At 47.9% G+C, this 60948-nt stretch overlaps 2 protein-coding genes and 1 pseudogene across 2 annotated transcripts; 2 read left to right on the top strand and 1 right to left on the bottom strand.

The window, feature by feature from the left end:
* Nucleotides 1-319: 319 nt before the first annotated feature.
* Nucleotides 320-27996, top strand: MXD1 (MAX dimerization protein 1). The gene is made up of 6 exons (XM_060169340.1): nt 320-590; nt 1336-1435; nt 6283-6312; nt 20572-20686; nt 22648-22807; nt 23046-27996. Exons 1-6 carry the CDS (start codon nt 518-520, stop codon nt 23231-23233), a joined length of 666 nt encoding a protein of 221 aa, XP_060025323.1. The 5' UTR covers nt 320-517; the 3' UTR covers nt 23234-27996.
* Nucleotides 27997-33994: 5998 nt separating this feature from the next.
* LOC132531702 (STARD3 N-terminal-like protein) lies at nt 33995-34922 on the top strand (annotated as a pseudogene).
* Nucleotides 34923-43795: 8873 nt separating this feature from the next.
* ASPRV1 (aspartic peptidase retroviral like 1) lies at nt 43796-45230 on the bottom strand. The gene has a single exon (XM_060169432.1). The coding sequence runs from the start codon at nt 45123-45125 to the stop codon at nt 44346-44348; it is 780 nt and encodes a 259-aa protein (XP_060025415.1). The 5' UTR covers nt 45126-45230; the 3' UTR covers nt 43796-44345.
* Nucleotides 45231-60948: the final 15718 nt, after the last annotated feature.

The raw sequence follows: 60948 nt of genomic DNA, 5'->3' as shown, positions 1-60948 counted from the left end.
AAAGCAAAAGGGGGCCCGGTTGTCGGTATAGAACCAATGGAAAACAGGGAAGGAGCACGAGGCGGAGTTGCGAATCCTATCACCAATTGGAAAGAGAGGGTGGAGCCCGGGCCTTATCAAGCGTGACCAACCAGCGAGAGGAGCGGACACTGAGGGGCGGGGCTGTAATGCCTTCCCCCAATCGGACAGCGCCAGAGGCGGGGCATTCTTTGGGGTGCCCAATGAGGAACGCAGCCGAAGCGGGCCTGTCAAGAGAAGGGGCTGGGGGCGGGGGGACGGTGAGTCGGGGATAAACACTCCGCGGCGGTGGCGGCTGCTGCTCTTCTTTGGGTTCTGTCACGGTGTCGGTGGTGCTCGGCTCACCGGTCCCCTCCCCCTTCCGGCGAGCTTGGTCGCCAGAGAGCTTCTCTCAGCCCTGCTCTGCGGGGTCCACAGCGGGGCGTGGGTGTCCGGCGGCAGCGGCGGCGAGTCCGTGGGCAGTGGGGGTTGGTCCAGTGGCTCCGGACCCCGGTGCAGAATGGCGGCGGCGGTTCGGATGAACATCCAGATGCTGCTGGAGGCGGCCGACTACCTGGAGCGGCGAGAGAGAGGTGCACGGGGACGGGAGGAGTCCGGCCCGAGCGGGGACTGGGGGCTCTGAGGAGCCCCGCCGCAGGCCCGGGTGCCCAGCTGCTCCGGGGGTAGTTGGAGGAGCTGAGAGCGCGACCTCGAGCGCTCCCAACCCCTCCAGCTCTCCCCACGCGCGGTCCGAAGGGAGGCCGTCGCTGCCCCAAAGGCAATGAATGGGGGTGGAAAAGGGACCGCTGCCCCGGGGTCCGGAGCGCCTCCCGCTCCGCACCCCGTCGCGAGTGGGGGGCCCGGGGCCCCCTCAGCCAGGCCCTTGGTTTACCTCACTGGGGCTCGTCCCGGCCGGCCCCCAAGTGGGCCTGGCGCCGGGTCTCGCAGACGGGAGCAGCGCCTCCCCTGCCCCACACCGTCCCTCCCGGGCTCTGGCTCCCGGTGTTTGCCCCGCACCTTCGCCTGAGGCTGGTCCCACTTAATACACACCAACCTGCTGGACGTTGCCAGTGGGAAACCCAGGCTCCAGGAGACTTGCTGTCTTTCTCAACAATGAGCAGCTGGAATGCTCCTTACACCTGCTCCTCACTGAGGATATTCATTCAATTAAAAAAAACACCAATCATTGTTCTAAGAATTCCACCTTGCTCCGTTTAATTATTTCCACAATCTTCTTTTAATGAAAAATAAATCAATCTTAAAAGGGAAATACTGTGGAGGGGAGAGAGTGTTGAATGTTCGGGGCTCATTCATTAACTGGATCCTCCGGTTTTCTAGAAGCTGAACATGGTTATGCCTCCATGTTACCATACAATAACAAGGACAGAGATGCCTTAAAACGGAGGAGCAAATCCAAGAAGAATAACAGCAGTAGCAGGTAATTTGGTAAATATTTCCCTTTCTCTTTTAGGTTATACTGTAGATGATACAAACTGCAGAATGGACGTTGCCTGTTGTGATTATAACAGGGTTATAATCATGTAAATGAAGTGGCGATCATGATTCAGTAATGTACACATGGTCTTAAGGCGTTGGAGGAAGCCCTTCTATTTGGGTTGAGGAGACTGAAGAGAGAAATGGAAATGTTTTCTATTTCTTTATGAACTTTTTTTAAAACTTAATTTTGCTTTTCTTCCCTTTTGGAGCAAAAATCTCTGGAAACTTCAAGTGAGATTAGCAACAGTGACAATATTTTGCCTTCAGAAGTTGCAGATTCAGGGCAAGTTTTCTATAATTGAAAATACTGGACATTATCCACTTTTTACTTTTCATAGTAAAGATTTTATAGACGTGTTAAAGTATTTGACTTGGCATAGGTGATAGGATTTCATATTTGACATGTAAATTAAATACAGTTATGTGTCTGATAATCTAATTTGACACTCTATTTATAACGGCAAAGAGGAACGACTGAGGCTAAAACCTGCCTTTTTGGTGATGCAGGAACATATAATATTAAAATATTAATATGCCACAACCCTTTTATGTTAGCCTTGTAGTTCTTGAAATTTGTAAATTTCACTGGGAAGTAAATACTGGTTAATGGTCAATGAAATCACATACTAAAACCCTGAATGTACTTCTTGGTACATGTTGAGTACTCCACTAATGCTATTGCACCCTTTTTTCCCCCTCTTTGCCCTTAATATATGTTAGCTAGGAAATCTGCTTTTATTAGACTCATTCAATTATACCTTTTATTCCAGTAAATTAAAAACATTGACATTTTCAACACTGATTTAGAATCCTTATCTGTCTCCCATTCTCATGAAAATTCCCTGCGAGTAACTGTATTTGGTTAACCTCTGTGGCATAATACAGACAACTAAAAGCCAGAGGTTTCGCACTTAAACCTTAAACTCCCTTGTCCTTGCTGCCTCTCTGTCCTTGATTCACCCCATTGTCCTTAGCACTGGAAGAACCACAGGATATGAGTGAACAGCACATATGTGCCGAGCTCTTGAATAGGAAGGCACATGAAGGATGGATCTGTTAATTAGTTACCTGGTAGTTCTTGAAATTTGTAAATTTCCCTCCCACCTTTAACATTATCTGAAGGTGGTAACAAGTAAAACTGTGCATGAGTACTGACAGCCTTTAAGAAGAAGGTTAATGCTGACTTGTATTATGCAATGGTATACAACAATTTATGTGTTGCTTTTTGTTACAGTATTTTTAAAAACTTTTTTGGAAGAACGTTGAAGCCTTTGGGTTTATTTTTCTGAATAAGTGTAGCTCATTTGTTACTTTTATCCTTGTCCACTCATGATTTGAGAGGAATTGCTCACATTAATAGTCAAGGCTTAATCCTTAGCATTCTATTTTTTTCTAAGTTTCACTCTATTTTTTTCAAAGTTTTCACTCTGTTTTTTTCTAAGCTTAATCCTTAGCATTCTGTTTTTTTCTGAGTTTCGTTTTTTTCTAAGTTTCACGGGAAAGTTGTTGAGGGGATGTTCAGTGGTGAGGAAAAGAAGGGGATGTTGTTGAAGAGAAGTAGCTTGGCCCCAAAGTTGATTAGGAAAGAAAAATAATGATAGTTGAGAATTTCAATTCAGGAAATAGCTTCTTTCTCTTCTCTTTAATATCCAGCTTTATTTCTGGGGAAATGGCTGCAACTCTGGATTTGGGGAAAAACTCTGTTATTTCTGTCAATGGGTTTGGTTTGCTTTCCATGGTTAGAGACCGGAGGCTATCACCATTGTCCATACTCTTGACTAGTAATGAATTTGTGCAATAACTTAAGTGGTGCAAGGATTTCTGAGAGACCATGATTAAACCTGAAGATGGCACCAAGCAAACATATGAAGCAAGAGCAGGTTGTTTTGTTTAAATGTACTCACTTCCTTTATGACCTGTTCAGAATGACCCTTACCTGAGCAGTGAGACATCTCCCCAGAGAATGCAGTTTGACCCCTTGATTTGAATTAGACTTATATCCAAGGCCATATATGGTCAGGATTTTGAACTGAGGTAAGGGCTATAGAAAGATTACTGCTGGTTTACATAACCATTGGTAACAGTTTATTCTTGTTAATTCAGGTTGAAATGCTGGGCTCTTTGCTTGTAGTGTTTGGGGGGTGTACTTTTCCTTGGACAATAAAAAATAAGATTTAGCTACATATCAAACTTCTTGGGAAATGAAAATGCAGATCTTAAGTTTCTCTAGTTGCTTGTTTAAAGAACAAAAACAAATGAAATTGTGAATATTGATTGTCTTGGAATCATCCAGAGAACTGCAGGGAGATGGAATCTTTTTTTTTTTTCTTTCCTACTGATTTTTGAAATCAGTTACTAAATATTTAGAATTGAAATCCAGAGGTTTTAAAAGTATGTTTTGTTAAATTGGTAAAGCAGGCATTGGCAGTAATGTGAAAGAGGAAGTTCAGCACTTGCCTCCCAGTTCTTTTATGAGACAGTGGCCGTATAGCTGACTTGACAGGGTGAGTCTTTTTTAAACCAAGGACTGGTTTGGCTTAGTTATCTTTTTGTTAGAATATATTTTTAAATGGTGACATTTGACCTTTATCAGTGATTTCAGAGTTATCAAATCTTTTCAGTAATTACATGGAAAATGATTTTGACACAAGGAAGATGATTTTGACACAAAGTATCTGTATATTCTTATAATGCTTTAATTTAAAATATAAATGTTTTCCCATCAACAGAGTTGGCGGGCAGTCTCTTAACTGGTCATTTTTTGAACGGCCTGCTTTTTATTAAAGAAAAATTCAGTTTCACTAAACCAAATGTACTTCAGTAATGCCCTAGCCATTAGGTATAAGTCCGCTTGTAGAAATCGCCATATGTTCAGCACTCTTAAGTAATCAGATAAGATCTATAGTTTCCAAAGCTCTGTTCAAAGTTCGGAAGGAGTTATGCTGCTTATGGAATTTGTTTAAAAGATTATCTTGGGAATTCTGAATTTTTTTATATGTATCTTCAAAGAATCCAGAAATTTTGGGTAAGGGTGCCCTGTGTGCTACGATTTTTCTATAATCAGAGACCATGCTCTTTTCAAATATCCACCCTTCTCTCCTCCACCACCTTCCCAGAATGGTCCTTGTCTACAGTTAAACAGGGAAATCTTGACCAGCTTTCATCATACACTTTCATCCATTTAAAAACTCTGTCAGGCTTTGAACTTGTTATTCCCTGTTAAAACCAGAATGCCACGTGCTTTAAAGCCAAACGTTTGCAGTTGCAGGCCAGACTCTTGTTAACTGTGATATCCTGATGGCCATTGCAGGAAGTATACCATCAGAAAAATATAACTGAAGAACACTGAAGGATAACCAAGTGAATCAATTTAAAGCTTTTAAGTCAACCAGTTTTAAGGTTCCCATGTCCTTTATCTAGAAAACAAATATTCTAAAATTGAAACTACTGTCATTATCTTATTATTTGTTTTTCCTCATGAATAAAAATTGGCACCCCAGAAGCCTTGTGGAAGAGAAGTTTCGTGCTGGGTTGGAAATTTCCCATTCAAGACTACCCCGCACACACCCCACCCCCAGTCTCTGGTGTGAATGAACTTGGTGGTGGTGCCTCTTGATGTAAATGAGTGGCTGAGCGTTCACAGAGGTAGTGTTCCTCCATGATTACTGTGAGAATTTATCTCCTAGGCCCAGTAAGGTTCCAGTTATATAATCCCCACAGAATTCTCGACCTGAGCCAGGGTGTCATCTCTCCTGAACTGATTAGGGTCCAGAGAATTTCCATAAGTAAAGTCAAGATTCAGCTCCTTTATAATGCTGGGACGTTCCTCAAGTTTATTTATAACTAGTTAGGCATGAGTTGTATGAGAAGGACAATAGCCACATTGACTGATTTCTTATGACTTCTGTGGAAACCTGTCCATAAATCCTTAGACCAGGGTCAGCTATAAACACACTAAGAGTATGATTTCACATACACCTCCACTTTCATCCAAGACTCTCTAATCACTTTTACAGTTGCTACCTCATTGATCCACGCTTGTTCAGTAGACAACTGGCAGTCCTTTTTATTTCCATTTTACAGAGGGGTTAACCGAGGACAGGATGGTAAGGAATTTTATTTCTTTCACAGTACCAGTCGGTGGCAAAGCTGGACTTGAGATTCCACCCGAAGTGCTGCCTTAACTAGCCTATCGTCTTTCTGTTGAGCTGAGTCTTGGAAGCCTCTTCCTGAAATAATTTGGTAGCTCTTCAACAGTAACATCTTTCAGGAGGTTGTACATGATAAAATAACTTCAGGAAATAGAAAGATTGAGCGAAGAAGGGTTATTTTTATCCATTTTAAACTGTATCCTATAGTCAAACAACTTAGCATACAATTTTGGTGTACAGCACACCTTGAGGCTGCAGGGCAGGGGTGGGGTGCCCCATCTCCACTGCTGCACGCTCGGCCTGAAGAGAGCTTTGCGGTATTATATGGCCCAAATTCACATAGCAGTGTGCGGCTGTTCTCCTCTTTGTGTAAATAGAACCCTCTTATTTCCTTTCTTAAAATGGACTACTTTTCCACTAGGGAATGCATGCCTCTTAGTTTGTCACTTCTCCTTGAACTCTGTTTTAGATCTTTACATTTATCTAATTCCCCAAAGGGACTAATTTCTTTAGTAGAGCCCTTTCTCTGTCTTCTCTCCTACCAACTTGGGAGAGAAAGCAGTTAAAATAATTGTGTTGGTGTTGGAGTAGTCCTTTAAGACAAGAATAATCTTACTTTTATTGTTCCCTCTTTCAGATCGACTCACAATGAAATGGAGAAGAATAGGTGAGTTGCAGGTTCTGGGGGTGGGATGGGGGGAGTTTTGATGTATTCTTTTTTCATTAAGTTGAGACTTAGTTGTGGCTCTTAACTTCCCACACTTAGCACCTGATACAAGAGTTTACTCAGGGTCCTCTAATCAGCACTGCCCGTACATCACTTAGATAGACCCAAAGACAACACCCCCAGTCCTCAGCCCCCGCAGCCTGCTCTTCCCGAGCAATGTGTTTCTGTGTGACTGTTCTAAGGCCAAAGCATTTTAGGTCAGAGGCAGTGTTTCTACAAATAGTGTTTTTTAAAAATTACATGCTACTGAATATAATTGGTAGTGCTGTCTTAAATCATGCACACACAGATATATAGATATAGATATAGATCTATATAGATATAGATACACATACACATACATATGTGTATATGTGTATTTACAGTTCAGTTGTGAATAAAGATTCTCAAAAGTCAGGCAAACGTATGCATAGCAGAAATTGGAGATGGTGAGGCACTCAGACGAGGCCGGCCACCCGCACCGGGCTCCATCTTGCCACAAGCTGGAGTTTGTCTCTCACCTAGATCCCCTCTTGCTGCTTATTTAAATCTTTATTTTTCAAATGACATAGCCTAGTCACTCTCAACTCTGGTTGCACATTAGAATCACTTGCAAAGCTTTTATTTTAATGTTTTTAAATATTTTTATATGAAATACATTATACACATACACTCATATACTTGGGGGTAAGAGAACAAATTTTTATTTCTACTGATTTATTTTACGTATTTATTTTTTGTTTCTTACGGATGCCTTTTTTTTTTTTTTGGCTGCGTTGGGTCTTCACTGCTGCGCTCAGGCTTTCTCTAGTACAGCGAGCGGGGGTTACTCTTCGTTGTGGTGCACGGGCTTCTCATTGTGGTGGCTTCTCTTATTGCAGAGCACGAGCTCTAGGTGTGCGGGCTTCAGTAGTTGTGGCATGTGGGCTCAGTAGTTGTGGCTTGCAGGCTCTAGAGCACAGGCTCAGTAGTTGTGGCACATGGGCTTAGTTGCTCCGCGGCATGTGGAATCTTCCCAGACCAGGGATCGAACCCGCGTACCCTGAATTGGCAGGCGGATTCTTAACTACTGCGCCACCAGGGAAGTCCCTCTGCTGATTTTATAAAATAACTTTTTGTTATAGAACTTTTCAAATATACAAAAGTAAAGTGAATAATGTAATCAATTCCTATGTATCCATCACCCAGCTTCCACAATTATCAATATTTTTCCAATCTTGTATAGTCAAAACCACCCCTTTCTGTGGAGTGTTTTAAAGCACACTTTCTTCTATCTCTAGTAAAGATTAAAAAAAAAAAAAAGACATAACCACTTGCTTTTACCATGCTGAAAAAAAATTAATAATTCTTTGTGAAGCTTTAGGGCAAAAAAACCCCCAAAAACACCAATGCTCAGACCTCATCCCTAGCAATTCTGATTTAATTGGCTTGGGTTGAGAGTCTGCACTAGTATTTTTTTATAAAAACTCCCCAGGTGATTCTCATATGCAGCCAGGGTTCCAAACCATTTAACAAGCCTCATTCTGGTCTCTGAGCTCCCATCAGTTTGAAGTACAGGCTACCCATCCAGATTGAGTGACTTTCTTGGTGGCCTGCATGAAGAAGATGATATGTAATGATGGTTCTGTAAATATATGTGGTTATTTCATGCAAACCCTCTTTGAAGAGGGAGCCTGACTCTGATAGTCAGGATGTGAATGACATGTTTCGTCAGTGAAAGGGCAGACCAGGCCCTGACTAGGAAGGAAAATCTTGGAACAGGGCAAAGATCTAGCATTACTCCACTGTGTATGTGTGTGTGCGTGCGTGCACGCAAGCATGTGTGAGAGAGATGGATGCAAGGTGAGTGTGCCTCGCACATGTGCTTCTCCCCATCCTTCTTCTCCCCTTTCAGTTTCTTTGTGATCGTGACTGACCATGTTTGAAATCAGAGCGTCTTTATGCATTAGGGATTTATGTATCATGAGCTGGAAACTCCAAAGTATCTCTTCTGAAGACAGAAAGGTAGTCTTTCTGTCTTCAGATGTGGCTTCTCTTTCTCATCTTTAGATTCTCTCCCATCTTCCTGCCTCTGGGGTGAACTGGGTAAACTGGGACTATTTCTGCTGAAAAGTCTTCTAGTTCTCCTCCCCCTAGGCATTTTTTTTTTAGGCATTTATTTTTATTATTAAAATTTCATCCCTTCAGGTAAGGGCTCTTAGGCTTACTTACTACAGCTTTGTGCCTTTTACCTCTGCAGGAATACCACAGGATGTCGATTTTATCATTTTTTTAAAATATTTATGTATGTATGTATGTATGTATGTATGTATTTTGGCTGCGCCGGGTCTTAGTTGCAGCATGCGGACCCTTAGTCCCTATCATTTATTTTAGCAGTTGAAGAATGTTTATTTTCTGCCTACAGTGTCTTAAGAGCTTGTGCTCAGTACTGGGTACTAAGTAAGTTCATACTGGGGTATTAAATCAGCATGGTCTCTATCCTAGAGAAATGTAGTTTGTCTAACGAGAAAGACACAGAAACAGTCTGCACAGGAGGCTGTGGAGGCAAAGTTTCTAGAAAATTGGATTTGAAGTCATCACTGAGCAAGCTGCTTATAATTCAGATTGCTTGCATGTGACCAGTCTACTTTTGCTTATTGAAAGGTTAGTTATCTAGTTTCCTTATTGTCCTTTTTTTTTTGGAATTTGGTCTTCTAAGGTCTTGAGCATTTTTTCTCTAGTCTAGAGCATGTGAGCAGAAGAGAAGGAAGTCAGGACTCAAATTTACTTAATTTAACCAAGCACTGGTTGCTGCAATCCGGGGTGGGGGGAGGGAGGGTTAAAATTGTTGGGCTCTTCTCCCGTATAGTGTAGCTGCTTAGGATTTTAGGGTTTGGTGGTCCGCTGAACAGCTGCATTTGTAGTCCCCTTGGTTTCAGTAGCTGAATCCTATAAAACAGTACCACTTTGCTAAAGGGTAATACACCCTTGCCATTTTTTACCTTAACATCACATTTTTTAAAAAGATTGGCATGGCTCTCAAAAAAACAAAAAAGCAAGTGAGGAAAAGAACTTTCAGTAATTGGATTTTTTTTCTCTTTAATATTGCGAAGTTAATTATACCTGTGTTAGTTTTTTCATGCAGAAACCTTTTCTGAGCACGTTAGAGATTCTGGAGAGTTGGTGTGCATCAGGACTCCACTATGAGAATACTGTATTCAACACCACCCATTTAATAATCTTGGCATTGGTGGGAAGATAGAAGAAAAGACTTCTAGAAAGGTGGAGGTGGGAGGTGGTATTGGTGGCAGCAACAGTATTTTTCATTCAATAGACTAGGCATTCGTGGAGCACCAAAGATGCTGGGTGCTAGGTGCTGGGGATCCTGAGCCCACAGAGGCCAAGCCCCCAGGGCGGAGGGCTCCATTTAGTCTCACTGTAGATATGTCTGTCACTTGGCCTGTGCTTCTCTGCATTGTAAGTAATTTTGTGGGTCTATCCTCCTAAGGAAACACCCTTGGTGAGTGTGTGGTCATTCTTTCTTTTTTTTTTAAAACTAATCTTGTAGAAAATTTTGAGAAATATAGAAAATCATACTAAAAATTAAATCATCCCTAATTCTAGCAGCCCAAGGAAACCGATGGAATTTTGAAATGTATCTTTCCAATTGTTTTTTGGAAAGTAACTTTAAAAATAGTTTAGTGCAGAAAATTGGAAAGTTCAGAAAAGCACAAAGAAAATAAACGTTACATGTAATAGACCTTGCAGCAGTAGCAACCGCTGAGTTCTATATCCACCTAGACTTTTGTGCATACTTTTTAAAAATCAATATGGGATTATATAGTAAATAATTTGCTTCTTTTCAAGCTATGTTATGAACATTTTGCAATACCGTTAAATCTCCTTTTCTTACATTACTTTTAGTGAATGCCCAGTATTACATCATATGGATGTGCCATAACTCATATAACCAATCTCCTATTTTAGGTTCTTCCCAGTATTTTTTTAAAATTTATTTATTTTATTTATTTTTATTTTTGGCTGTGTTGGGTCTGTTGCTGCGCGCGGGCTTTTCTGTAGTTGTGGCGAGCGGTGGCTACCCTTCCTTGCGGTGCGCGGGCTTATCACTGCGGTGGCCTCTCTTGTTGCGGAGCACCAGCTCTAGGCGCGTGGGTTTCAGAAGTTGCAGCACGTGGGCTCAGCAGTTGTGACCTGCAGCTCTAGAGCTCAGGCTCAGTAGTTGTGGTGCACGGGCTTAGTTGCTCCGCGGCATGTGGGATCTTCCCGGACTAGGGCTCAAACCTGTGTCCCCTGCATTGGCAGGCGGACTGTCAACGACTGCACCACCAGGGAAGCCCTTTCCCAGTATTTTCCTAATATAAGTGATGCTTGCTTAAACTACCTTATGGGTAATTCTCTGTCCAACACCATAATTCTTTCCTTAGGGTAAATGTATAGTTGTGGAATTCATGGTATCCACATTGTTAAGGTTTTTTTTTTTTTTTAACATCTTTATTGGGGTATAATTGCTTTACAATGGTGTGTTAGTTTCTGCTTTATAACAAAGTGAATCAGTCATACATAAACATATGTTCCCATATGTCTTCCCTGTTGCGTCTCCCTCCCCATCCCACCCCTCCAGGCTGTCACAAAGCACCGAGCCAATATCCCTGTGCCATGCGGCTGCTTCCCACTAGCTATCTACCTTACTACGTTTGTTAGTGTGTATATGCCCATGACTCTCTCGCGCCCTGTCACAGCTCACCCTTCCCCCTCCCCATAACCTCAAGTCCGTTCTCTAAGAGGTCTGCGTCTTTATTCCTGCTTTACCCCTAGGTTCTTCATGACATTTTTTTCTTAAATTCCATATATATGTGTTAGCATACGGTATTTGTCTTTTTCTTTCTGACTTACTTCACTCTGTATGACAGACTCTAGGTCTATCCACCTCATTACAAATAGCTCAATTTCTCAAATAGCTCAATTTCTGTTACGGTTTTTGATGTTGACTGCTGGATTGCCCACCAGGCGGGTTATAGGTCATATTTTCCTTGTACCTTTACAAGTTTATATTTTACCTTAAGACTTTTATGAATTTAATAAGTAAAAAGCAAACAGAAACACACAAGCTTGTTTAATTTGCATTTCTTGTATTACTAGCACAGTTTAATAATTTTCATATCTTTGACAGTTTGTGTATGTGTGAATTGCCTGTTAAATAACCTTTGCCCAATTTTCTACTGAGGAGTTTATATTTTTCTTTATTTTTAAAAGATTCTACTATATGAAGGATATATATGAGAGAGATTGCCTCTTCATGTATCATATAATTGTCCAGTTTGTCATTTACCTTTACGGAATCAGTCTTCTCTCACTATCTGAAATTGCCGCCTCTGTTGTATACTGAGTTCTTGCTTATGGCTAAGTCTGGTTCTAGACTTGTTCTTCTGTTCCACTGACCCACCTGCTCTTCCTGTGGCAGTGTACACTGTTTTCATCATTGTGGTTTTATGCACTTCAGGATCTGGTAAAGCAAATCTCTATTCTTCCCTCCTCCTCCTTTTTTTTGTTTTTTGCGGTACGCGGGCCTCTCACCGATGTGGCCTGTCCCCCTGCGGAGCACAGGCTCCGGACGCGCAGGCTCAGCGGCCATGGCTCACGGGCCCAGCCACTCCGCGGCATGTGGGATCTTCCTGGACCGGGGCATGAACCCATGTCCCCTGCATCAGCAGGCGGACTCTCAACCACTGCGTCACCAGGGAAGCCCCCTCCTCCTTTTTTTATTTTACTATGTTCTTAGCTCTTTTCACCAGTTTATTTTTCCTAATGAATTTTGTAGTCAGTCCTTCAATTCTCCGTACCCCAAATTCTTTTGGGGATTTTCAAAATCCAAATTAAATAATTCCAGTATAAATTAACCTTTAAAAGTTCATGTTGACATCTTAGAGCTCTCCATCCAGGATTTGATGTGTGTGTTCATTTATTCAGATCTCTTTTCTGTCTCTAAGTAAAGTTTTTTGATGTTCCCATATAGATCTTGCACATTTCTTGTAAAAGGTATTCCTGGGTTTATTTGTGTATATTTTTAAATTGCTATTGGTTTCCCATTGTAATTACTGATTAATTATTGTTGGGATGTGGGAAACCTTTTAGTCTTTGGTTGTTGTTATATGCCCTTTATTGATGATAATTCTGCTCTTTCCTTTCCTTAGCTGGGAACTCCTCTTGTTTGAATGCCTTTCAATAAGCCACTCAGCAAATGGAGGCTGAGTGAACACATATACGCTGCAGCCAGTGGGTCAGGAGTCAGGTGCTTGAATGGGCTCCTTTTCAAAAGAAGGTTCTAGTATCTCCTTTAATTATAGACACTCGTTTTTCTGGAATGGTACATATGCAGGCCTTTCTGGAATTAGGCAGCTGGTCTAGAGAGATTACCTCTGCCAGAGTCTTATGACTCTATGACAAAAGATTTTTTTGTGTGCTCTGTGAGGAGGATTCAGCAGCCTGATCTAAGCTGTTGTTTTCATCTGGTCAAACAGTATTTCAGTGGCATCTGGTCTGTCATGAGAAACCATTCCAGTCAGGTCTCTTCTGGCAAGATATTCTAATTGATTGCAGTTCCCTAGAGTGGTTTCTCTTGGGTCTTGTTTTTCAAATGGCCAAACTCCTTATATCGGAAGGGGTAGGGTCCTGAGTTGTGGTGTGCATTGCACCATTCTTACCGCTTCTGAACGCCCTTGACCACATTCAGATTTCACACTAGGATGTTGTAATAAATCCACATTGCTTTGTTGCCACATGGGGCTAAGGGCATGGCCTGGTTATTACGAAGGAAGAATATAGGTATTAGTGTGGTCTATGGTGGCGGTGTGGAGGCGCACACTGATTTTTACTACTAGAATCCATCTTTCCTGGACGGTACCTCTTGGAAGAACATGAAGAAGAGACATGCTGGTTATTCAACCAATTTCCAGTCCCCTACAGGGAACATTGGAGGCACTCCCTGACTTTTTGTCATAGACAGTAATAGTCAAAGGGTGAGAAAGAGCTAGCAAGTACTAATTATAATCTATATTTTGTATCTTTTTAATTGGGCTCTAGAAAGGAAATATTAAATATATACTTATGTATTTAATACTTTAACAGAGAAGTGACTTTATTACTTTAAAATGTAGCCACCATGAATTGCTGTTTCCACATTGCTTACTGAGTGCCGTGTTCCCATACAGTAAGCATATGACTATCTCTGTATATTTTACAAAGATTACGATCACAGTTACGAGAAATCTTCAGACCTTCCAAGGTTCCACCTAAGTCGGTAATAATGATGCATTTGGCAATTATTTCTAAAGGGTCCATTTTAGAAAAAGGAGAGTACTTTTCTTCCTCAGAGAGTGACTTGTAGTCTTCCCCTGGATTTTTTGTTTAACCCAGTAAGGCTTTGTTCTCAACCCCAAATCTGGAGAAGGTTATGATCTCTGTGACCTATAATCACTTTCAGGGAGTAATTTTTTGACCCATTAAGATTTGTTTCTTCTTAGTCTATACTAAATATCCTTTTTTTTTAAATCACTACACAGCTCATACATACCCATATCTGAAGTTATTTTTATTCAACTTCCAGTTATCTTATAGGATTTACAAAGCTATTTAATGGGCTAAATCTGTGTCCACACAAAGGTAGGAGAGGAAATAGGTATTGTTTATGCAACTCTTTTTTTCTTCTTTGGAAATAATCTTGGGCCCAATTTTAATGAAAACTAGTACTCAGTTAGGTCCAGTGTATCATGTTCATTAAGTAGGGTTTTCCTCAAAGAGAAGGGACATGAATTACCAAAGAGATCAGATTCTACTCTTAGGTCAGCATCTGCAGGTGCGTTATTATTTCTAGGCTCCAGTGGGTTAACACGAAATAGAAGACTTGGTCATTTCCATTATTTGGTAATGAAAGAAGCAGAACATTTAAATACATAGCAGGTCTGCAGCACGCAAATAAACGAATGAATGAATGTGATCTATTTGGAAAGGAAAAAAAGCTTCTGATAGGCTATGAAAGCTTGAAAACCTTTATGGAGAAGTTAAGTCAAACAAGATGTGGATGAGGGAAAAGAAAGAATATGTTTGGTAGAGGGCAAAGGGGAGCCCATTCTAGAACTTTCAGTAGGAACGGATATTTGTCATGGTCTGAAGGTAGCTCATATAAATAATTCTGCAATAATTTGTTTCCGTGTTTAATCACTCCAGCTAAACTTTAACCTTTAAACTTTTACCTTGAAGGCAGGGACTTGGTCTTACTCAACATCGTATCCCCAGCACCTAGGAAAGTGGCAGTATGTAGTAATCCTTTGAGAAGTGCTAGAGGAATAAATGAATGAAAGAGCCAAGCATATATTTCAAGATTTCCACCTGCGAACCTAATTACTTATCTACCCTCTTAACTGGCTGCCATACTGTTTACTGTGCCCCAACCTGATTCTTTTTTGTCATACACTTCACTGTGAAAGTCTGACGGAGAGAGTTCAGTTACATCTTCAATAAAGAAGAGTAATATCTGATAACAGTGTCTCCCTCACAATACAGACAAAGACAGACAGACACACACCTGATTTCATACGATTCCTGGTCTTGACTGCATCCAAGTCAGGAAGAACTTTAGGGACGACAGAGTAAATTCAGGAGCACTGTCTGCAGGTAGCATAATCTCTACCTGTAATCTTACTTTTTTTGTTGCATCTTTCTCCCAATTTACAAATCTGCTGGCCTGAGAGAGAGAGAGAGAGGTATGAATAAAATCAAAGAAGCTTGAGTCTGGGGACTTCCCTGGCGGTTTAGTGGTTAAGACTTAGTGCTTCCACTGCAGGGGGTGCAGATTTGATCCCTGGTCGGAGAACTAAGATCCCGCATGCCACGTGGCGTGGCAAAAAAAAAAAAAAAAAATCTTGAGTCTGGAGGCAGAGGTATAAAGAGCAGCCTTCAGAATTGTCTGAGAGCGCACTGGTGAGCCCCGGTGCCGTCCATCAGTGCCAAAGCTCAGGTCAGGGTGGCGCCTCCAACAGCCCAGAGCCCACTTCACTGATGACCTCCTTCACTTGCATATTAATTTTCCGTACTTCATGGCTGACAAGAGTGAAGGAAAACTAACAACAGAACTCTGAGGTATCCAAATATACTTTAAATCTTTAATATATTTGGAATTTATTTTGATGTTAATCTCCCCACTCCCCTGCCATTTTCTGAATAATCTGGGCTATCTCCAAGGATTTGCAGTGTTAGCTCCGTTATATGCTAAATTCATATCTATTCCTAAAGTCTGTTCCTGGGAATTTTTTCTTCTCTTCCTGTGACTTGTCCATCTTTTCCTGTATTAGTATATTCTGGTTTTAATTACTGCAGCTTTATAATACAATTTAATAACTGGTACCAAACAATCCTCTTCATTCTTCTTTTTCAAAAATTTTGGAGGTCTCTCACGCAGTTATGCTTCTAGGTGAGGTTTAGACTAATTTCCCAGCATTAAAAAGATTACGGTTGGGGTTTTTTTCTCTTGGTATTATGTTAAATTTGTAGACAAACTTGGGTAGCATTGACATTTTTACTTTGAGGGTTCATATCTAGGAAAGTGCTGGTTTTTTCCATTTATTCAGATTTTCTTATGTCTCTCTGCAAAGTTTTATAGTTTTCTTCCCAGAGATCCTTCCCAAACTCTTTTTTTTTTTTTGCGGTACGCAGGCCTCTCACTGTTGTGGCCTCTCCCGTTGCGGAGCACAGGCTCCGGACGCGCAGGCTCAGCGGCCATGGCTCATGGGCCCAGCCGCTCCGCGGCACGTGGGATCCTCCCGGACCGGGGCACAAACCCATGTCCCCTGCATCGGCAGGCGGACTCTCAACCACTGCGCCACCAGGGAAGCCCCCCAAACTCTTTTAAGTTTGTTCTTAGACATGCTCTCCTTTCTTCTTGCTATTGTACATGAGATATTTTAGGTTCTCTGGGTATGGATAACACATCCAGAGATGTGCTTGGATTTCCAAGGTCAATACATATTTGCCCCAATTTTTATTTTCTTTTGGCCATCACAATAGAGAGATGTAGGCAGAGATCTCGGTGTGCTTCAGATGCTTCCCCCTCAACCTTGGAGTCCCTTCTAGCCCTGCCTCTACACGATGGGGGTGGCTCCAAAGGAGTCTTTCCTTTAGCCTGGGTTAGCATTATAAAGTCCTTGCTGATTTTTAAACGTAAAAAAATAATACCTTTAGCATAAGCAAGATCTTTATTTCCATAGAAAATGGGTTAGATTTTCCATTAAATCTTTTAATGACAAAAGATGCCAGTTTTCTTTAAGGGAGAGTTTAGTGAATTTGGATTTTACCAGATAGCCTCTATTTACCCTGTGAGATACTCTTGAGTTCCCTATTGATTTTGAAAGGAATATGATAGGGTTATAATTATCTGTGTTTGCTCCCAGCAATTATCCTTCCTCAAAGGAAGCTAGAGTTGAAAGAATGACTGCTGCCACATACAGAGCACTTCATGTCAGACCCTGGTCAGGGGCTTCCATACCCTATCTCAGTTAATGCTCAATGACAGCCCTGGCAGGAGGCATTGTCATCGTCCCTCTACTGCCAAGGAAACGGATGCTACATGGAGTTAAGTAATTTGCTCAAGGCTACACAGGAAATAAGTGGCAAGGCCAGGACCCCAAACTTTTACCCTTAATCACTACACTAATATTTGGTTGTATAGTGACTGACAGATTCAGAATATAAAAATAATTAAAAACAAAAATAAATAAAATTTGAGATACTAAAAAGAAAAAACAATAAAATGCTTACTGAAGAGAAGCTCTAGTTTGTATCTAGTTTAATTATCATAGGCCACACTTGATTCTGAGTGTCGCTCACTGTAGCTCAAAGATTGGTTTCTGTGTGCTACCGGAGACCAAAGGTATATCAGCGCATTCAGAGTAAGGAGAGTGATATTTCTGAAGAATCAGCAGGTGAGGTTTGTCAAAGTCCATTGGATCAGTGTGAAGAGACGAGGCAATTGGGGCACGAGGGAGCCAGGACTTGACTACCCTTCTCTGCTGCCAGTGGGGAGCTGGGAGGCAGCTCTTGACAACAGGGGGAGCTCTGTCTGAATATGTGATGAGAGGGGCTCCAAGTAGGGGTCAGATGTGGGTACCAGGTGGCTTCCTGTTGAGGAAATGTAGCAAAACCCCCTGCTAGTTCCTGAAAGAGGGGTTAGGCCTGGTTCACAGTGGGACAGCAGGCTCCTTCTAGAAGGCCAGAGCCCTGGGCACGGGCGTGGTCGGGACTGAGGACAGAGAGCTGAGACAGGAGCTTGTTCTACTTGTTTGGGACCTGGGCACTCCATGGGTGCTCACGGCTGGCTGAAGGATTCCGGATCCCGGCGTGGGGTAGAGGGGGGCGGGGTGTGTCTCAGGCTTGAGGCCCCTCAGTGGGAGCTGCTACAGAGGGGTCTGTTTGCTTTTTTGTCTGGTTCAGGAATTGAATTTCACTATCATATCATGGAACTGAGCCTGCTTCACATACCTCATCCCTCCCCTGGGGGTGGCCCAGGCACCAGCCCGGGGGTGTGCTGCAGGTAGGCGGCAGGTGGGCAGGGCAGGCATCAGGCTGGAGCGGTGAGGCAGGCACTGCCAAAGATACAAGTTGGCTTTGAATCTCTACGAGAATCCAGAAAGCACTGTGCTCCTATTTCCATAAAACTAGGTCAGAAAACACTGAACGAACATGTTTTAGCCTAAACTTGAAGTAGTCAAATGGCTTATTTCAAGTTTCACAACTGGGAGTGTTCTTTGGAAACCCACATTTGGGTAGTGAATATTGTACTTTCTGGGCTAGACTCCCTGAGTAACTAGGAATGACGACGCATGGAAAGATGACTTTATTATTTTTATCAGTAGACAAACTTCCTTAAAAATTTACATACTCATATCTGTAGATAAACCCACATCATAAAAGGACTAATATGACACTGCTCTGAATCATGTAGTCTTTGCAATGAGCAGGCTGAAAAATGTCTAAATCTAATTTTATTTTTGAACTTTTTTTAAAACTTGACAGTCTGTAAACTTTGTAGTGAGAATAACTATATGTGACTAATCCTACATTCTCCTGGTGTTTCTAATAACATGATCTATTTTCATGGCTCTTGGTGAAGAATATTATCCAAGGTGAACAAGTACCTTTTATACACAAATTCTGTTTTTGTTTTTTTCTCCTCATGTAGTAGTTGGAGGAGCAAACCTCTAATGTGGCTCTTTGCTGGTGGCCATTCCATGTGGGCAGGTTTTCAGAGCAAGCGGAAGTCTTGTAAAATAGTAAGGCTCTTGTACCGCTACCTCTTCCTAGCTCAGGAGTGAATGCTGGACTTCTCTAGCTTGCCAGGGCTTAGGGGACCTTGGAGAGTCTAGGACAACCTCAAGAGCCAGAAGAGGAAGGAGGCTCAGAAGCAGGTGAGGTGAGAGCTCAGAACCACTTGTTGGATCTGCCTTGGGGGAACCTCCTGAAGTCCTGATGTGAAGGGTGTGAATTGACTACCTTGGTCAATATCAGGCATACTGGCCTGTATTTGAGCTTTCTGAAGCCGTTTTCTTCTTTCGATCCCAACCTTTGTTAATACGGTGAAATTTTTAAGAGGGAAAAAGGGGCAAACTGAGCTTTCCAGTTGTCTTCCAGTTCAGCTGGAGGATAGCCTCTCAGGCTCCCAGGACCTCTTCTCCAGGTTGCTGTGGGGACGGGCAGTGGACATGTACCTAAAACCCCAGGACCGTGAGCACTACTGAAGGTGCAGAGACATAGCAGAGATGGACTCTGCCCCGAGAAGCTTGAAGTCTAGTGGAATAGACGACACCAACCACGCGGCAAGCGTGCATTAAGCTGATGGGAGGGGAAGGCACCAAGGCAACCCAGCAATGGTTAAGTTGCGGCCCCATCTTTCTAAGGAGTTGGCAATGAATGGTTAAGTCACAAATACCAAAAAAGGCAGGCAGAACAGTGCATTTCCCAATGAATAGGATAAACTAGTACGCACTCAGAAAATGGAGGAAGCACTGTGGACTGGAATGGCCTGTGAAGACTTGAAGGAGGTGGTGGGCTGAAGCAAAAACTCTGAATCTTGGCTGTTGCTCACATTCACGGCATCTGTGAGCCTCTAGGATAAAGCCTAAACCAAGGTTTCAGTGAAGTATTAACTTCCAAAATTTTAGGGACTCTTGTGCTTCTGCCACATTCTGCCACACTGCAAGATCTGTTGGTGGTTCTCTCCAGCTGTCAGCACGCTTGTTAGTATAGCAATACCACTGATGGGCATTTTCCTTGTTTCTAAAAAATGCATCTAACTTTTTGAATGGTTGAAGGACGAAAAAGTGTGACAAATTATTCAGTAAAAACTCCCCCCCTTTCCTTGTCCCTGTTCGACTAGCCCCTGACTCCTTTCTGCCCAGCCACTGTTACTAGTTTCTTATGTATCATTCCAAGCTTTCTTTATGTTATACAAGAAAACATGCCTTTAGATAATTATTTTTCCTCCACTTTTACCCAAAGATGTAGCATGTTATATGCACAGTTTGGTATCTGGCTTTTCTTTACTTAACAGTATATCTGAACGTTCTTTCCTCATAGTACATAGAGTACATTTTCATTCTCTTTCATAGCTGCATAGTACTCCACTGTATGGATATACTGTACTTTATTTGATCAGTTCCCTATTGATGATGAGTTGGGTTGTTTTAATCTTTGCTATTACAAATAAAGTTGTAATGAATAACCATATACATTTGTCATTCACATGGGTAAATATTATATACAGCAAGATATAGTTGTAATGATTTAGTGGTCCTGGAAAGGGAAAGAACAGTATGGGTTCAAAGGATTCTCTCACTGGCATGTCATTACTTTCTGAACTTGGATGTTCTGTAGGTCACATCATAACCCAGAAACCTGGAGATAACCTGATTCATGTGCTTAATAATAGTAGATATGAGTCTCTACCCCTTCATACATATTATAGACTTAACTTTAGAAAACCATGGATTTTGCTTTTCCTTGGTTTTTACCAGAGTTGTATAATTTCAAAAGATGTCCACTTGGCTGGAAGTCACTGGTGGCATTTGCCATCACTGGGCTGGGCGACTTCATACTCTGTTTGAGCTTGTTCTCCCGGGTGACTTCCGGCTGGCTTTGAAAGTCTCCAATGCTACTATGATCTTGTTTTTGTAGACGGGCCCACCTTCGCTTATGCCTGGAAAAGTTGAAGGGGCTGGTGCCACTTGGTCCAGAATCAAATCGACACACTACACTGAGTTTATTAACAAAAGCCAAATTGCACATAAAGGTAAGTGCATCCTGGGATGCCTTTTTGTCTTTACCTGCCCAGGGAGGGTTTGTTTGTTGTTATGAGGGACAGCAGATGTCTGTCTCCAGGACAGTTCTCTCCTCTGAACTCCTCCAACTCCAACCAAGTCAGTGTCTTGGATGACTCACAGACTCAACATGTCCAGAACCCAGCTGAGTAGTTCTCACCCCTGTGCGCCAGAAGTTAAATTGTCTATCCAACTGTCCATCTCATGTACAGGCCAGAAAGTCAGGGTCATCCTTGCCGCTGATGATCATCTTGCTCCTTAGCCACGTGTCTCCAAGACTTCATATGTCACAGCCTGCTGTATTTCCATAAAGTCCATCATGTACTGTAGTAAACTCCTCAGAGGCCTCTTCCAAGCTAATCTCCAGGCTTCCCAAGAGCAATCCTGCCGGAGCTCAAATCAACATGTCACCACATTTAAAAGTCTTCCGTTGGGCTTCCCTGGTGGCGCAGTGGTTGAGAGTCCGCCTGCCGATGCAGGGGACGCGGGTTCGTGCCCCGGTCCGGGAAGATCCCACATGCCGCGGAGCGGCTGGGCCCGTGAGCCATGGCCGCTGAGCCTGCGCGTCTGGAGCCTGTGCTCCGCAACGGGAGAGGCCACAACAGTGAGAGGCCATGTACCGCAAAAAAAAAAAAAAAAACAGTCTTCCGTGGCTCAGGACACACTGTATGACCAGGCCTGCCCGACCCGGCCCTCCCCTGCCGTTGCAGCAGCAGCTTGTGCCAGAGGCTCCCCTCTCTGCCTCAGCCCTTCTTTCAGTCCCTTGCACTTGTCAGGCTCTCTCACCACAGGGCCTTTGTACATGCTATTCCCTCTGCTTGGTACTCTTTCCCCTCCCTTTTTCACCTAGTTAACTTCTTGTCATCCTTCAGACCTCAGCACAGGTATCACCGTGCGGGGAAACCTTCCCTGACTAGGTCACCTCCTTCCTGTGACAGATGGTCCTTATTATTACTGGATCTCTCTCTCTCTTAGCACTTATCACAGTTGACACCTGACCATGGCTTGTGTGGCTATTTGGCTGTCTCTGTCCATGCTGTTAGAGTATGGACAAGGGAGGGGACCAGATCTTTGTGTTCACCTTGTATTTCTAGCACCTCCCGGAGGGTCTGAAACAGAGTCAGCACTCAGTATATGGCTGGAATAGCAAAGGGTAACTCCTGAGAGCCACAGCCAAAAATCACTGTTTAGCATGTTTTTATAGTCAGAGTCATAGCTGGACACGTGTCACTTGAATTACGGTTGATAGCCTTGCGTACATGGCAGTTGTAGGAGGGAAAAGAACCTCTGTTTAGAGCAAAACAACCACAGTTACACAATCTTCAGAATTATCTGAGAAGCTAGAGAACAGATTTGTAAAATCAAAATGATCTATGGAAATGTGTTTTCTAAGCTCTTATTTGGACAATTTAGAATCAGGACTTCAAAAGGGAATATTCCTGCCAACAGACAGAAGTTAAATGAGGTTTGGCATGACGCAAAAAAAAAAGCGCCTATGTAATTGGGACACGTACTTGAATAAACATACTTCTAAAGGAAAGTCTGTTTCTTAAGCGCCCGTCACACGCAGTGCTCTAGCTCAGGGAGTAGGTGTTTGGGGCATCACAACAGACAAGGGAGAACAGGTTGGGTGTTCCTGCCACAGTCTTTCCACTATCACAGTTGAGGGGTGCTGGACGCTAGAGTATTAGCTCACCCCGGAAGCCATGCGACAGTGCAGGTTACAAAGTGTTGTCGATGCTGAAAAAGTTAGATGTAGACAGGAGTCACCGGCCAGGCAGCTTCCTGTCCCTGCGAGAAGCTTGACAAGGGACACAGCAAATGGCTTCTGAGGAAAACTGCCGTATTTCCCCGCAAGGCAGGGAGGTGCAGGGTCATTACCAATTTTGAAATCTGCCTGTGCCCTTCAACAACTACCCTCTTTGACCTGCAGAAACTTGAAGACTGTGACAGAAAAGCCATTCACCAAATAGACCAGCTTCAGCGAGAGCAGCAACACCTGAAGAGGCAGCTGGAGCAGCTGGGCATCGAGAGGATACGGACGGACAGCACCGGCTCCACGGTCTCCTCGGAGCGCTCCGACTCTGACAGGGGTGAGCCCCCCCGAGCCCGCATCCTCAGGCCCCTCCCCAGCCCCCTGCCGCCTGCCAGAGGCGGAGCCGAGGGGAAGCCGAGAACCCCCGTGACTCGGAGAAGTCGAGGGGCGTGGCCTGCGGGGACAGGCGTCCTCTCCTGCAGCGGTTAGGCACCGCGGCCAAGGAGGGGCCCTGCCGAGTCGCTTGGCCCTTCCGAAGCAGGCCTTCACCACGCTCTGTCTCGTCCTTCCCACAGAAGAGATCGACGTGGACGTCGAAAGCACAGACGATCTCACGGGCGACCTGGACTGGAGCAGCAGCAGTGTGAGCGACTCGGACGAGCGGGGAAGCATGCAGAGCCTGGGCAGTGATGAGGGCTACTCCAGCTCCAGCATCAAGAGGAGAAAGCTCCAGGACGGCCACAAGACGCGTCTTGGGCTCTAGGAGAGCGTGGTCGCTTCGGCTGCCGCCTGGATGGTCCCGCCTGTCGGCTCCGATTAGGTAGCGTATCAGACCTGCCCACAATTCCCTCGCACGTCAGCTTCCGTGTTCCACCGTCACCAAAAGCAGCTGTGCAAAAGTTGTCAAGGAAGTGCTTAGGAGTGTGGGTTTCTTTTTTTTTTTCTTTCCTTTTCTTTTATCCACGATCCCCATCTTGAATGGGGTTGAGCGGCCCCCGCGCCTGCTGGCGTAGGGTAGGCACACGCTGAGCCAGTCAGTGCAGCCTGGACACCTGAGGGCGTCACAGACCCGTTACTGCTCAGTCTGGGGTGGCCGAATGCCACTCGTCCCCAGGATTGTGGGTTTCTGACTGCGTCCTCTAGCTTCTCTCTTTCTCTCCATAAAAATTCGTCTCTGACAGACTGTACATTCCAATCACTTTGAAGCACCCAAGAATTCTTAGACGGGATAAGCACTTACTCACATCTCGGCAATTTTCCCCTCTTATTTACTGTCCCCGTGTAGTCTACCAGACCTTCCCTGAAGTTTTCTGGCTTCCTCTGTGACTTGCCTAGCGGAAATGTCCGAATGTGTCTTGTGCTTAGGAAACTGAAGGAAACAAACTTTTAAAGTTGAGATCCTGATCTCAGAACTCCAAAGTAAGCTTTGAAAGTGGGATTTAAGAGCGCTTAACCATGGCCCTCACCGCCTGTGAGCAGGCAGGAATACCTCCAGAAAACACACCCTTCACACACGTCCCGCGCCAACGCCCCCGACCCGCGTGTGGATGGCCGCAGTATTTCTCACTCTCAAACGGACCCCTTGCAAGCACGTCTTTGGGGTAGCACAGCTTATAAAAGTTCCAACATCGTTTGTTCTCACGAACAGAACGGTACAGTCTATTTTTGTGCACTGTCCTTGGGACCATGCTGTGTCCTGCTCTCCCAAGGCACATTTCCCCTCCAAGTCGGTTATGCTCCTTGTCTCTGGAACATTTTTTTTTCCTACCTCAGAGATAAATGAGATCTCCATTTCCCACTTAACACAAACTGATTATGCCTCTTTTGTTTTGTTTTTGTTTTTGGTTTTTTTCCCCAAATAAGTGACATTTGGTCCAATTCTAATCTATTTTGCTGTTTAACTTGCAGCAATAACTGAGCTTTGGCACTAGCTGAGCTAGTGTCCATCATCAGTGCAAGGAGAAGTCTACATTTCTACTCTCTGTTGCAGGTGAACGGGAGGGGATGGTACAGTGTTACTACAATTCCTCTCCTTATTGATTATTTTTGGACACACCCAGAAACTTCTTTATGGAGGCTTTTGGGTTAATAGTTTAAAAGGCTGATTTTTCTTTTTGGTTATGATTTCTCCCTTAAGTGGTCTCCCACTTTGTAGCATTTTTATTTAAGCTAAAACAGAGCACATGTATATGTACATAAGACACATTAAATCTATAAATACTATTTATTCATTTTATATAAACTAATGTAATGGAAAATAAATTCTTATGACTGTGCTTTTATAGATGTTCTAGAAACTTTGTATGTAGGTATCTACAGAATTGGTTCATTTCCCCTTAATACTTTTGCATTCATAGTTTTGAGGTCTTGATGCTTTCAGCCTCTGGTGAATCTTTTTCATTGAATTCAAACCATTTGTAAAACCTGTGACGCTGAAACAGAGCGTGTGTCACAAAGTGATGAGAACATTCCTAAATCCACAGCCGCACTGCAACTTAAGGGCTCCCTGGCTGAACCAGTAGTGGCGGCGCCTGTTCCCCCTGCTGGCCTGTGGTCTCCCCGGCCCCAGACTCACCTCCTCAGCGCCTCTTCCTTGCCCACGACTAAAAGTTCAAACGCACTCCTCACGGAAGCTCATTCTGGACGTGAAGAACAGTCGAAACAAAGATTACTTTTGTGTTTATTTTTTCTTTTTATTGATTTCTTAATGTATTAAAATTTTTTAATTGGAAGTAGTGATTCCTAAATGATTCCAAAGTCATCTGTAATTCTTCTGTTTTTGTTTTGTTCTGTTTTTCTCTCCATTTCAGGTTTGGGTGGGGGGAGGGGCAGGTGACACAAAGGATTTTTTTTTTTTATTGTTGGAATCTTTTCCAATTACCAGCTGAAGATTTGCACTGAAATACAACTTTATGCCTTTTGCATTTTTAAAGCCTGCTTCCTGAATTTAAGCAGAGTGATAGTGTTCAAAGAGCCAGCTCAGCCTGTAACATGTTTGAAAAAGATATACCTGCACTTTGAGGTCCCTTTCGAATGCCATTCGCTAGACCTCGCAAGCATTTTAATTGCTACATTCAAGCGCCTCACAAGTCCACGATGCTAGATCCTGTACGGCATCGAAAACTCAAGACTTTGGCAAAAGCTTGTGGGCTTGCATTGGGGGAGGGAAGGGAACAAAACTTGTGTATTTGTTTGTTTAATTTAGAAATAAGGCATCTGAGAGATGCCATTATTTTCTGTGTTTTAATTGTTGTGCCTTTGAGTTAAACCGCATTTTTGTCTTTTGGTTGAAATATGAAATGTACTGTCCCAATATAAAATAGTAATTATTTGACCTTTGCACTGTTTGTCTGGTCCTTTTCAATTTGATAGCATATAAATGTGGAACTTAATAGATCTCTATATTTTTAATGCGCTTGTGATAAACTGACACCAGGGTTAGACACGACTTTCAAATCTTGAGGTAGACCGAATGCTAGACGGGCCTCTCTCTAACCAAAACTGTAACCTTCAGGACCAGCAAACTCAGCCCCAGGCAGCTAATCCCCTTCCCTACGTGGCTGACCAGCCGCCCTGATGCGCCAATCTGTCGTGTCATTCACTGATCCACCAGCATAACTGTTAAGAGCTATACAGTCTTTTTGGTTCTGTTTTGTTGTTGTTGTTGTTTTGTTTTGTTTTTTTAAGCAAAATGAAAAACCTTTCTATTAGGGTTGTTGGGGGGAGGGGACGGGCAAAGATATAAGCCCCAGCCTTTAAGACTTTGACTATTGTACGTAAATATAGATGTGTGTATATATAGGCACATGCATATTTTTATGTGAAAACTGGTTTTAAGAAACTAAAATCAAGTCTACACTCTTATTGATACCATTGCAATGCAAATGGGAAAGTAAAGAGTATGTAGTGCAGTTTAATTTCATGCAGTGAGAAAATATATGTGTGCTTCTGTTAACATCCCAGAAAACCTAGCTTTCCATACCTGTTGGCTTAGAACGGCGGGCAGGCACCCAGGGTATATTTGTTTTCTTTCGCTAAGCAGAGATCTGGGATTCAAGGTGCTGATAGCGACCGTGGCTCCTTTCTCTAGTCACAGATCTAATGCTGGTGATTCAGTGTCACCTTTTTGAGCAGGACCTACATTTTTCTTTCTGTCAACCCAAAACGAAAATAATTTCAGTGTCGATTCAGAATTGAGTACTAAGAAGGCCCTGACCCTGCAATCGGCCGCTTGAGTGGTTTGAGGGTTTATTTTTGAAGGTGGGCATTCTCCTTTAACCTCTACTTTTTTCAAAAGAAACAAAGGGCCCTTACCTGGGTTTCCTAGGAGCCTCTCTTCTCAGTCCCTGAAGTGGCCAAAAGCAAATCCTGGGGTGTGTAAACTAGGTAAGATTGTGATGCTCAAAATAACTAACAATATCTTGGGGCTTGATAATGGATTTTGTGGGCTTGCTTCTTGCCTCTCCCCCATCCGTTAAAGAAAAAACTTATTTTTGAAAAGTATACACATACACATGATTCAGGTTTTTATATCATACTGTATTGGCAAGGATACCACTTTCATTGTGCTTTATTCCCCCGAATCTCACTCCTTTCTTTCTTCTTGTTTCCCCAAGTTTCTTTGTCTTTCCCCTTTATCGGCCCCGTGTGTTGAACACCAGAAAGTCAAAGGCTGCAAGGCGATTTCCTACAAGTCAATCTATTATTTTTCTATGTTTAACTCTTGGATGCAGTATGTTTAGGTTGCTGGCTACTCCTGATTTTAAAAATCCTTCCTGGCAGAAGACGACCCAAAGACCCCTTTAGGTGAGGTGGATTTTCTCGTTCTACACTATCAGGTCTCTGTAGACTGTGGGATGTTTTGTTTTCAAAAATACCTGGGGATGAGGCTGGGGCTGGGGGGGTACGATATGTGATTTATCCTGATTTTTTCATTAATATCTATTACATGGATGATTTTCTTACCCTGTGTTCTTCTGAAAGAAGAAATAACTGCCTGGCACCGTTAGAGTCAGCTGTTGAATGGCTGAAGAAGTTGAGTATCTTTGTCTTCTCGCAAAATCGTAAAATGAGAATTAGTAAAGCACTAGATTCAAAGATTTACCCAGATTTTAAATTTTGATTTCTTATTCTGTCTGGGGGGTGTGGAGGATTGAGAGGGCTTTCTTCATTTTAGCTTTTACCAGAGAACCAAGCTTGCCTTGACCCCTTGTCCTTAGAATTGGTGCTCTGGGAATGTTGCTGTGAACCGTCAGCGTTGGGGGCCATCTTCCTAACGGTGAACACAGCCTAAACAGGGAGCAGCAGATGAGAGTATGAAATTCTGTTTCCAGATGTTTATTTCTTTATGTAAATACGATGCCAATGTAAATCCTGTGTCAAGACATAGAGAATGGTGCTTTTTACTACAGTTAGTACGTGCATTTTGAGAACTACTCATGTTTCAGAGAATCTTTGCTGTGTATATGTAAACTTCTGTATTGTTCAACTGTTAACAAATAATAAATTATTTCATTATTAAAGATATTTTGGTCTTCTGGATGTTTTGTATCCCAGTTTAGCCTTCCATGGTTTTTACTTACAGAGCCGAGTTCATCAGGTTTCTTTTTCCTTTTGATTTCATGGAAAATTTGCTGGCCAAAAGTTTTCAGCCCTTGGATTCTGTGATGGGAGCTTTGATTGTGTGGCTCTGGTTGAAGCGCTTCCCAGCTGCTCTCCTCCCGTTTCTCCTGCTCATGCGCTCGCTCTGTTAACATCCCAGAAAACCTAGCTTTCCATAGGCTTCCCTGCGACCCGTCTGACCGTGCAGGCTGCGTTCAGGGCCGCACAGCAAACGAGACTGCCCCGTCTTTCCGGCAGCCTGTGGTCTGGTGGGAAAGAGGGAGATGCATTCACAGTTTCATGCAATATAGTCGGTGGTGGCATAAAGTCGTACAGGGACGGGCTGTGAGAAATCACAGAGGTGGTGGCATTCGAGTTGGGCCCTGGAGAAAGTGTGGGTGTTGGATGGAAAGAAGCCTTGCAGGGAAAGAGAACAGCCAGTGCAACGAGGCAGGTGATGGGGAAGGGAGAGCTCCTGGGACTGGGACATGGCTGGGAGCCCGTGGTGTGGAGACACCACACAGGGAAGGACCTCCTGTGTTGCACAAGTTACTGAGAGGAGAAAAGTCACCTGATTTCGGAGATTCGTTTTTTTACGTATTAACCCCTTGGTTAATTCATATTTAGTCATTCATTTGACAAACAGGGATTGAGTGCCTCGTCTCTCTATCTTAGCACTGAAGACAAACCAATGAACAAAACACACAAAACCCTGCCCTCTGGAGCTGCCTTTCTAGTGCAACCGACTGGCGTTCAAGTCCTCGGCCAGGCAAGTTTTCTGAGCCAAGAACATCATCCTGAAGCACGTTCCCTCAGCCGAGCACTTGTTCCGAGTTCAGGGGAAGGAAAGAGGTGTCTTTCTCTTTCTTGACCGGTGACTTCTTATCGTAAATACCACCAAAAATTTTTGAAGGGTTTTCATGATGCCCTCGACGTAAACTGTGATGGCCTGGGGGTCTTATGAAAAAAAGGATCCTTCTGGTATTTCTGCTTGGGGAAAGTAGCCTAGCTCTTCTGCTTTCTCCAAAAAGGAGGGACACATCTGGACCCTCCTAGGACATGTGATTCTAGAACCCATCTCTGTGGTTAGGCTCCAATTTGAACCCACCAAAGACTACATTGCCAGCAACATGGAAGAAAGCCACGTTCTGCCCCAGCCTCGGGATCCCCATTTACTGTGGCCGAGGAGAGGAGACTCTGAACCACAGGTCACTACGAAGACAGCTCTCACATAAAGATAGCCTCCCCTGCAAGATGACAACTCTTACTTCCAAGGTTTCCTGACTTTGTTGGTTCACAGTAGCCTGACGAAAAGTGCCCTTTGTAATGCTGTTTGGACCCATGTCTTAATCACGGTCAACTCGCTCTGCTCCGTGCCCTGGGGAACTCTCACGGCTCTGGGGTTGAGGCCCTCGTGGTGTCCATGTCACAGGGGAGGAAGCAGAGAGAGAGCTGAGGCATCTTGCCTCAAGTCCACGGAGCCGGTGAGCTCTGACTCCAGAGCCCAACACTCCCTTGCCTCCATTTTTGCAAATTGCAACTGTGTCCGATTCTAATCTATTTTCCACGCAGAGCACCTTTTCTTTTTTAAGGCTTCGAATGCAGCTACCTATTTTCCACGGAGGGGTCCTTGGTTCCTGTTAGTGGGGCAGAAACGCGGAAGGCACAAGACAATTGTGGACTGTCATTGCTAAGTCATTTCCCTCCCACCTCCCACCCACCGCCGGATCCCTTCTCCCTCTGAGTCTGCCCTGACCCAGCCATTCCTGACCCTGACGCAGCCGCTGTGGCAGCAACCCAGGCTGCTCCTGGGGGAGCACGACCTGTAGAGGAGTTGAAGGCGATCTTCCACTACCACGTTTTTTGGGCTGAAGACCCCGTGACATCACTCTATTGATTCAACCAGTATTTATTAAATACAGCTCCTACTTAGCCTCCAAGTTCCTGTCATCGAGTGCCCCTTTGTCCACCGCTGAGGTGTCACTGTGACCTAGACAAGGAGGGACACACCGAGGCTCCCTGCCCAGAGACTCTGGAATAGCAGCCCCTGTTCCCATTGCCCACTAGGTCTTCCCTCCCATCAGTTTGGGACACTCAGCTTCCAGGGGTCAAGGGCCCCATGGGAAGCAGGGCTTGGCACTGGCCGGGTGTCAAATCAGCTCTGCTCCCCCTCTGTCCCATGTGGGACTCCTGGGGCATCCATGTGGAACCCAGATAAGGTGGATGGGGCTGCTGATTAGGAGTGAATAGGTTGCCCAGAGGCAAAGGAAGCTGCAGGTTGGGAGAGAGAGCGGGAGCCCCTTTCAGGCAGACAGGAGGGCAGGCTCCGCCTGGCTGGAGCTTCTGGGAGCCTCCCTCCTTGTGAGTGAAGGCAGTGTCTCTGGTGAAGACAGGCTCTGGATTTAGTGTGCAGCCGAGGCAAGAGCCAGCACAGGAGCAAAGGGTATGGCCCCAGAGTCACGACAGAGCTGGTAGCCGAGGGTCTCGGGGGCTGGAGAGGTTCACCGAGGCTCTGGGGGAGGAGGGGGCGCCTTTTATAGGATGCCCTTGGCCTCACCCGGGGGCAGAGATGAACGAGGACAGTCAAGGCAGGGAGCTCTGTGTCGGGGATCTGTCTACCTTCAGGGAAACCGTGACCCGGGAGAGAAGACACCTGGAGGGCCGAGGGGACAGAGAAAAGCGAGAAACACACCGGCCCAGCCAACCCTGTTGGCCACCCAGATGCCAGGCTGGGTCACACCTGGAAGCAGTCCCCAGCCCTGCACAGGAACCAGTGGGATAAGAGACCCAACATCCATCTGCTGGAAAGTTCATTTAGTTACAGGCAGAGCATCTGACCGACTCCTGTCCGGCCTTGCTGATATTCGCATCGCACGGAAGGTAGGAGATGATGTTTTCATGAAGCGCTGGAGCTAATTCTGATCAACAAAGACGAGTGGGCTGGCCAAGTGGAGGAAGGAGAGATCCTTAGGGGGAGCACTGTGTCCCTAGGGTGAAGGTCAAGCACACACACTCTGGTGGGATGGATCCGCAGGCCAAAGCCAACTCCAGCCTTTCCTCTCTGGGTGACCTGGGGCAAGTGTCGTGGGCTGTATTTACTTCCTGGGTCTCTTTGGGAGAATTAAAGGAGATGAAGTATGGAAAGCCCAGTGCCTGATGGTCAGGAAGCATTTAATGCCTATGAGCAATTATGGTTATTTCACTAGCAAGGAGAGAAGCTGGAGGAGTGCTGGGAACGTAACTTAGATTTTTAGGAAACAAAATTCTGACTTCAGAAAGAAATCAGCCTGGAAGGGAAAATTACATGAGAGGGTAGGGAAGTGTTCAAGTATGTCATTCTGACTGTGCTATTTAGACAACACATTGTGGGCAGGAAGTGGTTAAGCTGAAAGGAGGAGCAGAGAAAGGATGACTCAGGGACTGAAGGTGACAGGGTGGAGGAGGGGCCGTTTTCCAGGTGGTCCCTCGCCTTGCTGCTACTCAGAAGGGCAAAGCTAGCCCTAAGCCCCTCAGCCCTGCAGGGTAGCTCTCAAAGAGAAAGCAGGCAGTGCAGGGGTGGCTCTGAGAGAGGGCCTTGCTAAAATGCCTACATCTTCAAGGAACTCATCAAAAGAGTACAGGATGGGCTTCCCTGGTGGCGCAGTGGTTGAGAGTCCGCCTGCCGATGCAGGGGACATGGGTTCGAGCCCCGGTCCGGGAAGATCCCACATGCCGCGGAGCGGCTGGGCCCGTGAGCCATGGCTGCTGAGCCTGCGCATCCGGAGCCTGTGCTCTGCAACGGGAGAGGCCGCAACAGTGAGAGGCCCGCGTACCGCAAAAAAAAAAAGGAGCACTGCCTGTGTATAATGAAAAACGTTCTAGTCTTTTCTTTTGCAAGCAGGGAGAAGTGAGGTTGACTAAGCAAGGGTGAGGTTATGAGGGTCAAGAGTGAGGAGAGGGAAGGTGAGTGTGTTTTCCTCTAAGTAGCGGAAATAAACTTGCCAAAGTATAGAAGGGAGCTGCCTCAGGGCAGAAGGTAACCCACACCTTGTCTAGAGGAACTGGGGCTCCTCTGGGGGTTTCCACAGAGGCAGCGGCAGAGTCGACGTGGGTCTGAGTCACCTGTCAGAAGCAGAAGGAACACCGCCCTTTCTTCCCAACTCAAGAAAGTTCCTTGGATTGAAAGTAAATGAGAATAACGTTCTTACAGGACTAGCGTGGAATCTGCTCTAGTGCATATTTTTAAAAAGTAAATCACCTGCAAATTTCAGTATTTTATTAACAAATCACTCGTGGCCACACCAAGGTTAAATGAGTGGACATGGGTCGACCAGCAAGACAGCGACAGGCGGTGTGAATGGAACACTGTCCTCAGCCCTGACCCATTCACCAGGACCCCAGGAACTTGGAGTCAGGTGTGGCTGGCATGTTCTCCACATCTGGGATGACACCCAGACCACCTGACAGAATCAGGATCCAAATGTTCTTGACAGGCTGAAGTGAGGGGCATCTTGGACAGACGCATTTTAAGAGAGAGTACAGACTCCAGTACTCGGCCATGAATGCACCTGTCACAGAGGGGCTGTCGGCAGGCAGGTTCGATGCCAGTCTCCAGAGTGAAGGGGCCACCACAGAGCAAAGGCCCTAGGTTATATGAAGAGGCCCATGGGGCAAAGCAGAGCAAGGAGGGGCCCCGGGATGGGGGCTCAGGGCCCCAGACAGCACTGGGCCCAGCAAAGCTTCCTCCCTGGCTCTGCTGCCCTCACCCCACCCCAGGCTCTCCCCAAACCCCCATCCATGACCCCTTTAAAACAGACATCAGGTCTCAGCATTCCTCGCTGGCCCAAACCCTCCTGTGGATCTCCACCAAGCTCAGCAGCGCGTCTATATCTCGTCTGTGGTGGGTGCCCACCTGATCTGGCCCTGGCCACCCTGCCCGAGCTCAGGTCCTAGCACCCTACCCCTCACTCACTCTGCTCCGCCCGCCCTTGCCTGTGGGCTGGGCCTCTGCACTCGCTACTCCTGCCTGGAATGCCATCCCGGCCACCTCCCTTCACTCAGGTCTCTGCGCAAACATCACCTTATCCACGAGGCCTCCCTGACCCCCTCAGCATAAAATTGCACATCCCCCATCACTTCAATCCACTATCCCCCTCACTCTGCTTCATTTCTCTTCATCACCACAGGACAAATCATCTTTTTGTCCGTTTGGTATTCAAATGCATCTGTGTCAGAGCAGAGGCTGAACTCTCCACTGCAGCTCTACCCCAGCACCGAGGCCAGTGTCTGGCATGCAGTGGGCGTTCAGTGACCCACATTTATGGTTGGATGGATAGAAGCACGGATGGATGGACGGATGGGTGAGCGAGTCAATGAATAAGAGACAAACTTCTGGCTCAGAGCTGAGGCAGACCATAGTCTCCAGTGTCATGTGCCCCAAGGACAGATGGTGGGACACAGGGAGTGAGGTTTCTACTACACAGGAAGGGCTTCATCACCATCAGAGTTGCATGAAGGCAGCATAATGAGGGTCCCGGAAAATGCCTGAGCTTTAGAATAATCCAGATGACTTGGTCAAAAACAAAAGAAATCCGAAAGAAAACAATTTGGTTGAGAACAAGACGAGAGGAAAACAATTCAGCCCGAAGGACAATTTGGTCTAAAAAAATATACTCCACCTTACGTTTCAAACATTGGAATTTTGAGGTAGCACGCAAGTGGAGTGCATTCTTTTGTGCCTTTTCAAGTATTTTGCTTAAATTTCAGAAGAGTTTTACTCTCTGCTTTCAATTTCTAGTTAATATTTTAGCTATTTCTTTTCATTCTGTTCATTTAAAAAAATTTGTTGTGCAGCCTCGGGCAGCCGGCCCGGAACCACCTGGTGAGATCTCTTCTCTCTAGGAATGGTGGAGCTGGAGAGAGGCTCCTTTAACCCTCCTGCAGGATGAACCCCCTGCCAGAAGACACGGAGAACGCTCTCATGGGGAGTCAGAGCTCGCACGCTTCCCTGCGCGACGTCCATTCCATCAACCCCACGCAACTCATGGCCAGGATTGAGTCCTATGAAGGAAGGGAAAAGAAAGGCATATCTGACGTCAGGAGGACTTTCTGTTTGTTTGTCACCTTTGACCTCTTATTTGTAACGTTACTGTGGATAATAGAGTTAAATGTGAATGGAGGTATTGAGAACACGTTAGAGAAAGCGGTGGTGCAGTATGACTACTTCTCTTCTTATTTTGATATATTTCTTTTGGCAGTTTTTCAATTTAAAGTGTTAATACTTGCATATGCCGCGTGCAGACTGCACCATTGGTGGGCCATAGCGTTGATGACAGCAGTGACCAGTGCCCTTTCACTAGCAAAAGCAAAAGCGATCCTCTCAAAGCTTTTCTGTCAAGGGGCTTTCGGCTACGTGCTGCCCATCATTTCCTTCATCTTTGCCTGGATCGAGACGTGGTTCCTGGATTTCAAGGTGTTACCTGAAGAGGCAGAAGAAAACACTCCTGATAGCTCAGGATGCCTCGGAGAGGGCGGCACTGATACCTGGTGGTCTTTCTGATGGTCAGTTTTATTCTCCTCCTGGATCCGAAGCAGGATCTGAAAATGAAACTGAAGAAAAGCAGGACAGTGGAAAACCACTTTTAGAACTATGAGTAAGACTTTGGTTAAATGTGAAAAACCTTCACTGAAAGTCACCAGAGGGAAAAAAGGACTGGAACTGGGGGTCTCCCTATTGAAGACTGAAATGGTGACATCCACTGCTGACATTACTGAACGGCTAATAAAAAATTTATTGATTGTAATACCTCACAGACATGGTACCACCTCCACATGCATTTAGTCACCTGCCTGTGGCTGGTAAGATAATGTCATGATCCATCCTGTATTCAGTGAGACTGAGTCTGACCTGTCAATGAGTAGTTGCAGAAAGTCTTGTGCTGTGTTCCTGATCAAAGGACTTCTTAATATATTGGAATAACACTTTTTTAGTATGCAAAATATCTTTTTATTTTGACTTGCAGAATGGAATTTTTTTGTTTCATGTCTCGGATTTCTTTTGTCTTTCTTTTTTAACTCCCTACATTTCCCTTGTGTTTTTTTAACTCACGCACATGCACTATTTGTACAATTTTAAAAGGTAATAAAATCCAACATATCAAAATGAAAAAAAAATTTATTGTGAAATGTCACTCATACAGATAAAAGTACATAAAACATAAATGTGCTGCATAGTAAATTATTATAAACACCACCCAGGCAAGAACCAGGACGCTGCCAGCCCCCAGGCGCCCCTAAATGCCCTTCCTGACACAGAACTCTCATAACCCAAAGGGACAGGACAACCCTGCTTCTGCCCTAATCACATTCTTTCTTGTCTTTATAATTTTGCCTCCTGAGGAGACATCTGTACCCACTGTAGTTTAGTTTTACCTGTTGGTTTTAGAATATTTTATAAATGGAATCACAGCGTACATGTCTGTGTCTGGCTTCTTTCACTCAACAGTATGGCTGCGAGGTTTGTGTGTCGTGTGGTCACAGTACGTTCCTTCTCATTACTCTATTGTGCAGTTTGTAACAGCAAAATGTTGGAAATAATCTGAATCTGCAAAAATAGGGAATTGGCCACATAAAGTATGGGAATTTACAAAACAGAAATTACCGCATAATCCTATTTTTGCTAAAAAGGAAAAACGAGGATTTCCTTTTTGAAAAGGAAAAGAGAGTGAAAGAGAAAGAATGAAGGAAAATCCATCCATATGAATGTCTATAGAGAAAGATCTAGAAAAATATGCCACGTTTGACCTAGGGAGGGTGAGTGGGTGCAGGGTTCTTCATGATGTTTCTTTATATTTTTTTGGATTGACCTAATTTTCTGGTTTTCCTATAATGAGCACTACTGCTTTTGTAAAAGAAAGAAGAAAAAAACACTAAAAGGAATTTAAACAATGAAAAAATCATCAAGCAATAAGAAGCAACAATAAAAAAATGGTCGTGGAACTTTGGTAAGGTTTTTAGGGGGTTTTTTCCCCTCCTAATTTATTTTCAGCCAATATTTCTCCTCTACTTGTTTGATGATTTTTGTGAATTTTTTTTTCATAAAAAAATGTGATAAAAACAATGAATGTTTCCAACCACAGTTAACATGTTCATGAGTTTTGCAAATACCTTACACACTTGTTTAGTTAACCTCTTTGTTGGTCATTTCAGCTGTTCAAATTCATTTTCACCCACTTTGTCTTGCCTTGCTCTATTTATAATAAACGCAAACAACCTAAATTCATTTTAGCCAAATCTCTGTTTGTCCAAACCGCTCCGGTGGACTGAATTGAACATTCTAAAGTCAGGCAGGCTTCAACACCAACCTCGGTTCAATCACTTACCATTACAGCAACGCTGGGCAGACTAACTTTTCCCAATTTCAACTTCCCCATCGGTTAAATGGGGATAAAACCTACACTGCAGGGGTTTCCTGAAATTTAGAAAGAAGTGGTCACGTCAGTACCTATGAGTCACGTCAGGCCCACTCTCTCAGTCTCGGCACTGCTGACATCTGGGGCTGAGGAATTCTGTGTTGGGAGTGGGGTGGGAGGTGTCATGTGCACTGCAGGACGATTTGCAGCATCCCTGGAGGTTGCCATTAGCAACCTCCCCACCCCTCAACACCCCCCAAAGCAGTAACAGCCAAACTGGTCTTCAGACATTGTCAAATGTGCCCTGGGGGCAAAACTGCCTCCAGCTGAGAGCTGCTGCCTTAGACTTGTCCCTCTCTCACACCCCATAACTGAGGTTCCCAAGTCCTGTTGGTTCCTCCTCCTTGTTACCTTGGGAATCGGCCCCCTTCCCTACTGAGCCTGCGTAGCCTCGTCAGCCAGCACCCGAGCAGCACAAAATCCCCACCAGACGACCTCCCTTGACCCTGTCGTATTCCCTGAGCCCTATCTGTGGGCTGTGGAACAGGAAAATACCAAGGTGTGGTTCGCTCCTGATTCTTCCATCTCAGTCAAGTAGCCAGGGCTTTTAGGGCTCTCTTACATCACTGGGCCAAAAGTCAGTGTTGCCTGTAAGACGGAAGATACTTTCCCCTCCTGTATTCTGTACCTGCCCAAACCCACGATGATGATATGTTCGTTGGAGTGCCCAGGACGGGAGGTGTGGGGTGGCCTCAGGGTGAGTGAGAGGAGATGAAGAGGACAGATCTAACTGGACAGGGGACAGACAGTAGTCAGTCCTGGAGAGAAGAGACACCCACACACCACTCAGCAGCCTCATCCTGAGAAGTGATAAGACATCACAGGGAGGGGCTGCCTGGTGTCCCTAGGAAGGCGGGACCCCAGACCCCTTGTACGACTGTGCATGGCACAGACAGCAGCACAGTCACGTGGCCTAGAGGGATCCTGTGGACGGAGACATGGGTATCTATGACTTGCAGCCTCCCTCCCCTCCATGCTTCAGTGCCACATAAGATCCTGGGACCTTTCCCCAATCCAGAGCAGGAAATGCCCCCAAAATGACTGAGAGTGACTGTCTTAAGAGCCTGGCTGAATGGGGGCTCAGAGTTAGACATAATTAGCTTTAATTTTGGAAAAAAAAATTTTTTTAATGACATTGCTCACACATCTCTGAGTTTGTGGAGAGGCTCAGGTGTGTTACAAATACAGATGTCACCGTGTCACTTCCCTGCCTTCCCATTACCTAAGGTTGAAGAGCCCCTGATTGCACACAGCAGAGGAGGCAGGGGCTTATTCTCCACACTAGCTCCCAGGACAGACAGCACTAATCGATCACGGCACCTTTCTGGCCGTGTCTGAACACAGTCCCAGGATACTGTGCAGCACCTCCCATCAGACAGCTGCATGGGTCTGAGTTGGTACTTGAGATGAAGTCACGTGTTTTCTCTACTTAAGGACCCACAGCCACCCCCCCCTCCCATCCGCCACAAACACATTTTACTGCTTTTTAAATCAGGATATACCGTGGGTGCATACATTAATGCTAACAGGGTTGATTTTTTTCTTTCTCCAAAACGTATTAAATTTATAATGCACTTTTGAACTGATTGCCTCTTAGAGGTGAAGAAATCCGGCGTTGGCTATCCCTGGCCTTCTGGAGTTTCCTCAAAGGCCGTGCAGGCCCCTCCCACCTGGCCCTCTGTCTCCGCTGCCCCAGTCACCCCGTTAGCCGGCACCAGCCCGGCTTGCCTCCCTCTCGCCCCTCACATTTCTCCCTCTGCCCTGCATCGTCTTGGAAAGCAACCACTTGTCTTTTGAGACTCAGCTTAAAGACCTCCTCTGTGGAACGCTTCCTGGCCCTCAGCCCCACCACGTGACCCTCCCTCTGCCCCTGCACAGATGGGAGTGAGGAGGGGACGCGACACTGGGCCACTCTAAGATCCGGGGTTCCTTTGCCTGGCGGCCTCCCTCTTCAGACTGTAAATTCCTAGAGGGCAGGGCTCACTTCACACACTTCCCAGGACTGGAAGATGCTCTAACGGGAGCTCAGAGAGAAGGGGCAGGGCAAGGCCAGCCCCAGGCGAGTCCCACAGACGACAGGTGGAGAATTCACCCCCATCCAGGCTTGGGGGAGGCTGGCCCACAGAATCTGAGCAGTCAGAACTTGAGAACCGATTTATGAGCCCACAGTGAGAAACAACAGCTGGGCGGAGCGGGTGGCTAGAGTGGCCGGACCAGGGTTCCCCCTCTGTGGCCCAGCCATGGAAGCCACATTCATTATGCAGGGTTGCTTGGCAACAGCGGACTCTGGCCAGGACAGTGACCGACGGGACTGGAACATGTGGCGGCATCAGCCCTGACAGCTGCCTCAGTGTCTCCTCGGGGGGCTGAGGACCAGGTGGGCAGGCCAGGTCACCTGTCTGGGGATGTTGAGGCTGGCCACTCCCTCAGCTGCCCTCCTGATGGACGCACTGTGTCCTCAAGGTAAAGTAATAGCCATAGACTGGCACCTAAGCATACCTGGGAGGCTTAGCTCTCCTTATGATAACTGCAGTCTGATTTCATCGTTTATGAAGTTTATTTGCTGCCAAGGCCCAGCCACACCTGGCACTTGAGTAGGTGATTAATAACTGGTTGCTTCTGGGTTTGTTTTTCATAGACTACAGGTTAGCAATGCTGAAACTACTTTATGGGTATTTAGGGTAGAGCAAATAAGTAACCTGGAGTCAGGTTTCTCCCTGGAGAAAGAAGTTGCAAATATGGAAAGGGGGAAGATTAGAATAAACCCTGTGATGCTGCATTGGAATTGGAGGTTCAGTATGAACTCGTATTTTAAATATATAGAGAGAGTATATATACAGAGAGATAGACACAGAAACATACATAGATGTACTATATTTTTTTCTGACCACTGAGAGGATCTAGGAGTAGTGACACCCTAGTAGTAATAAGCACACCCAACCCCCAGATCCTGGTTTCTAAATACCAGACTCCACCAAAAGGAACCAGGGCTCCTTGGAGAAACGGCCGATTTCAGGGGTGGTACAGGGAAGGTACAAGATGAACCTAGAACATCTTGTGACAGAAAATAAAGAAGCGTTCAGGACTTCTCTGGTGGCGCAGTGGTTGAGAGTCCGCCCGCCGATGCAGGGGACACGGGTTCGTGCCCCGGTCCGGGAAGATCCCACATGCCGCGGAGCGGCTGGGCCCGTGAGCCATGGCTGCTGAGCCTGCGCGTCCAGAGCCTGTGCTCCGCAACGGGAGAGGCCACAACAGTGAGAGGCCCGCGTACCGCAAAAAAAAAAAAAAAAAAAAGAAGCGTTCAGATGATGGCGGGGACATGTGCCAAGAAGACAGAAACCAGTTTGAAGAGTTCCCCGAGGCCAAATTTAAAACAACTTGAGCATCAAAATAAATAGTGGTAGTAACAGAGTATAACTCACTGAATAAAACAAGCGTCTGTGAGCCTACAATTATATAAATAAATAATAAACAAACAGGAAGGGAAAACTCTTCTTTAGAGTTGAGTGCCAGCTAACAAATGTAGAAGGGTAGAATTAGAAAATCACCATGGGCAGGCAAGGATCATCAACAGATCTAGCGGGTGACTGATGAGAAAGGCTACTTATATAGTCTCAGAGCATCAACCCAGAAGACACTCATTAATTACACAGGGAAGGGGATTTCCCTGGTGGCGCACTGGTTAAGAATGCGCCTGCCAATGCAGGGGACATGGGTTCGAGCCCTGGTCCAGGAAGGTCTCACATGCCACGGAGCAACTAAGCCTGTGCGCCACAACTACCGAGCCTGCGCTGTAGAGCCCGCAAACCACAACTACTGAGCCCACATGCCACAAATACTGAAGCCCGTGCGCCACAACTACTGAAGCCTGCGCACCACAACTACTGACACCCATGCGCCTAGATCCTGAGCTCCACAACAAGAGAAGCCACCGCAGTGAGAAGCCCGTGTACCGCAGGAAAGAGCAGCCCCTGCTCGCCACAGCTAGAGAAAGCCAGTGCTTGGCAACGAAGACCCAACACAGCCAAAAATAAATAAATTAATTAATTAATAAAAAAATTATACAGGGAAAATACATGCAGTTTACAGGGGGAAACCTGGCAGACACCACTTTGACCAACTAATTAAAGTTAACGTCACCAGTAATGGAACAAATAGGTATCCCATGCCTCCTGATATGATCCACTGAGAAGGACACAATATCACTTTTAGGTATTCCTGCCCAAAACGCTTAACCTGAATCTAATCCTGAGAAAATATCAGAGTCATCCAAATGTAGATTCTCATTCTACAGAATAACTGACCAGGCCTCTTCATAAATGTCAAGGTTATGAAAGACACAGACAGACTGAGGACTTGTTCAGATTAGAGGTTGCTAAAGAGACATGACCACTAAATGCCACGTGACTGAATGGGATCCTGGATCAGAAAACAATTGTCTTCTTTCACTATAAAGGTCATTATTGATACAATTGGGAAAACGTAATAAGGTCTGTAGATTAGATAATAGTAATATTATGTCAATGTTAATTTCCTGATTTTGATCCTTGTGTTGTGGTTATATAAGAGAATTCCTTGTTTATTAGGAAATAAACACTAAAGTATTTAGAGGTACATGTATATCGTATTTGCAATTTTCAAACAGTTCATACACATCTAGATACGGAGAATGTGAGAGAGAATGATAAAGTTAATTGGTAAAATGTTAATATTTGGAGAAAGCAGGTGAACCATATATGGAAATTCTTTGTGCTACTCTTGCAGCTCTTCAGTAAGTCTGGGGTTACAGCAAAACAAAAGCTCAAAAATAAAATAAATGTTTGCTGGATAAAAGCATGAAGAATTACCTAGCACAGTTGGTGGAATTAGTAGGCATTTCGTGTAAGGTGGTCATTACTAAAGAGTGTGTCTGGTGGGGGCCATGAGTTGCCCCTTAACTAGAGGTATCAGAATGTTCTAGGCCAGGGATTTTCAAACATTTGTGTGCATAAGAATCACCTGGAGATTTTGCTCAGTACAGGCCCTGCTGTGTGTCTGGGTGGGGGTGAGATCCTGCATTTCTGACAAGCTCCCGGGTGATGCTGTCGCTGCCTTTCTGCTGGTCCGGGGATCACACTTTGGGTCACAAGGGGGTGGATACAGCTGGGATTAGGACCAGGTGTTCTGGAGCCTGGCTGCACTTCAGGGCCACCGGAAGAGGCAGCGTTAATTGATCTTCCCAGGTGATTCTAACGGGCAGCAGGATTAGACCTTGATGACCTTGCCAGCATCTGTCTCCTCCTATCTGTCATCTCAAGTTCAGACCCTCAGTCTGAACACTGCCCTGGCTTCCAAGCTGCCTTCTTTGCTGCTGCCTTACTCTGTCCTCTACCCAGAAGCCAGGTGAATCTTCCTATGCTCCTTCCCTGTTCAGACACTTGTGTGCAAGTCAGGTGCGAACTCCCCACCCAGGGGTCAAGCCCTCTGTGACTTGTGGCCAAAACCCACTTTACCTGGCTGCTTGCCAGCCTCCCCCTCCCCCTTGACACCCTGCTCCCAGGAGAGCAGTGTCCCCATCCTGCACCTCAGGTTCCCTGCACACAATTGCGTTGGGAACCGGCCCCCGACACACACACGCAGCAGGTCTCCAGGTAAGAACCACCACTTAGTACCTTCTTCCCCGGGGGCCCGTGCCATGATGTGTCAGTCTGGCTGGGCTCACCCCAGGCGCTCACTTTCCTCCAGGAGAGAGAGCTGGCTGAGAGCCCGGTGATCAGGCGCTCTCCTCACTCATAGCAGGGCAGGGAGGGTCTCTGCAGCTGGGACACAGGTCACCCTGTTCCTGTTCACCCAGGACAGGGCTCGGCACCCTGTCTGCGTGAGGAATTGCAGGGAGGGGACCACTTGGGTGTTGCCATGAAACTCTGGCCTGGCACCCAATTCCCCATTCCCCTGTCCACCTCCCACCCACTCTTTCCCCTCCCTCCTTCAGCCCAGCAGGAGGCTAGGATCTGAAGGACCTAGCCAGGTCACAGGGAGATGCCACCTACGTTGTCCCCTGGGGGGAGGGTTTGGCCTAGGAGAGAAGCTACATTTGTTAGGGGGTTGAAAACCAAATTTGAGAAGGGGGATGGGGGACCTGGATGCCACGAGACCACCCCCTTCTCTATTTCTCCTTCTCCCCTGCAAGCCAAGACCTCTGGCTGGGCTGCCCCTTCTCCAGTCCTCGCGTTCCTGGGGAAAGACTTTCCAGATCCAGGACTGCCTGTGGCCCCACGTGCCCTGGGACTGATGGAGCTAATTCCAGGTAAGATGTTGGGCTGCCCAGGGAAGGGGCTTCAGTAATCAAAGGCGTTAGGGGCTGAGCAGTTGCCTCAGTTCCCAGGAGAATCATAGCTGGAATCTGAGGGACAAGCAGCCACTCTCGGCTCAGATAGGTTCAAGGTCAAGTCCCCAGAGGCTTCTTAGAAGGCTCGTCCCCACCTCTGGTTCCCACTCAGGCTGTTTCTCTCTCCCTCAGGGATGTCCAGGTGGAAACTCCCAGGAGAAGCTCATTCCATCCTCATGAAGGGAAGATGCCCTTCCTGCCTCCCATCAAAAGGTCTTGAAGCTTTGCACACTTCGTCTCCCTTTGGACCAGGGAGTCTTCAGATTCCCAGCCTTGCTGAGTTCTAGAGAGAGGGCCAGGAACTTGGAAGCAAATACGAGGTAGGCCCTTAAGAGGGATGACCCCATTTTCTGGATCTAGAATGTCCTCCCACCGCCCGGCCCCCTCTACCCTCCAGATGCCCTTGGGCGCCCCATGCAGGTTAACACCTGGCCCCCAGCCTTGCTTTCTGCCTCCAAGTCCTGGATCCCAGGCGGCTGTAAGAACCTATTTCGCAGGCAGATACTTTCTCAGTTGTTTACAATAACCATAATTTTCCAACCCCCAATCAAGACCACAACTTTAGGGTCACTCTTGGCTATAAGAGTCAGTTTGGATACTAAAATATTGTAGTTTGTAATGATTAGAGGAATCACGATTAGATTAGAAATGACAAGAATTATGGAGGGAATAAGTCAAGATATTTGAAATTGAGGCTGTCTTGGAAAATCCAAGATATATCGTCACTGTATATGTATTCTCTTCTATCTCCAAGTGAGACCCTCCGTAAATACTTGAACCTTCCTTCTGTTCTCCGTTCACTGCGTATTTTCCCCACCCTCTCACATCCATTCCACTCATCCCCAATAAGCACATTACATGGTTTTCCCATGAGTCAACCTTTATTGGTTTCTGAAGTAATGAATTATTGGCACAAGGATCAATGGGTTTCGAAGCAAATCACAGAAAGAAACACACATTGTGCAGGTGGGAAGACCCAACAGTGAAGAACCCCAGGGCAGCTGTGACCCACACCATGAGGGCTGGGTCTTGCTTGTAAGGACCCTGCAGCCAGGACCCAGCCCAGCCGAGACAGGCTACCTGGGCCCAAAGGTGACTGAGCCACATCTCAGGGAACCTGAAGGCGTCCCCCAGTCCTCTCCCAAAGATAATCATTTCTAGCCTTCTTGGAACCTTCTTCTAGCCTCCAAGTCTTTGCCACCAGCAGCAGCTTGACAGCCACGAGGACACGCCACCGCCCCCAAGAAAGCCAGCCTGCTCTCCCTCACCTGTTTCTTTTCCCATGGAAGCCTCCCCCATCAGGGGCAGATTAAGGGCCCTGCAAAGGAGGAGCAGGAAGGCGAGGGTTGGTATAAGAGGGCTGGCCAAGCCGAGTGACCCCTGAGGATATGTGCCCATCCCCTCCACCGTGGTGGGTCCTCCCGCCAGTATCTGGGGGGTGAGGCAAAGGGGGCTTCTCAATAGGGGAGCTGCTGCCGCCCCTCCTCTGAGTAGAGCTCCTCCTCTATGAACTCCAGGTCGAACTCGTCTTCCAGGGACCCTCCTACAGGCAGAAGGCGGAACTTCTTCCCTTGCAGTGTGCACGTGCGATGCTCGAAGTCCAGGACGGCGTTGTGGTCCTGGAGCAGGTCGGTCCCAATGATGGCGTCTTCGGCACTTGCGTTGGCCACTAGGAAAGCCGCCTTCAGCTTCAGCTTGCCCAGGGATATCACTGTATCCCAGACACCCAGGATCTTCATTTCAGCCCCGTTGGCCACTTTCACCACATTCTCAAAGGGTCGCAGGGAATCCAGGTCGCCACCGGTGACTTCCTTCCACAAGCGCGGGTGGACCACGGAGACCTGGGCCCCAGAGTCCACCAGGAAACTCACGGGCACGTCGCCAATTTTCCCCTTGAGGTAGTAGCCCTTACCCATGCTGTTGGCAAAGAGGATCTCCTTGGGCTGGTAGCTGTGGGCCGCCCCGGGTCCCCCAGTGGTCTTCAGGAGGGCCTCTTTCACAGCCCCGTATTCCCCCTGGTCCTCAGGACTGAGTCCACTGTAGGCCTCCAGGGCGTCTCCCCTGAGGGACTCTTTCAGGAACCTCAGCTTGGTGGCGTGGTCCCAATGGCTGAGGTCACTGATGACCTCAAAGCGGTTCAGCCAGAGGTGCGGGGCCACATTGGCTCCATCAAAAGGCTCCAGGACAAAGGCATGCTCCCGGTGGCCCTCCCAGCTCCTGGCTGCACTCCCGGCCATCCCTCTGCTTTCCTCTGGAACTGCAGCAGCAACCCACACCAGGCAGAGAAAGCCACAGAGCAGCGTCGGTGCAATCACGCTGGACACGAGGCCTCTCTAAGCAAAGTGTTGCTCGGTATTCGCCATGGGCAGGCAGAAGGGACCAGGTGAGGGCTGTCTGACCGACTGCTGGGTGCAGAGACGGAGAGCTGCTGTAGCCTGCTCACTCTGCAGAGCCTTTTTGATGCCTAGCCTGAGCCCCCAGGGCTCCCCATTTGCCTTTGTTCTGGAAGCTCCGCCCTGCTCCTCCTACCCTCCTGCCAGCATCCTGTCCATCTAGCAGGATCAGTACCTCGCCCTCCTGCATTCGTCATCGGGACGGGTACCTGCCAGCCCACATTGCAAGGAAGGCCAGCCTGGGTCAGAGGGGCCCTACTCAGGTACCCTCCTCCCCAGCCTGTCCCAGAATAACAGATGAGGACAACAGGGGATGTTATGATATCCAGGTGTTTGTCATCAGCTGGAGAAGGAAGGGGGTGGCAGGGACCAGAGGCCCATCAGCTTCTAGACTGGAGAAGCCCCTTTGCATCAACCTCGAGTGACCCCTCTGAGTGGTTAAGGGAAAGGAGCTTACATTTATTGCGCTTCTGCTCCGTGTGGCGAGGGCTAGGTGTTTCTCGTGCGTTCTGAACCAAGTAGAGAATCCCGTAGATTCTCTGGAGAGGGAGGTGGAAGAGAGTCCCAGAATCAAGAATGTCCAGAAATAAATCGATTTTCAAATGAGGGGACACACACACTTTCCATGAACGCAATTGTTAGAGTAACTTCCCCTCGTTGATCACGCCTAATTCAGAGCCAGCGTGTTTGCGGGCTAAGCCTTGGCCCGCACACCCACATTAGGGCCTTGCAGTGGGCTGGTGCGTATCTTGCACTTATGGGAGTGGGGTCCAGAATCCGGAGTCGGGCTCCTGCTCTAGCTCTGGGTGGGCCCCACCATGGGCTCCTCCTCTCTCACCTTCCGGGAGCCTTCCAAGAGCCCCTTCCCCAGGTGCTGTAGTCCATTCCCTCACCCAGTCATTCGTGGAAAGAGCAGCCAGGGAATTCCACTCCTTTGTGTTCCAAGAGGGGGAAACGTCCACCATGTCGGCAAAGCCAGTGGTGAGAGTCTGGAAGGCTTTGGATGGAGGAGGTTGGCTGTGGGACCTCCTGCAGGGGGAGGGTGCGGGAGGGTGGAGGGCCACCCCGGGCCACCCCATGGATGCCCAGAAGGCAGATCTGGGAGTCCTAGGGCTGGAGCCTGACTCGGGCCTGCGCAGGGTGACCGGAGCTGTTGGGGGGCCCACATGTGTGACCTCGTTCAGATGTCGCCCCTCCATGGAGCCCTCTACTCCGGCCCTCACTGGTGTGCTTGCTCCCCGTTGAGCCGTGCGTTGGCTGTGCTGGTCCGTTCACAAGTCCGTCTCACGCGCGTGCACGTCTATCTCCAGGCCCCGTAGAAACTTACTCTGGGGCCAGCAGGTGCTCTCTGCTGGGCTCCAGGCCTGGCTGAGTACCATCACCAAACAGGAGAGATGAACCCAGGAGAGGAGCGAGAAGCAGCGGCACACCTGTGGCTCTGGGCTGTTTTTCCTTGCCCAGAGCCTGTTTCTCACCAGCCGCCTGTACCACCGATCACCCAGTGCCTGGCTGAATTCCAGAGGCCCCGGGCTCCAGTCCTGCCTCTGGACGGTCCCAGGGTCCCTGACCATGCCGAAAGACCCTTAGTCCCTGCGGCTGTGTCAGTCTCTTCCACCTGACACAGTGAACCAGCACAGAGGCAGCTGGGTCAACACCTCTCGTCACAGCTGCCTGGCTGAGGTGGGGCCATCATGCCATTCCAGGAGCCCAGAGGAGGGGGAAGTGGAGTCAGTGGGAAGGTGTCAAGGGCAGGTGGGTCTCCGAGAAGATTGCGTAATGCAAAACCTACACCCAGAGGAATGGCCCTGCACCCACAAGACCAGGAAGCCCCTTCTGCAAGTGGACGTTTGTCGACAGACTCCCAGTCCCTGGGATGGGTGTTGTTCTGTGGCCCAGGGAACTGACCTAGTGGCTCTGTGGCTCCCCGGTATTCGTCACCCCGAACACCTGGTCCCCTGGAAGTGGGAAGGAGTGAAGAGGCTGGCATGTGACCGAGGGAAGTAAGAGGCAAGGTGGCTTGCCCACTGACGCGCTTGGTGGGCACTGGGGCACCCCAAAAACTGCGTGCCTCCTTCTCGTCCCGGTGTCTGCTTCCTGACAACTGCTGGGGCCGCACTGGGGGCCCGGGGAGGAGCCTGAGCCCTCAAGTCCCCAGGGTGGTGGGCAGGGCCCCAGGGTACAGGGGGTGCAAGGGGGGCCTGGGAGGGCAACCGCACGTTCTCAGGAGATCATTTTGAGCAAAGAGCCTGGAGACACTTTATGGAGTCTGGGCCCCCCCCGTGAGGCCCAGACTGCAACACCAGGAGGGAAAGAAGGGCACCACCAGCCCTTGCCGGGCACGCGGGCTCTGGTGGGTGCCTCACACTCCCAAGATCAAGGTCACCCTGGGAGCTGGATGGGGAGTGAGCAGGCGGGGATTTAAGGATTGTTCAAGGCAGCAAAAGAAGGCTGAGGGGACACAGAAGGTGCTCTAACCGGGACCGCTTCATGGGCATTCGATCTGGGGAGTCACGGGTGCTCTGCACTCAGCAAGGCCCGAGCTTGTTCGGAGGCTCTGCTGTTGCTGTCTTGAAATTCCCAATAGTTTGGAACAAGAGGCCGCACACTCATTTTGCACCAGGCCCTGTAAATTATGTAGCTGGTTTTGTCTCCATCCAATCTGCTGGGACTTCTCTTCACACACACACACACACACACACACACACACACACACACACACACGAGACAAACGCCCTCCTTACCGCACCTCACACACACATACATGTCCACAGAAATGCAGTCCCCCCACACACTGTGCACACATCCTGCACATGTAAAACCCACCCCCAACACGCAGTCACACTACCATTCTCGGTTCAAAACCACTAAGCAATTGCATAGGCTTCCCTGGTGGCGCAGTGGTTGAGAGTCCGCCTGCCGATGCAGGGGACGCGGGTTCGTGCCCCGGTTTGGGAAGATCCCACGTGCCGCGGAGCGGCTGGGCCCGTGAGCCATGGCCGCTGAGCCTGCGCATCCGGAGCCTGTGCTCCGCAACGGGAGAGGCCGCAACAGTGAGAGGCCCGTGTACCGCAAAAAAAAAAAAAAGAAATTGTGAAACATGCATACAGAATTCAGCCCCCACCTTTCGTTTCACAGATTTCTTTGCATGCACGGTTACACCGAGTGCTAATATCGTATTTACTGGAGGAACCTGATGTTTATGAGCCTCTGGGCACACTTACTGGCCCAGAAAACTAGGCAGGTCCCATCACCGTGGCTTACAAGCTGATGAAACCAGGATGAAGATGTTTAACAGCCCAGTTTCGAAGAGTTTAAGGCCGACGTGTATATGCAGGCTGACCCCCTGGAGCAGACCCAGTCACGGCCACGCCACTTTGCGAGTGGGTCGTCCCGCCTTCTGCCCTTCCTCCACTGTGCGGAGCCAAGGACACGACTCCCTCCATCCTTCCTACCTCTCGGCTCTGCCACCACGAGCAAGCTCCCCTCGGCCTGCCCCGCTCCAAGGAGCTCCCGCCCCGGCTCGTCCCTCCCGAGGCCCCATCCCGGGGTTGGCGTGAGTGCGGGGCTGGGGAGGGGTGATGGCACAGCTCCCGGGAGCAGGGCCCCGGCTGCTTCCAGGGTTTCCCTTCAGTGGGTCGTGGCATCAGGTCCTTAAGCAGCAAAGAGGGGCAAAGAGGTGAATTCTGCATAAAAATCCAGTTAGGGATTCAGAGCAGAGCCCAAGGGAGTCTGGGTGGGCTCTGACCAAAGCAAAGCCTGTGGGGAAACCCAAGGCACCAGCGGGTTCCTTATTTCCAAACCACAAACCCTCAACTCCCAGCCCCGCTGTTGCTGAGTGGGAAGTGCCCAGCACTCACACCAACTGTAGCCAGAGGCTATGGGGCAGGACAGCTTTTCCTTGCCTGGTCCCCCTCCTGGGTCCTGGGCACAGCTCAGGGACAAGGAATTCCTGTCCGGCCTTCCCTGCTCCAGTTCTCCGCTGTTCCAGAACTTCTTCCTCCCATTTGTGTCGCCCACCAACTCCTTTACCACCTGGTTTAAAAGCCTTCCACCCAGAAGCCGCTCCACTCAGCCCACAGGCTGAATCCACTCTGTCAGCAGGCAGCAAGATGCCTGGTGCCCATCGTCATCCTGGAGGGTCCCCGAGATGTTTAGAGAACAGTGATCTGAGGCCCCAGTGCCACCTGCAGTCCTCCAGGCCCAGGGTCAAGACCAGGGCCAACCAACAGTTGGTCAAAACAAGTTGCTGACTAACTCCCTAGAAGTTCAACACGCCAAAACCGGTTCTTACCCTGTTCTTAGCTTTCAGTCAAATACGAAGACTTCTTAAGGTGTTCGGAAGTCCTCCCCACACCCCTCCTCACATCCCAGCCCTCCAAACTGGGTTCCCGCCTTCTTCCCATTTCCTGATGCCCCAACCCTGGGAGGTCATGCCCTCATCCCTTCTGCCACCCTCCCTCTGGGCCACAGAAGCCCAGGGGTTCTGCCTGGCCAGAGGGACTGGCTCTAAGGAAAGACCCCAGGCAGATTCCCCTCCTCTCCCATCTCCACGCTCCCCTCCACCTAACTGAGGCTGGGAGTGGGACTCATCATGTAATCCAAACCGCTTTGGAGATGTTGACCCACTTTGGACAAACACCCTTGAAATTTATGAAATATTCAGGCATTCAAAATATATAGACTGCAGTCTCCAAATACAAGGGGGCTTCTAACAACACCAGGAAACTTGGCTCAAAGCTAGACACGTGGAGGACTTTTGTCCAACTTAAAATACCTCCAAGGCAGCTCTGAACTGATCCTGAAACAGTTTTAATTGCTGCTAATGATAACTAGTATCTTGAGCCGTGCAAGCATATAAAACAGCCTCAGCACAGGAGCTGTTTCTTTTGGATCCATTGCCAGCTCAGCTTTGCTCCTAACTTACAGACGATGGGGGGACAAAGGGGGGCACCTTCCCTCTGGCATGTCAGAATGGTCTCTTTACCATCCGGAGGAAGGAGGGGAGGGTGGGAAAGGGAAGGAGGAAAACCCAGCGGAACCCTGACCAGGATGGAAATCTCTAGGTTATCGGTAGCAGCAGTAACACATTTATTGAGCACCTACTAGGTGCCAGACACCGTGCTGGTGGCTGTAAATTAGCGTAAGGCACTCTGAGTCTGCAGTTCTTTGGGCAATGCCAAAGAAGCAGGTTGATTCAATTCTAGACTTATTTCTGCTTCACATTGAGCGGTGAATCAGATCTGAGCCCTCCACTCACAGAGTTCTCAGGTGAGCGGGGGAGAAAGACTCAGACACAGACGTCCCAATTCCGGAGAGATGAGCACCTCATCCCACCAGAAACCAACCAATGTTACCCAAGAAAAACCAAAATTAAAGGAGCGCCAGAGAGGAGCCTGGGGAATGAAGGCAGCCACAAATCACAAACTCAGATTGATTTGTTGTTGCTCTCGGCAGGCTCTCTGGAGGGATTTGCGGGGGAAGGCCCTGGGACTGAGCCAGCTCATATGGACACACCAGACCAGGAAGCCAGTTAGTCTCTGGATACAACAGTCCGACAGAAAATACAAATATAAGCATAGAAAAAAGACTGGAAGGAAAGACAACAGAACAATGACAGTACTTTTTTCTGGGTGGTAGGCTCATGAAGATCTCAGTTTTCTTCTGTATCCATTCTGAGAATATATCCTCTAATAAGTAAAACACTATTTAAAAATAAAGAAGCTTCTTGCAAGTTCTGTAAGTTTAAAATTATTTTCAAGTAAAAAAAGATTTTAAGCGGGGGTAGATGGGAAATCGCTGTACCTTCAGATCAATTTGGCTGTGAACCTAAAACTGCCCTAAAAAATAAAGTCTGATAATTTTTTTTTTAATTTTTAAAAAGGCACTTAAAGGAGTGGTAATAAAATAACACTGACAATAGTAATAACTGTTGAAACTAAATGGTAGGTGTAAGAGGGTTCATCTGAGTTTTCCACAACTTTCGGGTTGTTCAAAAATGTTCTATCATAGAAAGTAAAATGCTAAGTATACAAAAGCTCTGTGCCAAGACCCTCCGCAGCCTGCCCAGTCCTAGGCCCGCTGTCCGGCAGTCTGCATGTCGCCCGGTCTCGGTCACCGGAGCCGCTGGTCACTCAGGACAGGTAAGCTCAGTGTCCCTGCTGGGCGTCCTCTCCCAAGCCCCAGAGCCGAGGTTCTCAGCTCAGTGCTGCCTGCAGCACCCGCCGGCACACCGCGCCCCAGGCGCACAGCCCTGCTCCCCTTCAGCGACCGGCTCCCCAGATCCCCGGCAGGGATACCAGGCTTGCTTCCTCCTGCCCAGACTCCCACCTAGCTTCCTGTTGCAGGCCCCGGTCCTGTACTCTGTTTCTTCATGGGCTCCCCTCCCTCATCCGAGCCAGCGTGCGCTAGGCTCTCACATCCTAAAAAATACTCCCTCACGTGATCCAGCATTCCCCTTGGTCAATGACTATCTTTCTCCTTCCTGCCCAGTCAGTTTCTAGCAGGGCTGGTCCACACTCGCAGGGCCACGGCATGCAGATGCCCCACTGCGGGGCGCATGGGGCTGAAGGCCACCCACGTCCCTCCCCCACCCCAAGCCAGTGTGCTCCAGATCTGTCTGGAGGAAGGAGGGGCCCCTCCAACTCGCACAAAGGTGCCATGTGGTCTAGAGCAGCCCGCTTCCCTCTGTCTCTCCGTGTCCGCTCCACTCACTCCCCAAGCCGCTGCCTTCTGCCCCTCCACCCTGAGCTACGCCCTTGCCAAGGGTGTCGGTGGCTTCCCAATGGCCGCATCGCAGGAGCCCCTGGGGATATCTGATTTTCCTAAGCGTTTGCCTTGCTGCTTTTCTTCCTAGGTCTTTTCTGCCCCATTGGCTCCTGGGACCCAAGTTTTTTGACCTTGTGCCTCAAAGACCATTCCCCTCAGTCTTTCATGGAGCCTTTCTCCCTGAGGCTCCCTCTACGGCCCTTTCTCTCTCACTCTCCCCAGCCTGTACCCCTGGCCTAACCTAGCCCCCTTGCTACATGCCACACCCACCTACAAGTGCCACTTTCCACACTAAATGCATTGTCTCCTGCCTAGACCTGCTCTGCCTCATGTGTTATCTGAGCAAAAGGCACCACCATCCAGCCAGTTTCCCAAGTCAGCCACGCTGGAGTCATCCTCGCCTCCCCCCTCGTCTCGCTGCCCATTCAGTCAGCTGATGGGTGGCCTTGTTCTGCTGGCTCCTCCTGAGTCCCCCCATCCTGCCCACCCTCTGCACCCCGACTGCCCTACCTCAGGCCCAACCGCTGCAATAGTCCCCTCCCTGCTGTCCCCTCCCCGGTAATCCATTCTCCTAGGGCTGCCAGAGTCCTGAGATGGAAGTATACTCATTGCATTCTTCTGCGCAAAATTCCTCCATGGCTCCTCAGGCCAAAACAAAATCCTGAGTCTCAACATGGTACGTGAGGCCCCTCCCTAGCTCACGCTCCACCTACATCAGATGACTTGTATCCCCAAGCATGAGGAGCTTTTCATGCCTTTTCACAAGTCACTCACTTGGCCAGGCAAGCCTTCCCCACACCCCGTTCCCCTGGTGAACTCCAGCTCTTTCCTCAGAAGTCAGCTAAGGTATTGTCACCTCCAGGAGGTCTTCCTTGATTTCCCTGACAGACTTAAGGGTTCTCTCCTCCAGGCTCCCATCACAGGGACTGCAGTCCTCATGCCACCTGCAAGGTCCTGGAGGCCAGGACCAGACCCATTCCTAGTCGGAGCACCAGCACAACCTAGGCATGAAGGTCGTGGTCTTTTGGGGTCTTTGCTCATGTCATTCCCTCTGCTCATCTATCCTCTAAACCCTGCTCACCTTCACCCTTTTCCCAGGAAGCACTGCCTGCTCTCCCTCAGCAATTGCCTCTCCTCTGTGGCTTTGCACGTCAGGCTGGCAGTGCTGTCTTCATCTGGTAGACCACTGTATTCAAACTTTTTTTTACGGTGATCATAGGAAGAAAGACATTTTTCATCATACTCCAGCACACATATGCATTATATGAAATATATATATACATATGTGTGTATACTGTATACATGTGTATACTGTATACATATACGTGTGTGTGTGTGTGTGTGTGTGTGTGTGTATAAAGCAAAGTGCATTTACGACATGTGACACACTCATATTTTCTATTTTACTCCACTTTTTTCTCTTTCTTTAACGCTGGTAATGACACAGTAAATTAAGCTCCCAACCCATGAATTGGTCCCCACCCGCCATTTGAAACCTCTGCTGTAGCCAGTGGGGATCACTAAGGGTTTCCAGCAGGGGAGCTATGTGATTAGGAAGGTGGGTTAGGAGACTTCCTTGGTGGTCCAGCACTCCCAATGCAAGGGCCCCGGGTTCAATCCCTGGTCAGGGAACTAGATCCCACGTGCATGCCGCAACTAAGAGTTTGCATGCAGCAGCTAAGAGTCTGCACGCTGCAACTGAAAGATCCTGCATGCCCCAACGAAGATCCCACGGGCCACAGCTAAAACCAGACACAGCCTAAATAAATAAATATTTTAAAAAAGAAGAAGAAGAAGAAGTGTGGGTTAAGACAGTGCTTCTCAAATGTTTGAAGATTTGTACATTTCCAATCTGTCATGTGCTTTATTTTTAAAAGTACAATAAAGATGAATTATTAGAAAAGAAAATAACAAAGATATAAAAAATAATGCAAGCCCGTATTTGTTATTATGAGCCTCCGTAGACACTGTGGAGTGGCGTCACGAGCTCGCTGGGAGATGGACGCCAGACAGGGGCCAGAGGCGTGAGGTGGCTTTGCCAGGCCTTTTGAAGCCTTCAAGCCCTTGACGCGTGCGACACCTGCACTGCCAACCTCTGTCCTGGAGGAGTTCCGGTTTGTACAGTCTGAGGTGCTTTGCTAAGGAGAAAGGCGGTGCTGGGCAGGCTCCTTATCGATGGAGCTGCCCAGCCTGTGTTCAAATCCTGACTCAGCCAGTAACCAGCTGTGTGCCGTGGACAAAGGACTTAACCTCTCCCAGCTTCCGTTTCCTCTTAGGATCATCGTGGGAGATTAATAAAACAATCCATCCGGGCTTCCCTGGTGAGGCAGTGGTTGAGAGTCCGCCTGCTGATGCAGGGGACACAGGTTCAAGCAGGTTCGTGCCCCGGTCGGGGAGGATCCCACATGCCGCGGGGAGGCTGGGCCCATGAGCCATGGCCGCTGAGCCTGCGCGTCCGGAGCCTGTGCTCCGCAACGGGAGAGGCCACAGGAGTGAGAAGCCCGCGTACAGCAAAAATAAACAAATAATAATAATAATAAATAAATAAAACAATCCATCCTGCAGGGTGGGGCCCAGGAGGGGAACTTGGTTGACACACCCCCTTCTGGCACTCATGGTTAGGATTTTGCTGTCCTGGTCTCCTTTCTTTCTGAGTCAGCCTCATCCTCACAGGTCCCTTCTCTGCCCCTCAGCGACCAGCGTGATCAAACCGCCCCAGCTCCTCCCTTCGTCTCTGCTTCACGCTCTTAGAAGATGGGTCGCATCCTACATGGCAGAGAAAATAGTGAGCCCCAGGTTCTGTCCACTTCCACTCCTTTCTCAGGGACTCTTCACCCATCCAGGCTAATCCCTCCACCTGAGTCTCACTTACCCACCCCTCCTCTCTGCATTGATGGGAGCTTCTTTCCACAGATAATTCCCTCCCTCTTCTGGGAATCCTTTCGAAGAGTCAAGCCTCTGGTCACTCCTCAGCCTAAGGAAATCAGCCCTGTGGTGTGCAAATGTTAAATAACAGACCTGCTGGAGAAAAAAATGTATGCATACATACATATATGTGAGTTTATTATAAACGTTACTGACATAAAGGATGTTTAGCAATTTACAAATAATAATAAACTATACAGTACACTTGGGACTCCCCTGGTGGCACAGTGGTTAAGAATCCGCCTGCCAATGCAGGGGACACAGGTTCAAGCCCTGGTCCGGGAAGATCCCACGTGTCGCGGAGCAACTAAGCCCATGCGCCACAACTTCTGAGCCTGCGCTCTAGAGCCCGCGAGCCACAACCACTGAAGCTCCTGCACTGCAACTATTGAAGCCCACGTGCCTAGAGCCCATGCTCTGCAACAAGAGAAGCCACAGTAATAAGAAGGCCATGCACTGCAACTAGAGAAAGCCTGTGCACAGCAGCGAAGACCCAACACAGCCAAAAATAAATAGATTAATTAATTTAAAAACATATATACAGTACTCTTTATTGTCAATTGCGTATAGCAAATCGAGCCTTACAGAATGCTTTCATTGATTTTTACCAACCCACTGATTCCATAACCAACCTATAATTATAATTGAAAAATGAATGTAGTTCCAACATGAATGGTGGTTGATATTTTTGTGCCAACTAGCAAGGAAAAAGTGAAACAATAAAGATATATGTTGGAATTTCACTCATTTGTCCATGGCGTAAGCAACTTCCTTACTGAATCAGATAATGGTTTTTGAATACTGGAAGAACGTTTGCTCGATTTTTCTGTGCCATTCACAATGTACTGGCCACTGGTACAACATACATTTCGATTTAATGTAATGTGCCTTGTTAACATTTCCTCTATAAATTTCTTAAGTCTAGATAGTCAACAAAACAATAAATCAAGCCCTGATTTGTGATGTTTGCCAGTTTCCATGGTGTAAATATTCCCACCATGGCCGATTTCAAGCTACCAATGTGATGTCACTGTGTGCAGAGCTGGGAAGAAAAGCACAGTAACACAACATTATATAGTATTTCCACAGACGTAAGAGATGTAAAGAATCTTAAAGGCATAAATAGTAAAACATTGTAAAATTCTTAGGAAGTGATGAATTTTGAGTATTTATCTTTGTTTTTAATATAATTTATTTAATTGTAATTTTATTATAGTCTGATTTTTAAATAATAGCTAGGTTTAATAGTAGCTAGGTTTTCTGTCTCACATAATTCCTGAAAATTTAACAATCAGCTCTTAGGAGCTGGTCTGATCTGAACACACCTGGATCTGACTCCCTCCCCGCCAGCTCTGCCTTGAGTGGGACCTTCAGAAAGTTCTCCCAGCCTGATGGCCCCTTCCGATGTGGACATTTCAGGTCCTATCTTATAAGCAAAGCTGAACCCATTTTCCTGCTCTCAAACCTGCTCCCCTCCAGGGCTACCGTCTTGGTGAAGGGCTTCCCCATCCACCCAGGAACCCACCTCATCACGATCCCACAACCCTCACACCTCCTCTGGCACCAGGTCACTGCCATCTAAACCCCCCCTCAAGCCTGGCCCTGCTCTCTGTTCTCTGGCTTGCTCGGGATCACAGTCCCATCACCTCCTCCCCGGACCCCCCAGTGGCCTGGCACTGCCCACCTTCCTCATGGCATCAAACCAGTCATTATGTCCTGCCCTGTTCTGTACTGGGCAAAGTCAGGCTTCCCAGAGCACAGTAGTCATCGTCTCTCATCCTGTCTCTCCAGATCCATCTCTGGCATGTCCTGCACACTCAACCTCTGCTCCAGCTGCATCCAGCTGCAGTACTAGCTGCAGTTCCCCTAAGGCATCCCACCCTCCCAAAACCTCCATGCCTCTCACACGCATTCCCTGTCCCTGGAATGCCTTCCTCCAATCAGATTCCTGTTTGACAAAATCTTATTCCTTCTTTTGGACACACCTCAAATATTTTCTCCGTAATGAGCACCCCCTACTCCAAGCAGAATTCATTCATTTGTTCACTCACACATTCCTTCATTACTAATGTTTCTTTAGTGCTATGCGCCAGTTCTGTGCTAGGTGCTGGGAGCCAGACCCTCCGAAAGCACTCAGTCTTATAGGGGAAACAGGACTACGGCAATCAGCTCGCTGGCAGACAGAGCTCTACAGAGGGTGTTGGGGAAAAGCAGAAGAGGAACGCCATTGCTAAGCCTCCTGGGGATTATAGCCCTTGATCTGAGCTTTGACAGATGGGTAGGAGTTAGCCAGGTGAGGAACGGGGGGAAAGCGCTCCAGAAAAAAGGGGGCAGGTACAAAGGCCCTGAGGCATGAGAATGCAGGATGTGTTGGGAGCTGTGATTCAGTTTGGCTACTCTCGAGGGTCAAGAGAAGCCCACAGAGGAAGGCCAGACCAGATCCAGAGAGATTTTAATTGGCACATGGAGAAAGTTTGATAAATGGTGATGCTGATAAATGGTGGTGAAGGCAGTGGGGAGCCATGGAAGTCTTCCCCGTCCAGAACTACAGGCCTTTCAGAAGGATCATTTCGAGAAATTAACGGAGAGATACAGAGTACAGGGTTAAGTGATGGAAATGGCAGTGCAGTTAGAAATGGTGAAGGCCGCGTTCGGTGGCAGTGCTGAGGAGAGGAGAGGCCAGGCTGGGAGGGAGTGTAGGAGTAGAACCGGGAGTACCTGCTGACTACCTGGAAGGGATGACTGACGGGGCTGCCCCGATTCCTGGCCTGGGTGACTTGGAGGATGGTGGTGGCATTCTCTGGAGATCCCAGAGGAATGGCTTTATGGGGTGACTATGAATTCATCCTGCGACGTGCTGGGTTTGAGCTACACGTGGTACAACCAAGTGGAAAAATCCCCTTGTCAGTTCGGTAGTGGAATCTGGACTTCAGGAAGAAGTCCTGATTGAAAGATGGAATGTGGGAGTGGTCAGCAAATCAGCATTTGGGAGACATCTCCCTATGGAGGGAGGGAGATGACTGAGATGAGAAGAGGGTCCCACCCCAGGCCTGGGGACACAGGCATTGAAGGTTCAGCCGCAGGCCAGGAGACGAGGTGAGAGAGGCAGAAGGCCGAGAGCAGAGTGGGGTCCCGGGAGACAAGAGCCAGGGGTGCTGAGGGAGGAGAGAGGGCTTAGCACAGGCCAAGGGTGGGAAAGATGGAGATGTTGCTGTGGATTTTAGCAACTTGGTGGCCCTGGTGGCTTTGAGGGAAGGAAGGCCAGCTGGAGAGCACAAGTGCAGGGCAGTGGAGGGAAGGAGAAGGTGGGGAAGAGGGGATGCTGGCTCCCAGGAACGTGGGGCCTGAGAGGGACAAAGGAGGGAGGGGGCCCACCGTCCCGCTGGAAGGGTTAGCCTTGGGCGGGCGAGGAGCTGCCGCTCAGGACGTGTGCAGGGCGGAGCCATGACAGGGAAAAATGCAGACGGCGAGCCAGGCAGGTGGTGTGTCCGTCCAGATTCCCTGGGAAGCAGGTGCAAAATGGCATTAGGAGCGAAGGGATTCAGTGGGGAGCAATGCCTGTGAGAGAATGGGAACAGGAGCGGGCCGGGGGCGGGGGGCGGGGGTGCCGGGGAGAAGGCTGAGAGCGGGCGGGGCGATGCGCCCGCAGAACCTCACGCTCGCTCGGGGCAGCGGCGGCGAGGCCCGCACAGCCCTGCAACACTCAGCACCGTCTGCGGCTGGGGCCGCTGCCCCCAACACCCCCCCCTCCGCCGGCTTCCCTCCGAGGACTGAGCAGCATGCCTCCACGACAGCAGGGGCTCCCCACCTGGTGACCTCAGATTTCTCCGAGACGTGGGATTGGGGCTGTTCGCCAGGAGTGGGGTGGAGAGGTGATGGGTGGAGGGCTGCAGGGGAGGCTTGGAACCATCCTGGGGAGAGGAAGACTAACGCTGGAAGCCTCCAGTTTGTAGTGGCCCCAGTCACCCCATGGCGGAGATGAGGGCAGCAGGAGGCTGGTCTGACCCAGAGCCAGGATGTCTAGCCCAGCCATGGGCAGCGGAAGGACCGACGAGCAGGGCGTGGCGGGTTTGGGGAAAAGGGGTCTGACATGATGGAAAGGGTCTGGGCCTTCGGGAGCGGGAGGTAAGGATGGGCTGGGGCAGGTGCTGGGGAACTCTGTGAGGTTGAGGATGGGAGTCGCGGATGAAAACTCTGTAAGGGAGAAGGCTGCGACCAGAAAGTGGGAATTCTAGAATTGTTTTAGAGCAGAGGTGGAACAGTTCGAGGTAATGACAATGTTGGGTGGCAGAGGACGGCACAGAGCCACGAGGCCAGGCTGTTCCCAGGATATGGGGTCATGGGCTGATGGCATGGACAGGACTGCAAAGTCCTGTCACATCTCCTGTCAGCCAGTTGCCCTGCAATCCTGCTCCTGACAGCCCCCAGAGCTCCTGGGGCAGGGCTAACCCTCGGGCACAGAGCAGGCCCTGGTCACACGCCTGGCAGCTCCGGCCATGCCCCTCTGGGACACTTCCAGGCTAAGGCTTGACCCTCAGGCGGGAGAAGAGGGTCCACCCCAGCCAGAGGCCACAGAAGGCTGAACAGCCTCAGTCGGTGAAGGGCAGAGCTGCCTTTGAGGAGACACTAGGGTCCAGAGGGTAAGTATAAGAAGGCATTTAACAGAGGACCTGACTGCCTCCAGGTACTCAGGGAAGGCTTTCCAGATTTCAGATCTGAGGAAAAAAGGAGGTGTCCTAGGTGAAGTGGGGGGATCAAAAGGGGGTTCACAGAGAGGCTCCACTTGCCCAGCAGGAGCCCAACCTTTCCTTCCCTGTCACACTGCCTTCCCTCAGGTTTTGGAAGGTCCCTGTGGCCTTTCACCACAGGGCCTTTGCACATGCTGCTCCTCTCCCTGGAAAGCTCCCCTGCCTCCTCCCCCATTCTTTAGGGAATTACCTGAGGAAGGCTCTGTAGCAGATACATTTGAATTTGCCATACACTTCACTCACTTAAAGACAGAGGCCAAGTCTGTGGTTTTCTCTCTGTGGTGCCATGTTGTCATTGGTAAAATGTGGGTCTTGCTGAGTGATAAAGGGGAAAGGAGTGGAGCACGAAGGAGACGTGAGCCTGGAGGCCCCTCACTGTGCGAGGCACAAAGTAGGTGCCCAAATTTATTTGCTGAATAACCCACCAGTCGGGCCCAACCAACGGGGCCTATTTAACGTCCACAATTTCCCTGCAGTCAATGAATTTGCCTTTGCCTGGGCTGAGCCAGACAACCTTGAGGTCAGAGCCTATGTTGGAGACTACGCATCTCAGGGCACAAGGGGTTATACCTGTCCTTGCTCAAAAATTACAGGAAGTTGCTAAATGGGCCAAAAGAAGAACCAGCACACTTGTTGCTCTGTCTCTCTGCCCCACCTCCAGCTGTTGCCTCATGGAAGGTCAAAACAAGTAAGATAAAATCTGACTCACAGCTCCAAAGAGAAAGGAGTGAGAAATGTGACCCACCCTCGGCTCTGCCCCACCCAGCCCCATCTCTCCCCATGATGTGGCCCCGGGGAGGCCCGACCCAGGACGGCGACCCCTGAGGCCAGCGCCCCAGCCTGTGCCAGGGTCCCCCTGGTTTCCATGTTTATACTCTTTTCTGATCTCTCATGAGGTCCAAACCTGATTTCATTTCTTGATAGTGGGTCTGGTTGTTTTCATCTTCTCTGACAAAAAGTTGGGTGTTAAGTCAGGGAGGGTTGGAAACCCACAATCCTCTAAGCCCTGCTCTCGGCCCACTGGCTTCTCAGAGGAGGTGCAGTGGCATTTTTCCTTGGAAGCCAGGCCCAGCTCCCCAGCACCTCGCTCCCTCCCATCTGATCTTGGTGAGGCAGCGGTGTGGCTGGCAGCCTTCTCCCACACCCCAGCCCCAGGAGGCCCAGCCCAGCCAGGAGTCTCTCCGGGGCCCTGGAGGCTGAGTGGAAGCCCTCAGGCAGGCCGTTGGACC

This window comes from Lagenorhynchus albirostris, chromosome 13 (genome assembly GCF_949774975.1).
Source record: "Lagenorhynchus albirostris chromosome 13, mLagAlb1.1, whole genome shotgun sequence".
NCBI classification, from domain to species: Eukaryota; Metazoa; Chordata; class Mammalia; order Artiodactyla; family Delphinidae; genus Lagenorhynchus; species Lagenorhynchus albirostris.
Note: the sequence above shows the minus strand (reverse complement) of the source record. Positions and strands in the feature narration are given on the sequence as shown.

Coding starts and splice junctions, on each gene's coding strand:
- ASPRV1 (XM_060169432.1), bottom strand. CDS start 45,125: ATGGCCGGGAGTGCAGCCAGGAGCTGGGAGGGCCACCGGGAGCATGCC.
- MXD1 (XM_060169340.1), top strand. CDS start 518: ATGGCGGCGGCGGTTCGGATGAACATCCAGATGCTGCTGGAGGCGGCC. Junction 6,313..20,571: donor AATGAAATGGAGAAGAATAG/GTGAGTTGCAGG, acceptor TTGTTTTTGTAG/ACGGGCCCACCTTCGCTTAT. Junction 20,687..22,647: donor AAGCCAAATTGCACATAAAG/GTAAGTGCATCC, acceptor TTTGACCTGCAG/AAACTTGAAGACTGTGACAG.